Source organism: Coenobita brevimanus, chromosome 37 (assembly GCF_032717465.1).
Source record: "Coenobita brevimanus isolate Jiangsu-jjx chromosome 37, ASM3271746v2, whole genome shotgun sequence".
In the NCBI taxonomy this organism is placed as follows: Eukaryota; Metazoa; Arthropoda; class Malacostraca; order Decapoda; family Coenobitidae; genus Coenobita; species Coenobita brevimanus.
Window position 1 is genome coordinate 9,457,177 of NC_136990.1, and position 60,948 is coordinate 9,518,124.

Sequence of the window (60,948 nt, forward strand, 5' to 3'; positions counted from 1 at the left end):
AAAAATATATGAAGAGGGAACTGTTACAGTTGAATTACATAAGGACTCGGAAAAATTGACATTGAGAAGGGCGTGCGTCAGGGAGATACAATTTCACCAGAATTATTTACAATATGCCTAGAAAGTTTTTTCAGAAAGCTAGACTGGGAAAACTGAAATACCAGCGAGGCGGGGTGAGCCCGACACCACCACCCCAGGAGGAGAGAGTGAGGGGGTGACACCCACCCCACAAGATGACGGAGGGGCTGATTTACCTGGGCCAATGTCCAGGCAACAACGGCGCATCTCCCTCGCGACCCGGCGCCCCTCTTCCGCGCAGCCAGACCACCCAGCAGTGTACAGAAAAGTACACTACTCTCCAGCAGAGGGAATGCTCGCCATAATCGGGGTGGGACTTGCAGTGGCAAGCTCCCAAGCACACCCTTGGATGCCGAGTCCTCTGGATCAGCTCCAGATTTGACTGAGGACTCAGGAGGAGCCTCTGGGGTTGCTATTCCCCTGCCGAGACTGAAGGAGGGCACGCTCCGTCAGAGCTGTGGTGAAAGCTGAGAGAGTACATCCGACCTCTTCCTCCTGACGTTACAGGCACAAGACCTTCCCACACAGAAGGAGGGCACGCTCCATCGGAGCTGTGGCATAAGCCACGAGAGTTTGTCCAACCTTGTCCTCCTGACATCCCTGGGACAGGTAACTCCGACCCGACGACAGGAGGGCACGTTCCGTCGGAGCTGTGGTGAAAGCCGAGAGAGAGTACGTCTGACCTCTTCCTCCCGACGTCTCAAGGGCAGGAGGCCCTAGCCCTACTACAGGAGTGCCCCCACACACCTGATCCATGTAGGAGCACAGGCAGTGCCAGACGGGGCTGCCTGACGACAGGAGTCACCTCTGCCTCAACCCATCGCCTTGGAGTTAGAGTGAGGTGCCACTTTTTGCAGCTCTCCCCTTGGAAGGCTGGAGTCTCTCCCTCCTGCAGGCTCCCCATCTGAGTCCAGACCAGACAAGGCATCCCCAAGGCCCAGGATGCAGTCCCTCCAGCCCGGGCCACCCCTGGTGCTGACGGGCTCTGCCAGGACCAGAGACTGCAGCCCTACCCTGTCGGCCTCTCCCTGCAGCAGAGGCTGCAGCCCCCAGAGCCAGCAGGCCTCCCCAGGTGCTCACCGTGGCTGAAGGGCCTCCCCCAACGTGTGACCACAGTTCTTCCCTGACGGCCGCCCCGGACCGGGGTGCAGGCCACCCCACCCCAGCAGCACCCTCCTCCTGGTCGAACCTTGGCCTGGGCCTCCACTGGGCCCTCCCTTGGACTCCAAAGATGACCAAGGGCCAATGGCGTATATCCCGACTCCTGGCCTTCTTCGGTCCCAGTCCCGAGAGCCCTGCCTCCTGCAGGGCTGACGCAGCGAGAGAGCCGCCCCAGATGCCACCCCATTCCTCCCGAACTAGTGGCAACTCCCCAGGCCCCACAGTCTTGCACAGCTCCCCGGACAGCCTGCCTCCCATGCCTGGCCGCCACCTGGAGCTCCCCGCATCGGTCCTCTTCCCCAAGGGCCGTGGTCCCCTCCACTCTGTCAGATCCGTGAGTAACAGGTCTCGTGATCGTATACTTCCCCAGTGTTGTGAGACCCCCCCCCCCTTCAGTGAACTACCAGTGAACAGTTCTCCTGTGTTCCTACCCCCTGTCCCCGTACGTGGCACACACTTCCCCCCCCACTCATAGTGTTTCCCCCCCCCCTTGCCGATGAATCAAGCCCCTGTGAATCACGTGCCGAGTGTATAACCCCAGCCCTGGGTTGAGACCCCCCCCCTCGGATAGTGACAGTCAAGTCCGTGTCACTCACGTAACACAGCAATATCTCAGTGTATCTCAGTGCTATATCCTCCCCCCCTCTCCTCCCTGCTCCCGGCCCGGCCCCACAGAGAGAAACCCTCCCTATCCTCATTAAGCCCCTCTCCCCCCCCTACTTCTCCCAGTGTGACCTACGGTATATTCTCGGCCTGTTTGACGCGTTCACAGAGGCTAAGTTAGCTAGGGACTCCCGTACATGTCACGCAGAGATGATGTATCAGCTAGGACCCATCTATGTCACGTGAACACCTAGGCTTAAGACCTGTCCCTGTGGTTATACTGGGTTGTGTTGTCTCCAGATCTGTCTGTGTTGATGTACTAGCTATATTGGTGAAATATTGCCAGTGATACTGTGAGGAAATAACCCAGATGTGAGACAAAGATGCTGAACTAGGTGGACAGTGATTGAGATCAACATCAGTGTAAGGCATTTTGTAATTTCAATTCTGGTCATAGAAAGTTGTGTGTGTAATTGTTCTCTATTAATATACTAGTGTAACTGTTTACTCGTGGTGTTTGTATTTCCCTTCCTTGTTAGTGCTGACCTGGTCAGGAATTAAGGACCCAAAGTTACACCGTGACTGGACCCGAGAAGTCGGGACACAGAACACGCTGCATAACAAAAACAAAGGAGTGAACATAGATGGAGAAAAGCTAAACCATTTAAGATTTGCAGATGACATAGTCCTAACCTCAGAAACAGCAGAGACACTGCAAGAAATGATAAATGACCTGAACAGAGAAAGTCTCAAGGTAGGGCTAAAGTTGAACCGGAATAAAACTAATGATTAATCCACAAACACCAAAGAGCATCATCAGAATAAGCGAAGAAATTCTTGAAGAAGTCGAGGAGTACAATTAACTGGGGCAAATACTAAAACTAACGAAAGGTCATGATAGCGAAATAAAGAGACGCATTACAGTTGGATGCACAGCTTTCAGTAAACATAGAGACATTGCGAAAAGTAGCTTGCCAGCTTGAATGAAACGAAAAGTATATAGCGAATGTATAATTCCAGCTCTGACGTATGGCTGTATGACCTGGAAACTGACAAAATCGTTGGATAATATATTAATCCGTTCTCTGAGAGCAATGGAAAAGTCATTGTTGGGAGTATCTTTAAGGGACAGGAAAAGATGAACTTGGGTGAGAGAGCAGACTAAAGTCATAGTTATCACAGAAGTTATAAATGAACAGAAATGGAGGTGGGCAGGACATGTAGCAAGAATAAGGGATAACCAATGGAGTAAGAGGCTGACTAACTGGACACCAAGAAACTTTCAGAGTAGCAGCAAAAGGCCAGACAGGAGGTGGAGAGATGAGTTAGAGAAATAGGCAGGGAAAACATGGCAAAGATTGACTCAGTCAAGGAATTCGTGGAGAAGGTTGGGGGAGGCCTTTGTTCAGCAGTGGACCTGTAATGACTGCTGATAGATATATATATATATATATATATATATATATATATATATATATATATATATATATATATATTCTCTCTCTGTATGTGTGTGTGTGTGTGTGTGTGTGTGTGTGTGTGTTCTTACCTAAATGTAAGGACACACACACACACACACACACGCGCGCACACACACGCGCGCACGCACACGCGCGCACGCACACGCACACGCACACGCACACACACACACACACACACACACACAGAATTTATATATATATATATATATATATATATATATATATATGAAGTACCCGATCGGCAGGGTGAGCCCGACACCACCACCCCAGCAGAAGAGTGCTGGGGGGTGACACCCACCCCATGAGGAGATGACAGAGAGGCTGTTTTCTCCGACAAGCCATCCAGGCAGGAACGGCATATCTCTCCCGTGACCCCACACTCTTCCCCGTAGCCAGACCACCGGGCAGTGTGCAGTGAAAGTACACTGCACTTCAGCAGAGGAAAGACTCACCAGAATCGGGGTAGGACTTGCAGAAGCAAGGTCCCAAGCAAGCCCTCGGATGCCATATCCACCGGATCAGCCTCCATAAAAGGAGAGGAATCAGGAGGAGCCTCGAGACTTGCTACACCCCAGGGGAGCAGTGGCACAGTAGTGCCCACTGGGTCTACTGTGGGTGGAGTGACCACCTGTTCTCCATCCTCTGCCACCCACCTTCGGGAGCTGGCACGTCGGCACGTCCTACGGATGACCTTCTCCAGTACTCCCCAGGAGGGAGGTGGGCCCAGGGGTAGACTCCACCAGAGATACCACTCAGGACAGGCCACCGGCCATCCCCCAAGGCTGCCCCAACCCTGATGGACGGAGGACAGACTCCACCGGAGCTGCGGCTTTGTCCAGGAGTGCCCACTGGGCCTCCCCCTCCTGACTTCCCCGGGACAGGCGCCCCAGTCCCGACGGTGGAAGGGCAGACTCCACTGGAGCTGTGGCTGTTGCCAGGAATGCCCACCGGAACTCTTCTTCCCGCTGTCACCAGGTTCTGCGGCACCTGGATGAGTCCCCTCAGACCCCTCCTCCGCCCCTGTCCCACGTAAGAGCTCAGGCAGTGCCCAACGGGGCTGCCTGGCCGAAGGAGTGTCCTTCGGGCCTCCCGCTCATGCCCCGGACCTGAGTTTCAGCAGGGTTTGTCAGGCCCGCCAAGCTGGGGAGCAGGCCTCTGACCGCTTCCCCTCTGTGAGTCCTGGAGCTCCTACCGAGGGTAGTGCCTTTTGCTCAGCCCATCCCTCCTGTAGCAGAGTGAGGTGCCCCTCTCCCCGCCTCTCTCTCCGAGAGGGTGGGATCTGCTCCCCCGCAGGTACCCCGCCAGAGACCAGCCTGGGCGAGACATCCCCAAGGCTAGGTGTCCTCTTGCTGCAGCCCCTTCTTCCCCGCCCCAAGGCGCTGTCAGACTTCACTGGAGTGAGGGGCCGCAGTCCACCCCTGATGGCTCCTCCTGCAGGTGAGGTTGCAGCCCCTGGAGTCAGTGGACCACCACCAACGCCTGCAGCAGCCGCCAGACCTCCCCCGGTGCAGACAGCCACGGTCCTCTCCTTATGGCTGCCCCTGCTGGACAAGACCATGGCCCAGCTAGGGCGCCGCCCTCTCCGCACCCAACCCTCGGCCTGGGCCTCACCAGGTCCACCCCCAGGACCCCAACCATGACTAAGGGCCCACGCCTCCTGGCCCTATTCAGCCCCAGTCCAGAGAGCCCTGCATCGCCCAGGGCATCCAAAGAATGAGGGCCACCCACCACGCCACCCGCCAACTCCTACGGGACTCGTGGCAACCCCACAGGTGACCTACTCCTGGACTACACTCCAGACGGCCCGCCCCTGATGCCTGGACGTCACCTGCGGTTCCCAGCATAAGGGCCTCCTGCCTCCCGTGACCTGAGCCCCCCCTCTCCGCCTGCCCCGTGAATAAAAGACTCTGAGGTTGTTTCTCCCCTAGTGCCCGTAAACCCCTACCCCAGTGCACCAGACCACCCCCCATTTCCCCAGTGCTCCCAGTGTCCCCTCCCCCGTGTTACCTTCCCCGTGTGGAACAGTGAACTCCCCACAGAGAAACTCATGCGCAGGATGTGACACCAGGCCACAGGTTGCCCCCAAGTGTGACTATCCTCCCCAGTGTTATACCCAACAGACAGCACCAATGTCACGTCCCCCCCTCCCCCTCCCCCCCAGACCTGTCCATGTCGAGTTAAATCGAAGGTGGGACATTAGGTATACACCCCGTAATCAGCCCCGTAAGGAAGTCTGTGTCACCATAGCATTCTCTCCCCTCCCCCAGCTCCTGTCACGCGAATAGATCGTAAGTGGTATATTCTCCTGTCCTATGTCACGCGAGTATATATATAAGGACCTGAGTATATACTGCCGTCTATGTCAAGCGTTTGGGTATACTGAGATACACGTGACTATTTGCCATATACCTGGGACAAGGCACATCTGGTGTATTGTGTGGACCATACGTATATCGCTGTGTGGGAATTGCTCCATGTAAGGAAAGGTAGATTACTGTGCATTGGTCAAACTCGTCGAACTAGGTGGAAATATTTATTGTAAAAGCCAGCCTTCTGAGATTGTCTTGTTATTTTATGCCACATAGTTTGATCACGGATTGTGTGTGTAGTTGTCTGTTGTTAATATATAAGTGTGCCTCTGACCAGTCGTGTTTGGACTTTCCTTCTTTGCCTGTGGCTGACCTGGTCGAGAACAAAGAACCCAAGGTTGCACCGTACCTGAGCTCGAGAAGTCGGGACTCAGAATACGCTGCATAACAACATATAAACATATATATATATATATTGTATAGGCTATATACTGTATCTATACCTATATCTATCTACCTGTATCTGTCTATCTATATCTATCTATCTGTGTTGCTGTGTGTGTGTGTGTGTGTGTGTGTGTGTGTGTGTGTGTGTGTGTGTGTGTGTGTGTGTGTGTGTAAGATTTGCTTTTATTTCATTTATTATTATACCATGGACAGGCTATACACCACTTCACGAAGCCAGCTACGCAGGGCAAGTAGAAACTGTAAAGCTATTGATGGAGGCTGGGGCAGATATTGAAAATTCTGCTGTGGATGGTGGATGGCGACCGCTACACAGGGCAGCGTTGTGGGGATGGCCAGATGTCATCCATGTACTACTGGATGCAGGAGCTGATATAGAGGCAGAGACAACAGCAGGTAAGCAGTCAGCATCAAAAGTCCCGTTGCTTCTCCTCTCTTTTTTTCCATGGTCTTTGAAAGTTTGTGTGGTGAATCAGCAGCAGCCGACACTGATGACACTGATCTGTGCCCAGTAAAATAATCAGTGCAATTTGCTGTGGATTCAACTTACTGATTCTTAAAGCCCGTGGGGAGAAAAACAGGAAAGATAAGAGAACTCTTGATGTCAGCTCTACCTCACCAGGATGTATGAGGGACTGTTAAATTGCAGGTTCTTGTTGAAGATAAGCTTGTAATAGAAAACAAATAAATATGTGAATATAATAAAGGAAAAGCTTGTGTTTCACGGTATTTATTTTATCTGCTAGTTTGACTTTCCCAACAACGCCCTAAAGATGTGGCAGAATGAGTCCCTTATATCCATGGAATGGTGTTATCCTTCACTGTCTCCTAATTCTTATACACAGGATATCGACCCATTCACTGTGCAGCGATGAGAGGCCACGTGAATGCGTTAGAGGCGCTGGTTGAACGGGGCTGCCAGACTTACGCCAAGGACAGACATGGATCTAGTGCATTGCATTACGCAGTGGGGGGAGGACAACTCAAGACGGCTCAGTGGCTTGTGGTGAGGGGTTGCCTTCCACATGATGCACGCAATGGCGAGAACAGGACGTCAGAGGAACTTGCCCATCTCTATGGGTACCATAATGTGGCATGGTGGCTCCATAAGCTCAATGTGAATGCTTTGCCCCCCAAGCATGAGCACATGGTAAGATAAAGATCTGATTAGCGAAATGCTGAGGCCTTAGTTGCTTGATATCGGCAGTTAGTCTTGTGTATAATGTGGCTGTGTTGATAGTGTTAACCCCTTCACACTAATTGTTAACCCCTTCACACTAAGGATGGTATACGAATGTTCTGAGCAAGAAAGGTCAGTGTGCCAAGGATGGTATGTATATGATTTGGATAACTGTGGCTGTGTTTGACTGCTTCTGCATTCAAGCCAGCCTGGTATCCCAAGCTTCAACAGTCCACCTAGCATTAAAAACATGTTTCTCTTACTGCCCGACCCCACGAACTTCTATTCTGAACTCTAAATAGCACCGTTGTGAGTTGGACGAGGACAAAATACATGTAACCCAGAAGTTTGCTGATGTAATCAATGAATTTCTATCACTTTTTATTTTATTTTATTATTATTATTATTATTATTATTATTATTATTATTATTAGCATGTGAGGTGATGTGTGGGATGAAGAGAAGACGAAAGGGGATGCAGGGAACAGCATGGTGGACTGAAGAGATAAGAGAGGCTGTGGCACAAAAGGAGAAAGCATATAGTGAGTGAATGAGAAACAGGGGCGTCGAAGAAGTTGAGAGACGGAAGAGAGAGTTATATGTGGAGAGGAAGAGAGAGGTGAAAGACTAGTAAGAGAAAGTAAGAAGAGAGTGGATGAGGAATTTGGAAGGAATTTATGTGTAAAGTGGAGGGACTGTAAGAAAATGTTCTGGAAAGAGGTAAAGAGAGTTAGACAGGGTGGCAATGAAGCTAGTCAGGGAGTGAAAGATAAAAACGGTAGATTACTAATGGAGAAGGGAGAAAAAGTGAGCAGATGGAGAGAATACTTTAATGAATTGTTGAACATAGAGAATGAAAGTAATGCAAGTATAAGTGGCTGGGGAATGGCTGGGAGAGGGAGGGATGTGAAAAGAGAGGAATAAATCAGTAGGATAGAAGTTGTGGAAGCAATGAAGAAAGTTAAAATGAGAAAGCCCCAGGAGTTGATGGAGTGTGTGGTGAAATGGTGAAGCATGGGGAAGAGATGGTAGTAGAATGGATGCGGAAGATGTGCAGATTGGCCTGGGAGGAAGGTAGAGTCCCGGAGGATTGGAAGTCAGGTATAATTATTCCCATGCACAAAAGAAAAGGGGAAAAAGAAGTGTGTGGTAATCATAGGGGCATCTTCTTAGTGTAATAGGAAAAGTATATGGTAGGATACTTAATGACAGAGTTAGGGAAATAACAGAGGAATTAGTTGGAGAAGGACAGGGAGGATTTAGGAAGGGACGAGGTTGTGTAGATCAGATATTCATGCTTGGATCTTTAGTGGAAAAGTTTCTAGAGAAGGGAAAGAAGTTGTATGCAGCCTTCATGGGTCTGAAGAAGGCATATGACAGGGTGGATAGACAAGGATTGTGGAAAGTATTAAGAATATAATTATGGAGTTGATGGGAAGTTGTTGAAGGCCGTGAAGAGTATGTATGATGGTGCTAAGGCTGCTGTGCGTGTGAATAGTGACCTGAGTGAATTTTTCTATTTGAAGGTTGGATTGAAACAAGGATGTGTCATGTCTCCATGGTTGTTCAGTCTGTCCATGGATGGGGTTATAAAAGAGATACAAGGTAGGGCAGTGGATGTTGGAGCGGACCTAGTGAGAGAGGGCAGTGTTTTGGATAACTCCCTGTGCTGTTGTGTGCAGATGATACTGTGTTGTTGAGTGAAGACGAAGGGGAGCTGCAACGCATGGTGGGTGAGTTTGGGAGAGTGTGTAAGAAACGGAATCTAAAGGTGAATGTAGGGAAGAGTAAAGTTATTGTCTTCGAGAGATGTGAAGTCAGTGAATGTACAGTGAGATTGGATGGGGAGGAAATGGAGAATGTGAGTGCGTTTAAGTACTTGGGTAGTGTGATGAGTAAGGATGGAAGTTTGGAGGGTGAAGTGCTTGAAAGGGTGCAGCAGGGAAGAAAGGTTGCTGGTTCCTTGAAAGCAGTGATAAGAAACAGGGAAGTGAGCATGGAAGTGAAAAAGCTACTACATGACAGTATTGTGATACCAACCCTAACATATGGAAGTGAAGCTTGGACGTTGTTGGAGGGACAGAAGTCAAGAGTGAGAGCAGTGGAAATGAGTTATTTAAGAGGAGCCTGTGGAGTCACATGGAGAGACAGGCTGACGAATGAGAAGTGGAGGAGTGTTGTGGTGTGGATGTGGATGTGATAGGAAGCGTTGGGAGAAACACATTGAGGTGGTTTGGCCATGTGGAGAGGATGGAGAGTGAGAGACTGACGAGGAGAGTGTATGTGAGTGAGGCGGAGGGGGGGAGAGGAAGTGGGAGGCCATAGATGCGATGGAGGGATGGAATGGAGAGGTATATGAGAGAGGGGGGTGTCAGCTGGGAACAGGGCAGTGAAATGTCGTGGGACAGAGTGACATGGAGGCCATTTGTTTGTGGCCACCCCTTACGGGATTAAGGCGTCTGGCAATAGACAGATAGATAGAGCATTGTTATTATATTATTATTATTATTATTATTATTATTATTATTATTATTATTATTTGCTTCTGGGAGGTAAACTCAGTAAGACGTGGGGCGAGGTTGTGTGTGCTGTCATTGAATCTGGAGGTAGCCTGTTACTTGAGAGCTGGCACAGTATACAAGGTGGAGGAATGCTACGGAAAATCTTCTAACAAAATTTTTAAAAAGTGTAAAACCAAAAGCGATGATGATGATGATGATGATGACAGGAATTCAATAAAATGTTTGCTTCTTGTCATGTCTTTTCAGAGAGAGATGTTAATAGCAATACTCACATTAACAGGGCAGAGTCCTGGAGGAATATGAACGAATAGGAGATATCTCAGTGAGGTGGGCGCAGGACGGGGAATATAACCTAATATCTGACCAACTGCCTTTTCGTCCTTGGAGGATTCACTACCAGGACTCACGGGGCTGGACACCATTGCACCACGCGGCCTTCAACAACAAGGTCAGTAACTAAATGTCATTGGTTATACAGGGTGACTGAAGCTGGTTGGCCACATTTCAAGGTGTTCCCCCAAATTTGTAAAATTGTTTTGAAAGATTAAATAGCAACATGCAGAGCAACTTCTTTAATTTTGAATATATCCTGGTGTTACGTCAGTAGGATTAGGTTAGTGTTTTATATCTGGAGATGTGAGGAATATTCAGTGAATCAGTGACAGTAGTCAAACAGTGAGAGTAATCAGTGAAGGATGGAGTAGTCAAACTGAGTCAGTAAGCAGGGTCGTAATTTCTGGGGGGCTAGAGGGGCTATAGTCCCTCCAATATTTTCTGTATATTAATTAGTCAAAACTTGAGCCAAGATTGAAGGCTTATGAGGCTGACCTTGAAAAAAAAAAAAAAAAAAAAAAAAGAAAAGCCTTGAGTAGTTTTGTTGAAAATTCAAACAAATCTACGTGTGTTTGGTCGAATATTTCTAAATTTGATCCAAACTAAATCGTAATAGTACTTAGATATTGATTATTTTATGATTTCCAAAATATAAAGGCAGGCCTGTATATTTCAACCTGAATCCTACCGCAGGCGTGAAATAACAATCGTGGTAAAGGTGCAGCATAGTGCAATAAAAATGTAAAATGACCAAATTATTAAAGTAAGTCACAATTTGAGTTGAAAGTTCAGACTTGCAGAAAGTGAAGCCTTTTATTTAAACACCCATATCCATCATTAAACATACGTGCCTCATTAAACATCAGATTTTAGGTAGAATCATCTTTAAAATATCGGATAGTCTGCAAAATGAAGCGTTTCTGTTTAAAGTTTGTATCACGGAGTTACATACATTTGGGCCAGCCTCCCAAAAACTTCTATTGAAACTTACGGGCCTGGTAAGTGAGAGTTAGTCAGCTAGTGAATGAGTAGTAGTGAGTGAAGGACACAGGTAATGTCGAAAAGTCAAAGTCAGTGTTTTGCAACTGTGTTTCAGCTGTACTTGGAAGGAATAAAACCCAGAAATGTTCAGCTGCCTTTGATTAGCTGTCTGGCCTGTCTGTGTGCTGTTCTTGATGTATTAGTGGAAACCCTGTGGCTGTAACAGTTGGCGTCAGGGGTGGAGAGATGTTTTGACGAGAAATGGAGATGTATGGACAGGTTGACGAAACAGCAGGCGTATTTCTGGCAGATATATTGGCAGTGTTAATGGATATGCAAGAAGAATGAAAGAACTATCACGAAGAATAAAAGAAAACTATACTTGCAGTGTTGAGAGATCATGTAGAACAAGAGAAGTATTGGGAAGCAAAGCATGAAGAACAAAAGAAATATTATGAAGAAGAAAAGAAATTATATGAACTAAAGAAATATTGTGAAGAACAAAATTAATATCATAAGGCAGAAAAAAACATTATGAAGAACAAAAAATATATACTAGTAGTGTCTAGAGCAAAGCAAGATGAACCAAAGAAATCAAGAAAATGAAAATGAAGCGCAAGCACCCACCACATGCCTCAAGACTAGAGGAGCATCAGGATGGGACCAGGAAAGTTAAGCGTCAACTAGAGGTGGTATACTGTACAGCAAGGTAGAGAGAATAACCGACCAGGTACGAGAAGTGAGGGAAGAGGTTTCCTGCATGGTGGAGAACAGAGTGAGAAGTGAGGTCAGAGTCTTTGAACAATGTTTGGATGAGGATCAGCATTCAGTACACCCCTTAGGTGCCAGTGACAGGTGCCCAGAGGGGGATGGTGAGATTGAGGGATTAGCGTACCCAATGGTTGTTGACACAGGATCTGAGAGGCAGCTGGAAGTGGTGAGTCATGGGCAGCATCTAGAGACCTCACAGTGGCTGTGGGGAGTTAAAGGGCACTGGGGTTTGGGGAACAGGTTCGTGTCGGGATGCAGCAAGGAGGTAAGGAAGAGACCCTGGCCATGTGTAGTGCCGACACCGGGGACTCCTGCATCATGGGTTTGGACTGTCTGGTGTCCCACTGCTGTCCGCATGGCTTTCATTCAGTGCTCATGCAGCTAGACGGAAGGATTTTCCTTTGAGAGTCGTGGAGCCTGGAGGAATACGTGTGACGAGCAGACAGACTACATTCATCCACCCCTGAGTTGAGATGCTGCTGCCCTGAAAGATCTACGACACGCTGCATACTACCCTGGGATTTGTGGAGCACATGAGCCATGGCATGATAGACGGGGGAGTTATGGTGGGCAGGACCTTAGTTGACCCTATGGCTGAAAATGTACCCGTTGTCGTAGCCAACTTTTCACTCCGTCCTAAGAATATACATCATGGCACAGCTGTAGGGCTGTGCCAAGAAGTCAGTCAGGAGTCAATGAACAGTTTATGCAAGAGGGGTATGCTTGAGCTCCAGGAGGAACTATCTGACACCAGTGGGATCTTTTTGCCAGGGGTGCCCAGTTGCACAGGCTCTTGGCGAGAACTGATGTATTTTCCACACGAAACGAACCTGGAAAGTGCACTTGGAGTGGAGGTGAGGACCCATTGGACACCGGGGCTGAAAGGAGTGCCTACGAGGAGGATGGAGTTGACAGCACTGGCAATCCAGGTCTTCACACCGTGGGACTTAGACAGGAGAGGTAACGACAACGATTCATTATTTTGGAAACTTATGCATACATGCATGGTTATAGGCAGGATTAGGTGGCTGTGTTTTGGACGACACAGTTTTGAAGGAGGGGCAGTGCTTTTCTGGTAGGATAAGGTTAGTGTTTTATATTTGGAGGTATGACGAACATTCCAGAAATTAAGTGTTGTGCCTTAGAATGAGGCCAATGTTTACATCTGGAGATGTGAGGAACATTCTGGAGATTCTGGCAGGTCTGTTTTATTCTCTCTCTATCATACCCTAGGAATTGGTTCTTGTCATTGTTGTTGCTGTGTATTGTTAATTTAAGTGCAATATTGCATCTGAAAATGCGAGTTCTCTACTAGACCATTTTGGGCTGCTCTAGTAGGGGAAGCCGGGGGGGGGGGGTTATATTACAAAACCCACCTTCCTTGGAGTCAGGTACCCAAGAGTGACAAAGTGAGTTGTGTGTGTGGGAGTTCAGTTTTTTTTCGCCACTGAACAGGATTAGTGAGTCAAACAGTGAGAGTAATCAGTGAAGGACAGAGTAGTCAGACGAGAGTCAGTAAGTGAGAGTTAGTCAGGTAATGAATAAGTATTAATGAGTGAAGGTAAGAGTTGTGGTGGGAGAGAAAAGTCAGTATTTTAGAACTGTACCTCAGCTGTGCTTAGAAGGAATAAAACCCAGAAGTGTTCAACTGCTTTTGATTTGGCGTGTCTACATTTTGTTCTCGATGTGTCAGTGAACCCTTAAAGTTATGTGGTTTGAACATTCCAGGAAGTGTATAATTTTAATGCTTGTGGAGGATGGAATAATTACTACTTAATAGTTGATACTTGTGGTGCAGTGCATGCAGTGTATGGCCCAACTGACATAATATACCATACATATTATTTAATGAATAAAATGACAAATTAAAGATTGCTAACAACTACTCATAATCGGGCAGACTTCATTTAGCAGTTAGTATTGCACAGGTGATCCATTCATAGAACAAATGCCATTGGCAACACAAATGTGTGGCATATATAGCATTGCTTAGCACACTGTGACCCATGTACCATACATACAATGCTTCCATCTAGTTCAAGTTATTTTCTTTCAGCCCTACTGGTCTGTCTTTCTTTTGTCTTCATTTTACAGTTAGTGCCAAGTTTTCCTTGCCCTGGCACTTATATCAGCGTGATCTCTCTCTCTCTCTCTCTCTCTCTCTCTCTCTCTCTCTCTCTCTCTCTCTCTCTCTCTCTCTCTCTCTCTCTCTCGATCAATAGACTATAGTAATGAAGGCTAACCTACCTTTGCATCCATTATTCATTTCCCAGTAAACTGTTATGACTGCTGTTTCGAATCCCTCCACAACCCGTCTCATGGAGAGCTTCAATATTCATATAAGTTTTGAGATCATGGGAGGTGTAAGGACTTGCTTAGAATATTAGATAACGATGTCAGGGTTACATATTAGAAGAAGCACATTCCAGTGATTCCTCTACCAGTCATTTTAAATTTTCTAATAATGCTCCTTCTGTGTTTTTGTTGAAAATTATTTTTATACACTATAGGAGGGCCAGATCAAATTTTCCACGTGTTTGTATTTCCAGACAGTAAAACCTGAGATTCTGTCCGAGATTCTTTGGACTGCCCCATCAGCGTTATGTTCCTTCCTCTGTCATGGCGACGCACTGAATTTGCTGATGTCAGAGTTAACTGTTGTGTTAGTAACCAAATACTTTTTTTGACGGCATATACTTTAACTGGGAAAGAATTTTTCCCTGATAATTGACAAAGTTTAAGTAATATCTTTACATTCCTACATCTGGTGATATTGTAACCATGGAATTATAAGTATCTTAAACGATACACTTAAGTGTACCTTACTCGAGGACACCTTTCCCCAGTAAGTGTTAATTACATTGGTCTAGCACACATCCTCACAGGTGACATTATGAAGCAGGATCATTTCTCCTTTTACCTTGTTTTATCCTTTATTTCAGAACCAGTGTTGTCTGTCAGTATGATTCATTTTATTCCAGAATCCTACTGCAGGTTACGGAAACTAGGGTCCGTATCTCGCTAGTTAAGGAAGCTCCCTAACACCTCTTCCTTAGCGATTTTATTTTATATATGACTGGTTAATATCTTTCTGCATGTCATTTATACAAAGCAAAGCAGGATTAGAAGAATTTACACAACAGTGGAGAGGACACTAAGATGTAATAAGCAAAGTAAATCACTAAGGAAAAGGTGTTAGGGATATTCCCAAGGGGGGAGGGGATTTTCAAGTGCGTCTTCCTTACTATTTATTTTTGCATATGGCACATTAATATACCCATTCATGTTGTTTATACAAACTTCTTACACATGCAAGAGAATAGTGAGAATAAACGTGCAAAATAAATCGCTAAGGAGAAGATAATAGGAAGACTTTAAAGGCAAGGAAATGTGTAGAAATATTTCATATCTTTAGCCCTTCCTTGAGAATGAACTTCCTTGAGAATTAATGACTTCCTTGAGAATTATTATAAACTTCCTTGAGAACTATTATTAGCTCCCTTAAGTATAATAAGAAATGGGGAAGTGAGCATGGAAGTAAAAAAAAGTCTCTGCATGATAGTATTGTGATACCAACTCTAACGTATGGAAGTGAAACTTGGACCTTGTTAGAAGGACACAAGTCAGGAGTGAGAACAGTGAAAATGAGTTATTTGAGAGGAGACCGTGGAGTTACATGGAACGACAGACTGACTCATGAAGAAGTGAAGGAGTGTTGTGGTGGGGATGTGGATAGAAAGCGTTAGGAGAAATACATTGAGGTGATTTGGCCATGTGGTGAGGATGGAGAGCGAGAGACTAACGAGGACAGTGTACTGTACGTGAGCGAGGTGGAGGGGGGAGAGGGAGGGGAGGGCCAAGGATGAGGTGGTGGGATGGAATGGAGAAGTATATGAGAGAGGGGTGTGTGAGTTGGGGGTAGGGCAGTGAAATGGGTGATTTTATTTTTATTTTTTTTTTTTATGTGTCTGACTCTGGGCATAGGCTTCACAGCCTGCTTTCAAGGCCCAGTAGTCCTCCTACGTTCCGTACACCTCCACATGTCACCACTTCGGCGCTAACACCCACCGTCCATATTGAATACAACATACAGGACTGTTGTATTGGTATTAGGGGGGGTATTTTTACGACATGTCGGGGGGTCATCTGGTAGATCACTAAAGTCTGATTTTATGAAATTCAAATCCTTAAACTGCTCCCTGCCTCAGCGGGATTTGAACCTGGGTCCGTCAGGACTGCAGGCCAACTCTCTCCCGATTGAGCCACCGCCTCCCCCTGCCACCGCCTCCCCCATGGAGGTGAACTGTTTGTGGTCAACCCTTATGGGACTGAGGCGTCTGGCAATAGATAGGTAGACTGAAGAAGAATATAATTACCTTCCTTGAGAATTATGAACTTCGACTGGACACTAATAGAAAACTAATGTTAAGTTTGTTATGGAGTCTGGGTCCGGCTTTGTAGTGACCATTATAAGGATCATCAGAGGAGAATTTCTGAACGCCACTGATACTCATGCTAAAGACCGCATTCTCTCGGCCTCAGCACACTTTGTAGAGCCTCTTCCCTAACGATTTATGTGGTGTATTAAACCTGATGATTCGCATATATGTTCTTTGTTTTTGTACTTTGTAAGTTGTATTCTCATCGCTTAAGGAAGTTCCCTAATTCCTCTTCTTTAGCAATTTACTTTTAGATATAAACAGTTCATATAATTATGGACGTTAATTATAAAGGGTATGGTGATATCAGAATGATTTGAATAGCATTGATAAGGATAGCAAGTGTAATAAGGAAAATAAATTGATTAGGAAAATGTGTTACGGAGCTTCCTTTACCGACGAGAATACACGCCCTGGTCTGTCTTATAATATGTACGTTATACTAATGCAAGTGACCCTACAGGAAGCCAGCATTAAGGCGTTAATAACCCTGGGTGCCCTGCCACTGTCCTTCAGCAACAAGCAGGAGACGCCGGCTGACTTGGCCCGATCCAGAGGCCACACTGACCTGGCACAGCTCCTTACCGTCACACCTGCACACCTGGTTAGAGAGAGAGAGAGAGAGAGAGAGATTCATGGTTGATATGGTGAAAAAAAATTTGATTGGCCACCTAATGTGGCGATAATGTAATCGCCTGTGTGTGTGTGCATGTGTGTTTTATGCAAGGAAAGGGAACCAAAGGCCAGAAGCCTGCAAATTGTTCCCTCCAAGAAAAAACAAAAACAAGATAACAGACAGCCAAATTCAAGATCCGTTCATTTCAGGATGCCTGGACACACTGCGCTTTAAAGACTGGAGATCATCAATCAATCAATCAATCAATCATTTCCTGTGGCACCCTCGGGGATGCATAGGGCCTCGATGAACTCACACCACCACATCCTATCTTGTGCTAACTCCTCAAGATCTCCCCAACACTCATCTCCAGCTTCCCGTCTCATTGTCCTCACCCACGTCTCTTTTGGCCTTCCTCTACCTCTCCTACCAAGTGCCACCCACCCTGGTGTACCTCGTACTATTCCCTGTCTCCTATACACATGTCCTAGCCACTTCCATCGTGAGAATCTAACATATTCATCGATCGGCTGCACTCCCGTTATTTCTCTAATTCTACTATTTGGTATCCTTTCCCACCACTTAACTCCTAATATTCTTCTAAGTGCTTTATTTTCAAACACCATGAATTTATTTTCCATAGTCACTGTGCTGTACCAAGACTCGTGTCCATAAATTAAGATACTCCTAACCATTACCTTATAAAGTTTGATTTTTGTATGCACAGAAAAATTGTTATTATTCCAGATATTTTTAAGCATTCCCATTGCCTGATTAGCCTTCTTTAACCTTTCCTCGAATTCAAAGTTCAAAGAACCATCCTTGGCTAAATAAGTACCTAAATATTTAAACCTATCAACTTGCTTTACAACCATACCTCCAATTACACATTCCTGCGCATTTTCCATATTCATATTGATTATTTCAGTTTTTCCACAATTAATAACCAAACCCACCTTGCGACCTTCACTCACCAAACAGTCCAACACTCTCTGCATCTCTTCTGGCCCATCACAAATCAAAACTATATCATCTGCATAATCTAAATCCAAAAGTTTCCTGTTCTCTCCCCAAAGTATACCTGCACCGGTTTCTGTTCCAACGCGTTTCATAATGTAATCAATGACCAATATAAACAGTAAAGGCGATAGAACACCACCTTGAATTACTCCGGACTTGACTTCAAACGAATCACTCAGACAACCATCAACCATCATAGGCAATAGAAAATACAGATAGAGGGAGACAGTTCCTGAGTCGGCCTGTTGCTTACATGAAGGACTGGGAGTAACGGTAAACTCTTGCATTAGTGAGTTGGACAAAAAAGGGATGAGAATTTGTTAACAGACGGGTGCTACGTGCCTGCTGTAGTGGTGGAGGGATGCAAGCAGCCAGGTCAGAGGAGTAGTGACCATTAAAGTAGCGATAGAAAAGAGATAAAGATGCAACAGTGCGGCGAAGAGACAGAGCTTGAAGGGAGCCAGTAAGAGGAGGAGAGTTAATGAGACAAAAAGCCTTTGACTCCACCCTACCGAGAAGTGCTGTTTGCAGGGAGCCTCCTAACACATCAGAGTTGTACTCTACACAAGGGCGAATAAAACCCCTGTATAAAGTCAACAACTGTGCATGGGTAAAGAAGGTATGGAGTCGGCTTCGAACACTTAGTCTTTTGGATGCAGATTTCACTAGAGAGGTAATATGTTCTTTCCAAGATAAATCCCGAGAGAATGAAACACCAAGTTTGTTTAAAGATGATGCAGGATTGAGCTGGATAGTGTTAAAATTTAATGGTTACTCCTGTGGAAGATCGTCTTGCTGATAGACATAAGAACTGAGTTTTTGAAGCATTAAAAACAACAGGAATATCTTTACCCAAATTAGAGATATGAGCCAAGTGAGACATTAGGTGTGCCATAGCCTCATCCCTTGTTTGTTGAAGCAGTTACTGAGATGGACGCTGCGGAAAGCGAATGGAAAGGTGAAGTGTGGAGTCATCAATGTATGGGTGGATAGGGTTAGATGTACAACCTAGGTCATTGATGAATAAAAGGAAGAGAGTTGGTGATAGGATAGAGCCCTGAGGAACACCACTACTGATAGCTCTAGAAGAAGAACAGTGGCCATCTACAACAGTGGGTTACTGAAATATCTCAAAATAAAGTGTGCAGATTGTATCCAAACTTTGTGATCAGTATGCTGAGGTATGTGGCTTAAACTTTTGAGATTAAAAGGCGACGGTGCGATGATATGCCTCCAATTACCAGGGGAGCTTGCAACAAAAATGATAGTGTGATATTTAACTTAGTAGGAATAAACTTCATTAGGACTGTCACCTAATATGACTTCACATTTTTTGATCACCCGCCTAGCAAGGGAGTACAGTAATTGCCTGCATCTGTGAGTGTGTGTTAGTGTGCGTGCATATGTGCTTCTGTTTTCTGTCTGTTGCCAAAGTATCTCAAAATCAGGTGGACAAATTGTATACAAACTTTGTGGGCAGCATCCCCGGATATGTGGCTTGAACTTATTAGATATTGGCCAAGTTGCTATTGGTTTGTTTCCGATTGCCAGAGGACCTTAGTCAGAACACATTTTTGTCCATATCTCAGCCACGGATTGAGATATTGACGTGAACATTTTTGGCAAGCGGTATGCATTCATGGGCGAATGCTTTGGCTGTCTTTGTTGGTATAATCCTTTGTGATATACTGTACATTAATACTTTTCATATACCCATTCTCTCTCTGCTTTTACCAGGTTAACACTAGTTTACGCATCCAGTTCACAGTTAAAAGAACCCGATGGCATCTTCCTTCTCTTTTCTACTTTGATGGCTCTGTCGCTATTTCTTCTACTGATAAAGCAGATCTCTTCACTCAGACTTTCTCCTCCAGTTCCACCTTAGATGATTCCAGTGCTGTTCCTCCATCACTTCCCCCCTCAGACTTCCTTATGGCTGACATGAAAATTTCTTCAGCTGATGTATTTTCTGCCATCACTGGCCTCAGTACTAAAATGCATATGGGCCTGATGGAGTCCCTCCTGTTGTCCTCAAGAACTGTGCTTCTGTGCTTACACCCTGCTTAGGTAAACTCTATTGTCTTTGTCTATCAACTTGTACCTTTCCTTCTTGCTGGAAGTTTGCTCTCATTCAGCCAGTCTCAAAGAAGGGTGACCATTCCCAACCCTCTAACTATCGTCATATTGCTTTAACATCATGTGTCTACAAAGTTTTCGAGTCTATTCTTAACAGAAAAATTTGAAAGCATCTTTTCTATCATAACCTTCTTTCTGATCGTCAGTATGGGTTCAGTCAGGGACGCTCCACTGGCGATCTTCTCGCCTACTTTTCAGACTCCTGGTCACCCTCCTTTCGGGACTTTGGCGAAAGTTTTGCCATTGCACTTGACATCTCAAAGGCTTTCGATCGAGTATGGCATAAATCTTTAATTTCCAAACTGCCATCTTAAGGTTTCTATCCTTCTATCTGTGCCTTCATCTATAGCTTCCTTTCTGCTCGTTCTATAGCCGCTGTTGTAGACGGCCATCGTTCTTCTGCTAGATCTATAAACAGTGGTGTTCCTCAGGGCTCTGTCCTATCACCAACTCTCTTTCTTTTATTCATCGATGACCTTCTAAGCTGTACATCTAACCCTATCCACTCATGCACTGATGATTTCACCCTTCACCTCTCCATTCAGTTCTCGCAACGTCCATCTCAGCAGTTACTTCAACAAACAAGGGATGAGGCTATGGCACACCTAATGTCTGACTTGGCTTGTATCTCTGACTGGGGTAAAAATAATATGGTTGTTTTTAATGCATCAAAGAATCAGTTCTTACACCTTTCAACTCGACAAAATCTTCCACAGGAGTACCCACTAATGTTAAATAATATCCAGCTCAATCCTGCATCATCCTTGAACATGCTTGGGGTTTCATTCACTCGGGATTTATCTTGGAAAGATCATATTACATCCCTTGTAAAATCTGCTTCCAAGAGATTAGGCGTGCTAAGCTGACTCCGTACCTTCTTTACCCCTGCACAGTTATTGATTCTACAGTATACACGGGTTTTGTTCGCCCCTGTGTAGAGTACAACTCTTATATGTGGGGAGGCTCCCCACATACAGGTCTTCTCAATAGGGTGGAGTCAAAGGCTTTTCGTCTCATTAACTCTCCTCCCCTTACTGGCTTCCATCAAGCTCTGTCTCTTTGCTGCACTGTTGCATCTTTATGTCTTTTCTGTCTCTGCATCAATGGTCACTGCTCCTCTAAACTGTCTGTTTGCATCCCTCCACCTCTTATGACGAGCACGTAGCACCTGTTTAGCAACAAACTCTCATCCCTTTGCTGTCCAATCCTCTAATGCAAGAGTTAACCGTTACTCCCCGTCCTTCATTTATGCAACAGGTCAACTCTGGAACTGTCTCCCTCTTTGTGTATTTCCTGCTAGCTATGATCTCCAGACTTTCAAACGCAGTGTGTCCAGGCATCTTGAATTGAACGGATCTTGAATTTGGCTCTCTTTTGTATTGTGTTTATTTTTCTTGGAAGGAACAGTCTGCAGGCTCCTGGCCTTCGGTTCCTTCCTCCTTACATAAATGAAAAAGACAGTCAGAATGCCGGGTAAATCGGTTCTCCTTGTTTTTTCTGCTAACCTGGCAGTAAAATTAGGGAGTTGGATATAAATCCTTTCAGGCACGGACTTGAATCGAGTCTTTAAATACCATCCTGTACAGCGCATCATTATGCACATCATGTCAAACACAGGAGGACACAAGTTTCCCGCCGATGTGTGTCATATTCTGGTATTATTTTTTACCTGATTCGTGTCATGGTGCGCTTTAAAGGTTGTTAAACAATCTACCGACTCAAACCACCTGTGCCCGAGAGGGTAAATTTGACTGGACCTGAATGTATATTTGAGCATTCCTTTACTTCAGGCATAAGTCTAAGCCTCCCTTTTGTCATCAGGCTTAAGTGAAAGATACCATTTTTGAGTCATATGTGTAAACCTTCCATTTCTCTTACAACCAGACGAAGCACATCATTAACAACCTCAAGCACTCATCTGCCTGTGGACCAGACAACATAAGCAACATTCACCTTAAACACCTTGGACCACAAGGCATACAAGCACTTACCGACATATCAAACTACAGCTACTCACACAACATAATCCCCAACATCTGGAAGCATGGCATTATCATCAACATCCCTAAACCCAACAAGGAGCTCTTATTACCCTCCTCACACCGCCCCATCACACTCCTCTGCACCCCCTCCAAAGTCACTGAACGACTGGTACTACAACTAGTCACACCTCACATTCGCCTAGCCCAGTCACAACATGGCTTTAGGCCACTACACTCCACAAACACCCTTCTTACAGACCTTACACAGAGAGTTTTTGATGGCATGAATTCAGCTAGGCCACCACACAGAACACTCCTAATCACACTAGACATTAGCAAAGCCTGCCACAACCTCACAAACAAAATACTCAACACAAACATGCACAATAACACAAAAAGATGGCTGGCAAACTACTTAGCAGGCAGATGTGCACATGTAACATTTGCCGCTCAGTCTTCTAACATCAGAAACTTCACAAACTGCGTCGCCCAAGGATCTGTTTTGTCCCCTACACTCTTTAACCTATACATGCACGACATACCCACACCCCACACACCACAGATACACATAGCTTCCTATGCAGGTGATATAACACTTACATGTACACACCAAAACGCAAACACAGCTGCACACATCATTCAACCTTACCTCAACACACTACACGAATGGTTCACCACAAACAGGCTCAAAATAGCCCCAGCCAAATCTACAGTGACCCTTCTCACAAACTGGACAGCAGAACACAGTCACATCCCACACCTCACCATAAACAACACTCCCCTACCACACACACACACACTCACACAAAATCCTTGGTGTAACATATAATACATCAATGTCAATTAAACAACACATCACAAACATTAAAAATAAAATAACACCAAGACTCAATGCTTTGAGGTCACTTGCCCATACAACATTTGGACACAACAAAGAAACCACCACCACAGTATACGAACAATACATACGTTCAGTGATGAATTATGCAAGTCCTGCCTGGGCTTCTAACCTCACCAAAACACACTACAACATTCTACAGACCATACAGAACAAAGCCCCCAAAATAATCACAGGCTGTACGGCTACTACACCCACAGACCACCTACATCAAGAGACCAAAGTCCTCAAAGTCAAGGATCACCTAGACATGAGAGGCACCCAGTTTCTTGCTGCAGCCTCCACAAACCCACAACATCCACTATATTACATGGCAGCACATCCACCCACACCAAGGAACATCAAAACAACACCCAGCACACGATATCATACACAAATACTGTCATCTCTCCCCTCTCGCCCACCTCAGACCAGCTTCCAGAAGCATATCCACACTCAGATCACTCGCCGCTCCATTCAGTCACTTAAAGACAACACACAGCTGCATGCACGGCCTCCTGACATCCACCCTTCTGAATCCTATCTCCCTCGTGAGGACAGGGTCCACCTGGACAGGCTGAGATGTGTGCACCATCCAGCCCTCTTAAGCTATCAAAAGAGGCTGGATGACTCCGTCGCAAATGCCTGTCCAGGATGCAACACAGCACCCCATGCTATTAAGTACGTTATGGAAGACTGCATTACACACCATCACCTACACCAACAACACAACATACACTCCTTGAGAGCTCTGTGGGAAAGCCCGGTCTCGGCCATGGCCTTCCTAAGGGACTCGGGGCTGTTCGGCCAGACTGCATAGGGAACAACTACTACTACTACTACCTTCCCTTTCTCTAGGCATAATATTCATCCTCTTCCTCCCGTCAGACCTTGAGTGAGAGAGTGGAGCTCTTCGAACAACTCCTGAATACCATCAGCCTTGCCGAGAATCAGGTATCGCCTTAATTTTGTTCCCTTGATCATAGGTCGTTTATCAGGGTGTTTTTTTGTTATTTTATTTTCACTCATGCAGGTTCCAGACACTGCCAACCCAATCTGAGTACTTGTTAAGTTGGAGAGATATGATCAGACATAATTACCTCTTGTATTAATTCAGTAACATGTAGAACTGTTTATTGTAAAAAATTTTAAAAATCCATAATGACTATTTTCCCCATTAGACTGAAGACAACATCAGTGATGAAAAGGAAAAGAGTCTTCGCTTAAGGTGTGTACAAAAGATGAGCGAACTGGTGATGAAGGGCGCACCTCTAGAACCCATAGGGGGACACAACATATACCCACTCCACCTGGCCATCAGCAGCAACCGCAATCACCTTCTGCCGCTGTTGCTGTGCGCTGGGGCGCCTCTCACCAGCACAGCAGATGGCCTCAGTGTCCTGCAGCAGGCGTGGCTCTCCCAAGATGTCACTACCAATGTTGGGGTCGTCATTACCAGGGTGAGTTTACCTTTAACACCTTTGTTATTGTTCTTACCAAATATCCAGCTTCAGTGTCTGGCAGCAGGTGTGGCTCCCAGAGATATCGTTACCAGTGCTAGGGTTATAAATACCAGATTGCACTGAGTTTTTAAAGATCTTTCTATCTATCTATCTATATACCTAGGCTGCTTCCCCCAAGGAAAGGGAGGTAGCCGAGACAGGACGACTCACTCTCCATTTACTCATCCATTCAAACACATTCATTCGCATCTTAGCCCCAAAGGGGAGAACGGACAGATCCTCACCGCATCACACCGCACAAGGGTCAACTGCGCAATGCAAGCAGTGACATCCACAGCAGGGCCCGACAGCAGAACTGGTTTACCCCTGCCACATCATAACAGACCCATCCCCTGACCCGCACCTGACCTGACTAGCTGATCAGACCAAATGCGGAAGAATATCCCCTCAGGGCTGCGTCATCACTTATTCATTCACAATTTCTCTCCATTTATTTCTGTCACGCACAGCCACTCTTCCTTGCTCAACAGACATCCCTCTCGCATCCAGCGCTCTCTTCACACTGTCCATCCATCCTATTCGTGGTCTTCCTCTCAGTCTTACACCTCTCACATCAGATCTAGTTATCTTTTTCACCAATCGCTCATTATCCATTCTCTCCATATGCCCAAACCATTGCAACACCCTCTGCTCAACTCTACCAGCCATCTCTCGAACAACTCCAGTTCTCCTTCGCGCTTCATCATTTCGCACTCGATCCATACGCGTCACTCCACACATACTCCTCAGACATCTCATCTCCATTACATTCAAACTTTTCCTCTCTGCTACACCCATATTCCATGTTTCAGCCCCATATAATGCAGTCGGTACCGCAACACCCTCATACAGCCTTCTCTTTACATCCATTCTAATTGAACGACATCTAAACACTTTTTTCATTCCTCCCAGCACCTTTCCTACTTCATTAATTCTAAACTTCACTTCTGCATCTATTCTTCCATCCACAGCAACATGTGACCCTAGATATTTAAAACAATCTACCTCCTCAAGCAACTCACCATTCAAAACTATATTCATCCCCCTACCATCTATCAACCTCGTACACTTCATCACTTTACTCTTATTCTCATTTACTTTCAATTTCCTCCTTTCACACACCCTTCCAAACTCCTCTACCAACTGTCTCAATTTCTCCTCTGAATCAGTCACCAATGCAGTATCATCTGCAAACAGCAGTTGCTTCAGATTCCACTCTCCTCCATCAACATTAAAGATCTTAAGCTGACTTAAAACTGCATTTTCTGCTGGTAATCAGAACCAGCAATCTCAGTTGATTTCAGTGTTTATATGCTATGCACATTCTCCAATCTCCAATACATTAAAAGGAAAACTGTTATACCCACAGTAGGCTTATGTTTATAATTATGTAAGCAGTAACTCGGTTATAACTACTTATCACTGTATGAACTGAAACTAGAAAGTCTTCAGAATCCATATGCCAAAGCCAATACATTTTATAATTGCTGCAGTAAGTCCTCTCTCCTACCTGACAAATACATTTACAATCTCACGTTGTCAGTTAAAGCAACAGTCTTAGCCTGTCCTAGGACATAAATTCCGAAAGTGCATATCTCCTGCATTCTGATCTGATTCCACCACTATATTTAATTAACTCTTCCCTAACCCACCGTCCACCTACCCACCAAATTTCATTGAAATCCAAGAACAACTTTTTGAGATACAGTATGTACACAATCTGCCTAATCTTCCGTTATATCACAGTACTTAGAAGCACATACAAAGTGTGTGTGTGTGTGTGTGTGTGTGTGTGTGTGTGTGTGTGTGTGTGTGTGTGTGTGTGTGTGTGTGTGTGTGTGTGTGTGTGTGTGTGTGTGTGTGTGTGTGTGTGTGCTCTAAGTTTCCTACTACAGTTATTAAAATTTGATAGTGTATCCTTGTTTCGATTTGTGCACCCTCCTTTGACTGTAACGATCTGTGAAGCTGCATTCAAACACGCTAAGTATTATATTCCCGTAGCTTGGCAAACGTAGCTTTACATATCTTAATGTAACCTATGGTCAGAGAAATCTAGTATTCTCTCACGTACTTCACGAGTCTGGTGTTTATGCAAGTTGTCTTAGATTGTATTTTGAAGGCTTCAGGTACGGGCTCATATGCCATCAGAGAAACATCGTTCACCACTTCATGTTCGGTACATCAAACAGACTGAGAAACATAATCCTTGTGAGCCTTACACTTTTGACAACACTGCAGTACGTAGTGGCACATAATCATATGCTATGCGTCCATTTCGTGGGTGATTTCTCGCGTGTTTAGGGGGCCGCTTAGTCAGTGATATCAATGTTTACCCTGCATCATGTATTCATTTCCTACTCCCACTGCCACACCCACGCCCGTACTAGCAGACTGAGCCGTTCCCACAGCACATAAGATACCAAAAGATGAGTCTCTGTACAGGTGTAGAACATCATTTACGAGCCATCCTGTAGATCAATTCAGTACGCTTTAAGTGAAGCCAACGGCTTTCTCAGATGTCTGAAAATATCTAGTGACATTCGAGTAATGGCCTCACCAGTAAACGCAACTTGATTTGGGGCCTTTCATGGCTGTGTGAGAACCATAAATATGTAGCAGACTGGGATAGATTTAGGAATTATCTACCTGATAATATTTCATGGCAGACTTTCTTCTCCACTGACATCAAATCTACCCAGCCCCACATTAATGACAATACAAGTTGATATGGAATTGTTGATACCCAGTTAACAACTTACTAAAGGATCGGACTCCCCAGCTGGTTCGGCTGCTGTTTTGACAGAGCAATAACACAAAAGCCTTTAGTATTGTAACTCATATTTAAAAAAAGAAATCAAATCTTTCAGTCACTTTATAATTGCTAGAAAGCATGCAGAAGCAGTAATAAATCTCGCCAAATCAAACGTTCTTCACAATTAAATAATCCTAATGACAATATTCTGGTTAGCTCTGTTCTTTCAATTGTAACTTTGACAAGTCATCATCCATTCCCCACTAGAATCATCAGAAGGAAATACTGTAAATGACCATCGTGGAAAAGCCAACAATCTTACCAGTTCGTTCTGCCAGAAATTCTACCGTTCCTGTACTACAACTTGATTTTCCCAAAACTGTTCCACATGTATACAGACTAAATACGTAAAAAATGTGTTACACAATTTACCAACCAACAAAACTCTAGGTCCAGATGGTATTCCTCCAATAGTTTTGAAATACTTTTCTCCAGAACATGCTCCTGTTCTAGCTGAATTATTCAGACTATGCATGCGTATTTTTTCGTTCCTTAAATCATGGAGAGAAGCCAACATCCACTCAGTTAAACAGAAAGGAAGTTTGTATGATCCCTCTGATTACAAGTCCACAGCCATCACATATTTTCTTGGTAAAGTATTTTAGATTGTAATTAATAAGCACATTGTTAAACATTTTGAATCCAACAACTTATTAAGCGACAGACGGTGTGCTTTTAAACACAAAAGATTCACTCTTGATATATACACAGTCTCATTATTCATACAATCCATCAGTCAAATGACGAACATGGCGAAATCCATGCAGTAGCCCTTGATATTTCTAAAGCTTTTGACAGTATGGCACCGTTCCCTGTTATCCAGACTCCCTTGCTGCGGCCTGTTATCTATTGCCCCACAAATCTGCTCATATCTCAACAACAGAAAGATAAGAATAAAGGTAGATGATGTATATTCCAATGATGAAGCCTTTATGATCGATATGAACGAACTTAATTAATGTCGGTGAGCCGTAAGTATCATTCTTGGCTCCAACCCTGTTCCTCATTCATGTTAATAATCTCTTGTCTATCACCCATAACCCCATTCACTCATATACAGTTAACTCAACGTGTCAGTCCCTTCACGCTTAAACATCGATCCACAAAGTTTGATATCTTTAATGGCGGTTCTCCTTGCTGCCCGATCTCTGGCAGCTTCCCTGTCCAGTCCCTTATCACTGAAATCACACCCCAGAAGACCTGGGACGAGATTATTGAGTGTGACCTCAGGGATAAGGGACTGAATAGGGAAGCTGCCAGAGACCAAGCAGCGTGAAGAATGCCATTAGGTGACCAAGGCCGACGCATGCAATCATACTGGAGCCTGAAAAACGAAATAAAACTAAACGAACTCCCAACTCAGCACAGCTGCCTCCATAAATCGACTTGTTTGAGATCACTGAATAGCGACAAAATAGCATTGTTTCTCTTAATACTGCGAAATACAAATATGTCCAGTTTACTAATAGACAGATATTGCCCGATTCCTGTACAGTATTATCTCCAGTGTAACCGATCTTCCTATCTCTGAAAGAACTGAAGTTCTCAGATTTCCGCTTAACAGTACCCTCGGTTGGATCTCTCACGTTAGATCATTTTATTTTTTTTTTATGCGAGGAAGGAACCAAAGGCCATGAGCCCGCAGTAACAGTTCCCTCCAAGAGAAAAACAAAATACAATAGAGAGCCAAATTCAAGATCCGATCATTTTGAGATGCCTGGACACACTACGTTTGAAAGACTGGAGATCATAGGCAGCAGGAAATACAGACAGAGGGAGACAGTTCCAGAGCTGACCTATTGCATAAATGAAAGACTGGGAGTAACGGTTAACTCTTGCATTAGAGAGTTGGACAGAAAAGGGATGAGAGTTTGCTGCCAGACGGGTGCTACGCGCCCGTCGTAGAGGTGTAGGAATGCAAGCAGACAGTTCAGAGGAGCAGTGACCATTAAAGTAGCGATAGAAAAGAGATAAAGATGCAACAGTGCGGCGAAGAGACAGAGGTTGAAGGGAGTCAGTAAGAGGAGGAGAGTTAATGAGACGAAAAAGCCTTTGACTCCACCCTATTGAGAAGAGCTGTATGTGGGGGAGCCTCCCCACACATGAGAGTTGTACTCCACACAGGGGCGGATAAAACCCCTGTATAGAGTCAACAATTGTGCAGGGGGTAAAGAAAGAGCGGAGTCGGCTTAGCACACCCAATCTCTTGGAAGCAGATTTTACAAGAGATGTAATATGATCTTTCCAAGATAAGTCCCGAGTAAATGAAACCCCAAGCATGTTCAAGGATGATGCAGGATTAAGTTGAATATTATTAAACATTAGTGGGTATACCTGTGGAAGATTTTGTCGGGTTGATAGGTGTAAGAACTGAGTCTTAGATGCATTAAAGACAACCATATTATTTTTACCCCAGTCAGAGATATGAGCCAAGTCAGACATTAGGTGTGCCATAGCCTCATCCCTTGTTTCTTGAAGTAACTGTTGAGATGGGAGTTGCGGGAACCGAATGGAAAGGTGAAGGGTGGAGTCATCAGCGTATGAGTGGATAGGGTTAGATGTACAGCTTAGAAGATCATTGATGAATAAAAGGAAGAGAGTTGGTGATAGGACAGAGCCCTGAGGAACACCACTGTTGATAGATCTAGGAGAAGTACGATGGCCGTCTACAACAGCGGCTATAGAACGACCAGAAAGGAAGCTATAGATGAAGGCACAGATAGAAGGATAGAAACCGTAGGAGGGCAGTTTGGAAATTAAAGATTTATGCCAGACTCGATCGAAAGCCTTTGAGATGTCAAGTGCAATGGCAAAGCTTTCGCCAAAGTCCCGAAAGGAGGATGACCAGGAGTCTGAAAGATAGGTGAGAAGATCGCCAGTTGAGCGTCCCTGACGGAACCCATACTGACGATCGGAAAGAAGGTTGTGATAGGAAAGATGCCTTAAAATTTTTCTATTAAGAATTGACTCAAAAACTTTTGAAATACAGGACGTTAAAGCAATTGGACGATAGTTGGAGGGTTGGGAGTGGTCACCCTTCTTTGGGACTGGCTGAATGAGAGCAAACTTCCAGCAAGAAGGAAAGGTACAAGTTGACAGACAAAGGCGAAATAGTTTCCCTAGGCAGGGTGTAAGCACAGAAGCACAGTTCTTGAGAGCAACAGGAGGGACCCCATCAGGCCCATATGCCTTGTTAGTACTGAGGCCAGTGATGGCAGAAAATACATCAACTGAAGAAATTTTAATGTCAGCCATGAGGAAGTCAGAGGGGGGAAGTGATGGAGGAACAGCACCGGAATCGTCTAAGGTGGAATTGGAGGAGAAAGTCTGTGCGAAGAGATCTGCTTTATCAGTAGAAGAAATAGCTACAGAACCATCAGAGTAGAAAAGAGGAGGGAAGGATGATGAGGTAAAGTTGTTAGAAAGATTTTTGGCAAGGTGCCAGAAGGAGCGGGAAGAATTCGAGTTGGAGAGATGAGAGCATTTAGTATGGATGAAATTATTTTTAGTAGAGCGAAGAACAGACTTAGCACGATTCCGGGCAGAAACATAAAGATGATGTGGTTCAGGGGTGGGTTGGCTCCGGTACCTTTTGTAGGCCTTCTTGTTGCGGACAGCATTAGAACAAGCGTGATTAAACCAAGGCTTTCTTGCGTTAGTCAAAGGATATGAGAAAGGAATTATGCTTCTATGCCCGAGAGAATAACCTCCGTAATGCGCAAGGCACACTCAGATGGCTCACGGCCATGGAAGCAATAATCATTCCAGGGAAAATCAAAGAAGTACTGCCTGAGGGCCTCCCAGTCCGCAGCTCCAAAATGCCACAGACGACGTTTCCCTGGAGGGTCCACAGGCCGTACCGGAGTGATAGGACTTGTTAAAACCGCCTAAAAAAAAAAAAATTGCATTATTATTCAGAAACAAGAACATCTTCACTAACGAACAGTCTGCTACAATTTTCAACAGTATTTCTTAAAGTGTGGTCCGCGGTCCCCTAGGGGTCCGTGGAACGTTCCAAGGGGTCCGCAGGATAATTTGAGTATAAGATAAAACATGTAATAAATTGTAAAATGAATAATGTTATGACAGTTATGTGAAGTAAAATTTGAACAGTTATGTTCAAGTTAAGCCATTAATAAATAATTCAGTAACAATTTTAGTATATTGTAGCCTGCAAACACCTTTAAACTCAAGAGGTATGGTAGGAGGGAAATCTACTCATAATTAAGGGTCCGCCACATGATTAGTTTTAATAGAAAGGGTCCGCCGCACGAGAAAGTTTAAGAACCACTGATTTACAAGAATCATGTGCGCTTTCAGCTCGACTATTACCCACCCTTGTGGGGTGGATGTGGAGAGGTTGCACTAGAACAGCAGGACAAACTTCAGAACAAGGCTACACGAATAATTAGTAACCCTGGAATTACAAATGAACTATCTCCCCTACTAGTAAGACGGAATGCTGCCTCCCTTGCATTATTTTGCAGATAATTATATGGTAAATGCTCAGATGAAGTTCCATCCATTGTGCAACCTCTCTACGCCTTTCCCCATGCTCGGGCATCTGGTAGCCCCCATGATTTTGACTGTCACATATCGCAGAAATTCTGCCTATCAGAATTCATTTATTCCCCGAAATGCTTCCTTCTGGAACCTGCTTCCTCATATTAGTTTCTCCCAGAGCTTCAACTTATATCAGTTTAAGTCCAATTGTTACATTTTTATTTATTTATTATTATTATTATTATTATTATTATTATTATTATTTTTATTATTATTTAGGGACCAAAGGACACCTGTAGTCTGTTGTATGAAATTTATTATATTAATTTGTGTTCTTTTCTCTGTTCATCTTTAAAAAAAAAAAAAAAAAAAAATGTACGAACATATAGCCTACCAAATGAAAGAATGTTATTTTTTGAAAAGAAAACATAGGACGCATATTAACGAGGCAAAAACCATCCCATCATCAGTTCACGGTATTTCATGAAATCAGTTCCATTTCTTTTCATATGAATTTTCTTTCTGTCCGATTCCAGTTCACCTCTAATTCGCTCATATTTCCATTAAAATCCAATTCAATTCATAACTGACACCATGTCTGCCTACACTACACTCAAACTTTCCCACACAGTACACTTTCACCTTCCTTTATTCTTCTCCACAAAACACTGTCTCATATACCTTCATTCTCTCCCACAAACAGGCAGTGATGCACAGACTGAAATTCGAGAGGGATCAGATATTGCTGGAGAAGCCAGGAGACAAGACCTACCATCGTTTGCTGGACGGGATCTCTCACTTGATAAGGTCTTTGGAAGGAAATCAACCGTGGCAAGCATCATGGCCGAGCTTCAAGGAAGAGAATCTAGGTTTAATATATCTAAAAAATTGTTCTGCTGAATTTGTGTATATGATTTCTTATTTATAATTCTCTATTCACTCAAAATATACAATAACTAAACAAGAGTTTTATTAAAGCTAAAATACAAGCCATGCAGATTCATTATAGTGATTAACTGCTGTACAGACTTGCTTACCATAAATCTTGGTTTAGATCTTTTTATATTATTTCCCCAGGTGAGACAACCAGATTTAGGCACACGAATCCTGATGCTGGAGCCTTTCAGTCAAGTGTTCATTCAGAAAAGAAAGATAGCCATGGAAGATGCAAAAACAGTGGCACAGACGAGGCTTTTAAAATCTCCTATAAATCAGACAGTAAAGAAGAAAGTATTTCCAAAGAGGCGGTTAGTGATGATGGCTGCTGGAAAGACCTGACAGACCTGTTGGATCAAGCATGTGAACTTGGTGCCACTCTCACAGCTTCTTTCCTCCAGGTATGTAGTTCCCACATACTGTCATGCATATAGGTTCAAATTCCCATTAGCTTTGTGCATAAACAACGATTACAATACTCAGACATTCGTGGGCAGCTGTGCATAAAAACTATCACCAACTTCAGAATTTCAGTGCACGATTTGAAGCAGGCGGCGTCGCCTGGTACTACACATCCGTTTTCTACAGAGACATCCTCTTTCCTTCATTCTTTCCTTGTCCTTCTGCCTACGGGTGACTTTACACTCCCTCGTCTGTCTTTCTCTCCTTCATTCTTTCCTCTTCCTTCTGCCTGTGGGTGACTCTACACTGAGTGACAAGATAAATGGTTCCTGTACACCAGGGAACCATTTCCTATGCTGGGTGGTAACCATATAACCAAATTTTGGCGCCTGGTGGTTTAGTGAGTGATTGCGGCGCTGCAATCGGATTGAGCCAGTAAAGGTTTATATCCAAGGAATGGTTGGGGTTTATTGCCCACGCAATACCACTCAGGGATGAATGAGGCTGGTCACTCTCATCTTAAATGTAAGGACCAACTTGCCTAGCCCCGGGCTCCTACACTCCTCATGGGGCAATGTAAGATTGGATGATGAATGAATGAATCAACATTCTTTTTCCCATGTTCATAACTTCTAGTGATGGGCAATACCAGTGATTACATTTTGATAGCCACTAATTACTTTACTGGCCAGTATCATTGACATCGATTACCAATACTGATGCTTCGACACTTTCGTAATTATAACCTCGGTTCAGTGATCCTTCCAAAAGTATTGCTAAGAAACGGGCTTTGCTAGTTACGTATAGTGTTGGAGAATTCCGAATATTATTCGTAGTTCCACTACGCGTAAGAGTTCCCAGTTAGCCTGCTATTTGTGAATGCAGGTATTTTGTAAGATATACATTAATTTTTGTGCTCTTTTTCCCTATAATGTTTTATTTATGTGATTGTTAAATTATGTAATATTATCTTAGTTTGTATGCTAAATAATTATAATTAGAGTGTTATGCAGTGTAAGAAAACTCTGGCATGTTTGGAGGTCCCTGCGTTGGTAACGGTTGTAACCATTGCTTCCTCGGGAACGTGTAAGAACTTTGTAGTAATAGATCACGCTAGAATATAGGAAGCTTATATAAGGATAGGGAAGAGACTAGAGCAGTTTCATTCAGTTTTCAATCCAGTTTGAGTGTAGTTAAGTGTCGGTGCAGTTAGTGAAGTTTATGTATCATCAGTACTTGTGAAAATAGTGAAGTGTTGTTGGCAAGCATTAACCCCCTCCGGCACCGCAAGTTTTCTGTAAATGTGCGTGACATGATCAGAGAAAATGCAACAAGAGCAGGCTGGACTCGCACACAAAGGAAAACATTCCCATGTATTTTATTTCCCCCAGAAATTGGCCATAATTATATAAATTGTATACTAACATCTTCCCTGATGTTCATACTATATGATAAGCTAATAAGAACATACAAAATTGATGAGTAAAAGTACTGTGAAAGTACCGAAATGAGGTGAGAATAATGTTGCTCAACAGTGAAAATAACTACACTGTAACACAAAATTTTGCCTATGTGATGCAAGAGCTAAGCATATGTCTAGATGCAGAATTTCAAGAGCTTTCACGTGGGTTTGTCGGGATTCTGATACAGCCAATAGTTTTCAAGTAAATCAGAAATCGCACATGCCCCCCCATCCCCCCTGAACTAACTAGAAATTGGGAGAATCCCAACTGTTTGAGAGTGTTGGCCTGGAAATAGACACCCTCCCCTATGACACACCAAATATTGATGCACTTTATGCAAAAACATAATTTTTGGTGAATATTTTTTATCCAGAATTGCCTAATCGGCATTTCTTCAGACCGCCACTGCAAATGCTTCATAGTGTGTGTCATTGGTTCCTCTTCAGACACATGTTTTGACTCGTTTTGAGTCATGGTGCACAAAGGGGTTAAGGGTCAGTGCAGTTGGTGAAGTTTATGCATCTTCAGTGCTTGTGAAAATAGTGAAGTGAAGTTGGCAAGCATTAAGTGTAATTTTCTGGCGGGGGACACAATGGAATGGCAAGGGACAGGGCAACATGGAGGCGATTTGTTTGTGGCCACCCCTTATGGGATTAAGGCATCTGGCAATAGATAGATAGATAGACAGATAGAACTTAAGAAGCCCATGTTTATTTACAATGCCTGAGCTGATCTTGTGTTCTGTACACTGAAAGACTGACCACAGGAAGAACAACTCACTAGGCAACGCCCTTCCTATACTGTATTACTGTTGTTGGAGGCTGTAGCAGTGTGGGACAGGGATGCAACAGTGGTGTCAGGGGTGTGGATCATAAAAAGCTGCAGTGAGTCTAACCTTCGACATGGAGGCAGAAGGTGTACGGACATGAGGCCAAGCAAGGCAAGAGGAGGCATCACTGGCTGAAGTTATGAAGCTCTTGCAGGCACAAAGTGTACACTACATGCACAATATGAAGGTCAGAAAGAACTCAAAGAACACTTGCTGGCATAGAAAGAAGAACAAAAAGAAAGATATGAACATCTTCAAGAGGCATTACAGGAGCAACAAAGGCAATTACAACTGAGGATGCAAGGACAGCTAGATGTTTTCAAGGGTGAAATGAAGGAAGAACAGCAACAGTTGAAAAGAAAAGTATATGCTGAGCTACAGTAGCAAAAGTGTGAGGTAAGCAATAATGTGACGGAGTGCAGACAGCACACAGACGACCAGTTAAAGTATGTAGATAATCAGTTGAACCATGTAGATGGCCATTTGAAGATAGGCTACTGTAAATAGTGACAGAATTGAGGCTGTAGAGAAATATGGCACTGCTGAGCCTCAGGTTAATGTACAGGGAGCATATTAAAGAAAAAAAAATGGTGTATGGTGGATATTAACGAATCCCAGGCATCTAAAGGTAGCATTACAGGGCTGAATAATAAGAATGCAAAACTTTTAAGTCCTGGCCTTAATTATGATGCCCCTATTTTTAGGCCTAAAACCAGTGAAGTGCATGGCTATAATGGAGGTCCAATTAACCCGCCCCATCCCGACCACTTTTCCACCACTGACTCCCCCCAGTCCTGACCATTTTTGGATTTTTTTTTTTTTTTTTGGCTCAAACCTCCGCTTTTGGTGAGAAACATCGAAAATTCATAGAGAAATCACTCACCTGAGGTTTAAAATACTCGATCCAGGTAGGAGTACCTCCTTACCTTAAAGGGTTTTCTATCAGGCTGGCTGCAAAGAAAACAAGTTCTATGGGAGGATAACTATTCCACACCACTCATAAACGGTATTTATTTATTTATTTGGTACGAATTTATATGTAGTATGAGAGTATATTGGTTTTCAAACGGTAATATAGGCATTATAAGCATTGTTTCACTCACTAACTCATCACCATTCCTGACCTTTTTTTGCCACATTACCTGATCATCATTTCTGACTGTTTCTTCCTCTAATGTTTGTCCTCCACATTGTCATCGATTGGGGAATCACTCTGGCCCTGAATTTCGTACTGTGGCATGACATGGCTTTACTGGCCAGGTCACTGATAACAGGTGAATTGCTGAGAAAAGGGCATGCGGGGGGGAGGAGGTCATGCTGGGTAAGGCATTGTCCCTGCCTGGCATCTTGTAGAGGAAGGTGTCCCGTGTATACGTGCCAAAAATCACTCGTGAAAATTGAAAATTGTGCAAATTAGGGACCTTGCAATTGATTCGCGTTTATGTACATCGACGGGATTGGCAGTGACAAAACGTGTGGACGTTAATTCACGTCGACGGGACGCCGCGGGTTAAAAAGAAACCTCAGAACTTTGTTAGCAAAGTATCTTGGGAAGCTTATTGTGTGCAGTTTGAGTTGATTGCAGATCAGAATGGTTGGAATGATAGGCAGAAAGCAATGCAGCTTGCTAAAAGCCTCAAGGGTGCTGCAGTGGAGATTCTTGATCATATGTCAGTGGAGGATAGAAACAGTTATCAGTCCCTAGCAGAAGTGCTGGAGGCAGATATGAGACCATGTTCCGGACAGGTTTACAGAGCAAGATTCTGGTACCGTGTACAGGTTCGAGGCGAATCCCTACAGCAGCTTGCTCATGACCTGGAAAGTATGGCATACAAGGAGCAGAACCTAACCTATTGGCTATTCTTCTGACGGACCAGTTCATCAATGCTCTTGATAGTGCAGAGTTGAAAGAGCAAGTGAAGCAGGCACAACCCAGAAGCATGCAATAAGCACTAGTCAGGGCTCCAGAATTTGAGTCCTACGTCAGGCCCAGTACATCCACTTTTCAGGCTGGTAATAGTGCAGGATTCAAGGCAAGAATGGGGCAGGTACATGAAGTGGAAAAATATGAAGGAAGTTACTGGTACTGTGAAAAGTCAGGACATAGAAAAGAGGACTGGTGCAAGTGGAAGAGGGAACAGGAGAAGCCTGGAGGAGGTTGCTGGTTCTGTAGGAAGCCGGGACACAAGATAGAGGATTGTTACAAATGGAAAAGGGAGCAAGAACAGCATTCCAAGGAAATCTACAAGTGTAACAAAGGCATGTTGGATATGTAGTGAGGTGGGACACTTCAGTTCTGAGATTACTTAAAAGAAAAAGGAGGATAAGAAGTCTGCAGAAGACCAGAAAGAAGCAGAAAACTAGTGGAGGCTGGTGTTAAGGGGCAACCACCAGCCAGCTTTTGCCAAGTAGCCCCAACAGCAAGAAAATGCAAGAGAACTGCAATCGACTGTGTGCAAGTAGACGGAAGAATAGACGGAAAGAAGTGTTCCCTGGTGATGGATTCAGCCTCAGAGCAGACTTTTATGAGGCTTGATGTGTTACATCACTGGTATCTGCTTGAGTCTTCAAAAAAATTGTGTGGCATAACTGGGCACCATGCAGAGCTGAGGGGACCCCTGGATGTTCGGACTGAAGTGGCATGGCAAGAGGCTACTCTTGCAGTCTATGTAGTTGAGATGGAGGATCCTTGTCTTCTTGGTCTGGACTATCTGATGTCCATGGGATGTGAGCTGGACTTCTGCTCCATGAAGCTGAAGGACCAAGGAAAGTCAGCTCCTGTCACGGCAATGAGATATACCAGTTCTGGTGGTGAGGTGAGGGCGCTCTGCACTACAGTGATACCCCAAAGATCAGAACTATTGCTCCAGTGCAAGATGAGTGGCTCTTTTAACAGCTGTATAGGGGAAGTGGAGCCTGATGTACGGTGCAAGACGAAGGCTGGAGTGATGGTGGGGAGAACTTTGATGGAAACAGGTGCACACAAAGTGCCGGTTGTGGTGGCCAATTTCTTCCATGAGCAGCAGAAGATCAACGAGGGAGAAATTGTGGAACTGTGCCAGGTGGTGGACCCTGAGTGGCATCAGAGGAAGGCCTGTAAAAGGAACATAGTCAAAGAAGATGGGTATCTGCCAGACCACTTACAAAACCTATTTCCAAGGATTTACCAATCCCTGGATGACTCACAAGTGCTGAATTTGAGGCAACTGCTGACGGAATTTGCTGATGTCTTTTCCACGGGAGACCTGGACATTGGGTGCACTGATCTGGTGGAGCATAGTATAGACACCAGGGATCACCGCCCAATTAAACAGCCAGCATGGAGGATAGCGCCAGCCCAAGGGCAAGAAATGGAGAAGGTGATGGAGAATCTCTGAAGTCAAGGAGTGATAGAAAAGTCCAGCAGTCCTTGGCCATAGCAGTGCTTCTGGTAAGGAAAAGGATGACTCACTAAGATGTTTTGTAGATTACCAAGCCCTGAATGAAGTGACAGTGAAGGATGCATACCCCTTGCCAAGGACTGATGACATGCTGGATGCTCTGTCAGGTGCCAAGTGGTTTTCCACCGTAGGTATGAAGGCAGGATATCATCAGGTCAAGGTTGCCGAGGACAAGGAGAAAACAGCCTTTTCGTACAGGTGGGGTTAATGGCAGTTTAAAGTGATGCCATTTGGCCTATGCCATGCCCCAGCTACTTTTAAGCATCTCATGGATTGCGTACCGGAAGGCCTGCACTGGCAGACAGCTTTCATCTATCTGGACGATGTAATAGTGTTTGGACGGACTTTTGACCAGGAATGTGAGAGGCTGTCGGAGGTCTTGAACAGGATTCAAGCAGCACAGCTCAAGCTGAACCCCAAGAAGTGCTACTTGTTTCAGAAGGAGGTGAAGTACCTGAGACACATTGTAGGCAAGGGCAGCGTCCATATTGATCCAGAAAAGGTGGCAGTTCTGGAAAACTGGCCAGTTCCAATTATGTGAAAGAGCTACGGACTTTCCTGGGTTGTGCACTTATTACCGGCGTTTTGTCAAGGACTTTGTAATGATTGCTACACCTCTGAACAAAGTCTTGAGAATGAGGCAGAAGTTTGCATGGACAGCAGTGACTCAGAAAGCCTTTGATGAATTCAAGCATGCGTTTGCAAGTTCTCTAATATTGCAGTACCTGATCAAAGTCAACCATTCATTCTGCACTGTGATGCTTGTGACCGTGGTATTGATGGAGTCTTGCCACAGAAGAAGGACGAAAAAGAAGACATGGTGCTGTATTACAGCAAGCTTAGCCCACCAGATTGGAACTACTGTGTGACCCATAAGGAGCTCTTGGCAGTGCTGAAGAGCCTAGATTTCTTCCATCCCTACTTGTATGTGTCCTACTTCATCATCAGGACACACCATGCAGCACTCAAGTGGCTGAAGACGTTAAAGAATCCGGAAGGACAACGGACACGCTGGCTCGGGAAGCTAGACCAGCACAATTATGAGGTGCAGCACCGTCCTGGGGGGGTACATGGCAATGTTGACTGCCTGAGTCATCGGCCCTGTGACCCAGAGTGCCGGCAGTGTAGTAAAAAAAAGATCATAGTAAGAAATGCAGCCATACTGCGGTAACAGGACCAGTGTCAGACGAAGGAAACCTGAAGAGAATGCAGATGGAGGACGCAGATTTACAACCAGTGCTAGACTGGCTGCAGCAGAGTACAGTGTGACCATCTTGGGAAGAGGTTTCCAGGTTCAGCCCTGTGACCAAGTGCTACTGGAGTCAGTGGTACCTTCTTCGTTTGAACGATGGACTACTGGAGCGTCAGTGGGAGACTCCTGATGGCCTCAGCAAGTACTGGCAACTGGTGGTTCCGGAGAAAATGAGGTCTGGGATCTTGGATAAGTCTCATAACCAGATCACTAGTGGGCACGTGTGAGTGAAGAAAGCTCAAAGTCGGCTGTGACAGAGGTTCTACTGGACTGGCATGCGATAGATGTTGAAGAGTGGTGTCGGGCCTGTGATGTATGCTGTGCCAAGGAGGGACCCAAAAAATGTGGTTGTTCCCCTCTTCTGCTGTACCAAGTGGGTGCACCGATGGAAAGAGTCGCGATGGACATTGTTGGACCTCTGCCACTCACTGAAAGAGGATACTGATATATATGTGTCGTCATGGATTGCTTCACAAAGTGGCCAGAAGCCTATGCCATCCCTGATCAAGAGGCTGCGACTGTTGCTCAGGTGTTGGTTGACCAGTTTTTCCTGTTGTTTTGGGATGCCACAAAAACCACATTCAGACCAAGGTAGAAACTTCTAGTCTGCTGTGTTCTGTGAGTGCTGCAAGTTACTGGGGATCAAGAAGACCAGGACGACCCCAGTGAGGCCACAGTCAGATGGGATGATGGAGAAATTCAACTGGATCCTGGGACAAGAACTGGCCAAGTGCAGCGTAGAGGGACAAATGGAATGGGGCCAGAAATTATCTGCATTGCTGATGGCATATCGGTCTGCATCCCATGAGTCTACCGGCTAAACCCCTGCAAAACTGATGTTGGGCCATGAGTTACACTTACCCATTGACTTGTTAATGGGAAGACCACCTGGTGAAAAGCTACCTACAGACACCTCCAGCTATGCAAAGCATCTTCAGGAAAGGCTGACTGAGGTATATCATCAAGTGCGAGGAGCCGTTAAGTTTTCAGGAGAGGTGATGAAGTGGAAGTATGATGCCAAGGCAAGTGAGGTGAGTTTCAAGGATGGTGACCAAGTTTGGGTATACAGTCCTCAGCGAAAGAAGGGACAGTCTCCGAAGCTGCAGGGCTCATGGAATGGGCCTTACACTGTGTTGGACCTCCTATCAGATGTACCAGATTCGGGGAGGCAGGAAATCTTGCCCAAAGGTGGTACATGTGAATTGTCTGTGGCAGTACCATTTGCCAGTATAGTACAGCTGGAACGTCTCCGAGGAATTTTGCTCTCCTGCAGCCGAGGATGTTGAGGAGGATGAACGAGCTGAAGTACAAGAGGATAGTGACAATTTCCCCTGGGAAGAATTGCATTAGGAAGAGGACCAAGACATTCCAGAAGGTGTGGACTGTGAGGAGAAGCAGGGACGTCACTGGAAGCGGCATGGGAGAAGACCTGATAAGTTGAAGGATTTTTTTGTGTATAATTAAATGCTTAGTTTGGATTAGGGATTATGTTTGTATACATTGGGTAGTTTTGTTGGGATGACAAAGGACTAGTTAGGGGGTAGTGCTAAGAAGTGAGATTTGTGAGTTGGGTAGTGCTGGAGAAATCCCAATACTCCCGTTACATGTCAGATTGCCAGTTAGCCTGCTATTTGTGAGTGGAGGTATTTTGTAAGTTGTACATTAATTTTTGTGCTTTTTTTGTCTGTAATGTGTTATTTGTGATTGTTAAATTATGTATGTAATGCTAGGTGTTTTTGGGTCGGCTTCCCGTCCCTCTAACGCCTAGTGTGTAGCTGGATTCCCTTTCTAGACCGGAGCTTAGACAAATAAGAGAGAGGCAGGACACAAAAACTCGAGGCAACAACCTTACGTGTGTATTGCTAAATTCTACGGTGGAACGGGCAGATGTCACAAATACAGTTATGCTGAACAATTATAATTCTAAGGCTTAGATATCGGGTGTTAGTATCGCACAGGATGCTGTTTAGGACACGATCGGGTAAGGTGAATAGCACTTAGGGCCGTGAAGCTAAACACTATGATTTTGGAAAAGTCTAGGTTCTGAATACTGGTGGAGTTTGTGGCACTATTATCACTGCTGGCAGGCTAACTGGTTTGTCTGTCGTGTCGTTAATTATTATTCTTACACTGGGGATTCTGTATGATCTTGATGTGAGGCAGAGTCGCTATGTATGATAGCATGTTCACTGGAGACAGACCCTTATTTCACTGCCTTGCCATGTTCACTGTTTCACTGTTATCTTACTTATTCCACCTCTCTTTTATATTATTACTGATACTTTTCTCACTGATTTTCCATATTCTGATAACTAACTGTTCTGCCCATTGTTTCACTATCTCACGAACACTGTGCTTTCACTTTCACTCACTTTCGGGACTGGGCGTACTGGCAGTCAGGTACAAGGGCGGTGGGAATGGCTCGGCCTCACTGCTGATGGGTCTGAGCTCCGCCAGGGGCCTCCGTATTCAGGGGCCACGGGATCATGCGCAGGGGCATCCTCTCTCGTCTGGGGTTGCTGGTGGGGAAGGGTCCCTTGTTTTCAGGGCTTGGGGCAGGAGTCTGGCCCTCAGGGCTGGGGCCGAACAGCTGCCTGAACTTCTTGCTCAGGTGCCTGACGGAGGACGAAGATCTCTGGCGTTGGGGTGAAGGGATGTCCCACCCGGGGGTCCTGGGGACAGTCCGGAGGTCCCGGGGGCTGCAGTCTCCGGCGGTTGGGGACGCCGTCAGGAGTGGGCTGCGGTGTCGGCCTCCGTCGGGGTCCATCAGGTGGGTCCTCTCAGGAACCGGCTGTAGTGAGAAGAGCCCAGTGGTAGTTATGGGGCCTCTCCAATACTCCTCCGGGCTGGGGTCTCCTTCTGGGTCATAGGTTGGTGGTCAGGAGTCAGCACCTGACAGAGGAGCGGCTACCAGCCATCTCCTGCCATAGGGCCCGGCTACTGGCTGTGGCCTTCTAGGGGCACGTCTACCAGCCGTCGTTAAGGCCCGGCTACTGGCCGTGGCCTGGGGGAGGGAGTGGCTACAGGCCGACTCAAGGGCACCTTTGCAGCAGCTACTGGCCGTCTCCTGACTAAGGCGGGAGTGGCTACCGGCTGTCTCCTGACGAAGGCGGGAGTGGCTACCGGCCATCTCCTTATTACCTCCGGAGTGGCTGCAGGCCATTGAGGAAGCCATGAGGCGAAACGTCAATACACACTAAGTCCCACATCGGTGTTTCTTTCTCCAATTTGTCAACAAAAAGTGAATCAAGGGCAGAGATGAGTGGTAGGATCAGCCGAGATGGTGATGGGTGGTGAGGCATGACGGGTGTTGAAATTCAGGAAAGTGAAAATTTAAAGCTTTCTCCTGGAAGTTCAAGTGGAGAACAGAAAATGCATGGGGTATTTAGGAAAATGTGCAGGACAGACTGAGATGATGGTGGGGCAGAGTGAGGGGTGTTTTGCCTGGTGAAGATGACTAATGTGATTTGGGTGGTAAAATCCACTATAGTGCCACAGGGGACGACCCAACACCCCCAGAAGGAGCCCACAGAGGAGTACCGACAGCGCGCCGGGACTCAGGGCGACAACGACATAAGTCAGCCCGGGCCGCGCGCCCCTATGACCCGGAGCTCACCTGCCACCACCATAGCAGGAATACTAGCCTACCTTCCGGGTGAGCTGTCCCCAACCAACATCGGGGTGGAGCTGTTACTCCAGCTTCAGTCAGCACCCCTGAGACGGCCTGTAGCAGCTCAACCCTCCTGAAGGAGATGGCCTGCAACCACTCTGAGGGAAAACAGAAGACAGCCTGTAGCCGCTCCCGCTTTCGTCAGGAGATGGCCTGTAGCCGCTCTGAAGGTGCCCTTCTCGAGATGGCCTGTAGCCGCTCTGAGGGAAAACAGGAGATGTCCTGTAGCCACTCCCACCTTCGTCAGGAGACGGCCTGTAGCCGCTCAACCCTCCTGAAGGAGATGGCCCGTAGCAGCTCTGAGGGAAAACAGGAGACAGCTTGTAGACGCTCCTGCCTTTGTCAGGAGATGGCCTGTAGCTGCTCTGAAGGAGCCCTTCCTGAGACAGCCTGTAGCCGCTCTGAGGGAAATCAGGAGACGGTCTGTAGCTGCTCCCACCTTCGTCAGGAGATGGCCTGTAGCCACTCCAAAGGTGCCCCCGAGTCGGCTTATAGCCGCTCCCTCCCACAGGCCACGGCCAGTAGCCAGGCCCTACAGCAGGAGACGGCCTGTAGCTGCTCCTCCGTCAGGTGCTGACTCCTGTTCACTGACCTACGACTCAGAGGGAGTCCCCAGCCTGGAGGAGTACTGGAGAGGCCCCATGACTTCCACTTGCCTCTTCTCCCTGTAACCGGATCCGGAGAGGACTCACCTGACAGACCCAAAGATAGGCCAGCACCGCAGCTCCTTCCTGATGGCGCCACCGAACACCAGGGACCACAGCCCTCGGGACCTCCAGGCCACCCCCAGGACCTCCGGGTGGGACCTCCCTACACCCCGATGCCGGAGATCTTTGTCTTTCGTCAGGTGCCTGAGCAAGAAGTTCAGGCAGTTATTCGGCCCCAGCTCTGAGGCCGTACTCTCACCCCAAAGCCCCGAGAGAGCGGGGACTTTCACCACCCGCAGCCCCGGACGAGAGAGCGGGGCCTTTCACCACCCGCAGCCCCGGACGAGAGAGCGGGGCCTTTCACCACCCGCAGCCCCGGACGAGAGAGCGGGGCCTTTCACCACCCGCAGCCCCGGACGAGAGAGGACGCCCCTAGGCATGATCCTGTGGTCCCTGAACACAGAGGCCCCCGGCAGAACCCAGCCCCATCAGTAAGGGGACTGGGCCACATCCGCTGCCCTTGTACCCGACCGCCACGACGTCCAGACCCGAAAAGAGTGACAGTGAATGCACAGTGTCCATGACTTAGTGACATAAAGGCAGAACAGTGAATTAACCACATGAAGGAGGTCAGTGTAAGAAACAGCAGTGACGATATGAAAGTGGTGGAGTAAATAGAATTAACTAGTGAAACAGTGAACACAGCCTAGCAGTGAAATACGTGTCTATTACAGTGAATACGCTACCATCTAACAACTCTGCATCATACTAAAATCATACACAGACCCCAGTGTTAAAGTAATAACTACCAGCAGTGTAATAGTGCCACCCGCTCCATCCATATATATGTGTTGTGGACTTCCTGCAATAATACTGTATAAACTTCTGCCCTAAGTGCTATTCACCTTACCCAACCTTGATTTGAATAGTATCCTGTGTGATAAGCCTACTCATAACCCATATCTAAGCCAAGAATTATAACTGTCCATTTTTTCTGTATTCCTGACATCTACCCGTTCCACTGTCGAATTTAGTAATACATATGTAAGGTGTTGCCTTGAGTTTTTGTGTCCTGCCTCTCTCCTATTTGTCTAAGCTCCGGCCTAGAAAGGGAACCCAGCTACACAGAGATGAGAGACGGGAAGCTGACCTTAAAACACCTAGCATTACAGATGGTGTGGGTGTGGTGAAGGGTAAATCAAGGTTTTCTCTAAAGACAAGGTACTAATTACTATCATTAGTTTTTTTACCCCCCTGGCGAGGAAGTGGAAGCCAGGGTTGGTGTAACGGCAGGCTAGTGGATAATGACGGTTCAGTAGTGTGTCTGTATGTGTCTGATGAGATGACAAATGCTGCTCTCCTGACCCCTCTCCAACCTTGTCCTTCACTTCCCTCTCGCCAGGGGGTCAAAGAAACTAGTGATCGTGATCGTACATGCTGGTCTCATGAACTGTACATGTCATCCTATTTTCAGTTAGAAGAATCATTGAATATCATTGATGATTTGGGGATTATCAAATTTATACTGTGTAACCAGGTTAGACACAGAAGCTACTCTCAAGGGAAAAAATGAAAGTTTATTATGAGTTATGCTTGTGATGTCTCCTCTGATGGCATACCCACAAATGACCCTCAGATACCACCATTCAACTTGTACCAACGTGAGGTGGATGGCAGGGCCCTGTATTCCCACAGAGTAAGGAAGCTCCGTAACACCTTTTCCAAAGTGATTAATTTTGCTCGTTACTCTTTCCCAATATTTTCTTTGTCATTAAAATTCTGAGAATTTCACCATACGCAGCAAGAATTACTTACAAATAGATATTAAGTAACCGTATCCATAAATAGATGGCTTAGGAAGAGGTACCAAGGAGCTTCCATAACTGACAAGAATACGATCCAGGGAATGGTACATGTCCGTAAGTCTACAAATTTGCATTATCTGGACTCTTGTGGCATCGCATCACCTGGGCAATTTCACTGGGCACGGGACAATAGATTTTACTTCTGGTTCAGCTCTCCTACTGCTAATATCTTGTTAGTGTAGTATTTTAACCATTTGTGAGCAGCACCTTCACATTTTTTTTAAAGAAAAGTTGGCTGGCTTTATTCTTACTTCATTATTTGTATTATTATTATTATTATTATTATTATTATTATTATTATGCTAGGTGTTTAGGGGTCGGCTTCCCGTCCCTCTGACGCCTGGTGTGCAGCTGGGTTCCCTTTCTAGACCGGAGCTTACACAGATAAGAGAGACACAGGACACAAAAATTCAAGGCAACAACCTTACACGTATATTGACAAATTCTATATGTGGAATAGGTAGATGTCACAGCATCAGGAATCTGGACCATTATAAGACATATGCAGAGATCATGGGCAGTAGTATCACGCAGGATACGTTTGGACAATAATTCAGGGCAATAGGTGGATAGCACAATGAGCAGTATTTCTAGTTTTTTTTGGACAGAGGAATAGGTCACGGTCACTTCGAGGGAAATTTACACAGTATTCAGGATGGGCAGCTTGTCCATAGGTATTATAATACAGAGGAATTGCACTGTTAGGGCCGAAAGTAATGTTCACTGAATTCACTGCACTCTTGTTGGGTCTTCCTTATTTCCTCACTATTTCATTATCTGCCAAATCGAGACTATCACAACATTAATATATCTTGGACTTAGGTTCCCTCAGATAATGTAGCACACTGTACAATATATAGGTCACTATTACACTGTCATTGCACTTTCACTGTCACTCACTGTCGGTGGGGTGGCGGCGTGATTGGGGGGCAGCGGGAGAGCTCACAGCCTGTCTCCTCATGGGGCTGGGTCCCGCCTGTGGCTTCTGTATCTAGTGGCCGTGGAATCACTTGTAGGGGCGTCCTCTCTCGTCCGGGGCTGTGGGCAGCGAAGGGCCCTGTGCTGTCGGGGCTGGGAACTGGAATGTAGCCCTCAGGGCTGGGGCCAAAGAGCCTCCTGAAGCTCTCACTCAGGTGCCTGACAGAGGACGAGGGTCGTCTGCGTCAGGGTAGGGAGAGGCCTCGCCTGGAGGTCCTGGGGGTGGCCTCGGGAGCCCGGCAGCTGTGGTCTCCTGCCACCGGAGATGCCATCAGGGGGGAGCTGCGGCGTCGGCCTTCGTCGGAGTCCATCAGGAAGGGTTCCTCTGGGGCTGGCTGGGCGGAGAACAACCCTGGGGATAAAACAAGACCTCTCCACAGGTTCTTGGGGCTGGGGTGATCCTCCTGTGAGTTGCCTCTCTGGTGGTGGACAATAGGGTTGTCTGCGCCCCCACCTGTTGGCAGGTCTGATGGCAGAGGACCTTCTCCTGGTGGAGTCACAGGGGGCAAGGGGCTTTGGTGCTCCTCCCCTGCACAACTACCTGCCGTCGCTGGGTTCCCGTGGGTAACAAAACAAGGGCTGCTACCAGCTGTCCCTTTGTTGTAGGCGCAGCTACCAGCTGTCGCCTGGGCCCGACTCCCTGATGGGAGGGCAGGCAAAGTACGGCTACCAGACGTCACTTGCCCATCGGTGTGGCTACCGGCCGTCGCTTCATCTCCGTATCGAGAACGACGTGCCGACGAGGAGCGGCTACAGGGCATCTCCTGCCAATGGGCATGATTATCGGCTGTCACCTGTGTCTTGTTCTCAGAGGGAACTACAGGAGGAGAGGGGATGTACCCTTCTATCCGCAGTGCGGCTACTGGCCGTCACTGGTTCCTGTAGGGGATTAGAGCACCACCTGATGGAGAAGTGGCTACCGGCCGTCTCCTGCCATGTGGCCTGGCTACAGGCAGTGGCCTTTTAAGGGCGCAACTACCAGCCGTCACCTGAGCCCAGCTACAGGCCATGGCCTTTTCAGGGTGCAGCTACCAGCCGTCGCCTGAGCCCAGCTACAGGCCGTGGCTCTAAAGGGGGAGCAGCTACCAGCCATCTCCTGAAGGGTAGAGTGGCCTCTTGAAAGCCTTCTGAGCGGCTACCGGCTGTCTCTTGAAGGTCTGAGCGGCTACAGACCATCTCAAAAAGGGCACGGCTACAGGCCGTCGCAGGGGTGCTGCTTGGAGCTATAGAACTAGCTCCACCCTGATCCTGCCAAGGGTCAGCTCGCCCAAAAGGTAGTCGTCGTTTCCTGCTATGGTGGTGGCAGGCGAGTTCTGGGTCATAGAGGCACACGGCTGGGTGGACTTATATCCCTGTCGCCCGGGGTCGGGTCACGCTCTATCCACCTGTCCGTAGGCTCCTCCTGGGGATGTTGAGATGCTCTTGGCAATGATACCCAGCATTTTACGTCACGTCCCTGTGACTGGAGGTGGTAAACTTTGGTGTTGTTGGTGTGGTACACTTGTTGCAGGTGTTGGAGGAGGGCGTTCCATGCTGTAGTGGCCGAGTTTTCATTCAACTGGGTGTTGCAGGTGACGAAGAATGTGGATGGGTCGGTGGAGGTGCTGAGGAGTTGTAGGAGGTGGAGGGGTCCACAGACTCAGTATCAGTGTCTGAAGAGCGACGCCCATATGGCTCGGCGGACTCTCATGGTGGTAGGTGTTGTCTCCTGTAGAGGGCTGTGCTGAATGCTGGAGATGGCTGGGGAGCATGGGGTTTTAAGACGGGGTAATGCGGCATGACGTCCCTGGGGAGTATAGGTGGCTGGGATTTGTGCTTGATGTAGCATGAGTGTGATGGTGCTTAGGTCAGGGGAAGGAGTGTGGTTTTGCGGTGAGGTGGGTGGTGTGGGGATGGGGGCGTATTGTGTGGGTGGGTGTGGGAGGCGGCCAGAGCATGTGATGGTGGTTTTTAGTGTTGGTGTGGATGGTGACATGGGCGTGTGGTGTCGGCGTGTTTGGGTTGTGTGTGGTGGGGAGGTTGATGGGATGTATGGGGGTGGAGGTGTGGTGCTGGGGTTGGGGGTGGAGATGAGCATTGGCGGGGTGCAGATCGGGTGGGTGGAGGAGAAGCGGGCGTGTGGACAAGGCATGTGGTGCCGGGTGTGGGGGATGGAGCGGGCGGCGGTGAGGGGATGGGGGAAAGGTCCAGATTTGGTGGATTGGGGGTGGTGGTGGGCGTTGGGTGAGGTGAGAGTTGGGCAGTTGGAGGAGATGCAGGTGCATGGGCGGGATACGTGGTGTCGGGCATGGGGGATGGGGCGGGCAGTGACGAGGGGGTGGGGGAGAGGTCTGGGCTTGGTGGTGTGGGTGAACCTTCAGGTGAGGTGTGATGCAGCATGATGGGGGGTGGGGTGGAGGCAGAGGGGGAGGGAAAGGTGGAGAGAAAAGGTGAGGGAGAGATGTAGCAGTCGTAGGAGGTAGAAGGAAGCGGGGTGGGGGCGGCGGGTGGTGTGGGGCACGGGGTGGGGGCGGGGGAGCGGTGGCATGGAATGGGCGTACATGGTGATTTCTGAGAGTGTGAGGTGTGCTGTGATATTCAACCATCACCTGGTAGGGGTTAGGGACGTGGGTGATGATGTAGGGTCCCATGAAACGAGGCGCAAGCTTGTGGGGTGCAGGGAACTGCGCTATCATGACGGTGTCAACCGGCTTTTACGGGTTAGTGGCAGTGTCGAGGCGAAGGTCCAGGTTATTTTGGAGGTGGGATAGTTGTCGTTTGAGGTGGTGAATGGGGTCAGAGGTGAAGGAGGTGGAGGGGGGCTGTAGGTCTTGCTGCAGAGGTAGGAGAGATGCTTCCCCAAACATTCGTTCATGAGGAGAGATGCCGTCTTCTCATGGGCAGGTGTTTATACCCCATTGCACGATTTTGACGTGTACGGGCCAATTGTTGTCTTTCGTTTCTTCTATCCGGGTGTGGAGTTGGTTCATCAAAGTACAATGGCTTAGTTCGCAGATGGCATTTCCTTGTGGCCAGTAAGGGGACGAGTGCGAAATGTGATAACCAAAAATTTGGGCTAACTCCTTCCAGACTTTGCTGGTAAATTCCGGGGCATTGTCAGAGTGGATGGTTTGTGGGATGCCAAAGTATGGAAAAACGTGATGAACCAAGGCACCGGCGACTGCAACAGCATGGTGTTCTTTTGCTGGGCAGGCGATGATAAATTTTGAGTACATATCAACAAAAGTGATGACGTACCAATAGCCTGATTTTGGGGGTAGGGGCCCCACTATGTCGATCAACAATAACTACCAGGGTTTGTGGGCAGTAATGTGTCCCAATGGGCCAGCAGTGCGAGTGATGTCTTTCCCCAAGGCGCATGCCCAACAGGATTGATAAAATCCTTCTCTAGGGTGGATGGGTTGGGCGTCCAATAAATATCATTGAAAATTTGTAGGAGTTTCTTTGTGCCCAGGTGGATTCTGTTGTGGGTGTGTAGGTGTCAAAGGGTGTCGAGGGCGGTGTCGGGGACGAGGATGATATGCCCTGATGGAGTGAACAGGTGGTCACCCTGGCGATAAGGTTTTTTGAAGAGATGTTGGGGAATCCAGGGATGTCGTTCCTTACAATGCCACTGTTGGAGTAGGTCTGGTTCGGGCTGTGCGGCATTGACGGGGAGCCATGAGAGAGCATCCGCATTCATGTGAAGTTTGCCGGGGCGGTAGGAGATCTCGTAGTTGAACTCCTCTAGGGTTTTGTGCCATCTGATGAGCTGGGCATTGTCAGTTTCGGGGACGAGGATGATATGCCCTGATGGAGTGAACAGGTGGTCGCCCTGGCAATACAGTTTTTTGAAGAGATGTTGGGGAATCCAGGGGTGTCGTTCCTTATGATGCCACTGTTGGAGGAGGTCTGGTTTGGGCTGTGCGGCGTTGACGGGGAGCCATGAGAGAGCATCCGCATGCATGTGAAGTTTGCCAGGGTGGTAGGAGATCTCGTAGTTGAACTCCTCTAGGGTTTCGCACCATCTGATGAGCTGGGCATTGTGGGTGTCAGGCTGCCTCAGCCATTGAAGGGACTGGTAGTCGGTAATGATGGTGACTTGGGTCCGTGATAGGTACGCCCGGAAGTGTTCTAGTGCCCAGACGATGCCGAGGAATTCCCTCTTCGTAGCAGCATAGTTCTTTTCTGCCTGATTGAGGGTGCAGCTGGTGCAGGCGATGATGTGCTCGTGGCCTTCTTGGACTTGGGCCAGTACAGTGCCTATTTGCAATTAAGGAGATGTCAGTGTAGACGTGGAATGGGAGGGAGTAGTCGGGGAAGGCCACAACTGGGGCAGATCAAGTTTGTCCTTGAGTTGCTGGAGGGCAGCTTGTCTTTCGTCTGTCCAAATAAAGGGTTCTCCCTTTCGGGTCATGTCGTGGAGTGGCTTAGGAATGTGAGTGAACCCCTTCATGAAGCACCGATAATAGGACATAAGGCCAAGGAAGGCCCAAATCCCGTGGACATCTTGTGGCAGGGGTCCACGATAGTGTGGGGCTTGTCTGGGTGGGGGAATGTCCACGATAGCATGGGGCTTGTCTGGGTTGGGGGATATGCCATCCTGGGAGATGACGTGCCCCAGGAAAGAGACGGCTCTGGTGGCCAGGACCCTCTTGGAGGGCCGGAGTTTGAGGCCCACTTGCTGTATGCGTGTAAAGATCTTGCGGAGGCGCTGAAGATCTTGTGGCCCAGGTCTTTGCTGAATACAGTGACGTTGTCTAGGTAGGCTAGACAGATCTCCCATGTGAGGCCGCTGATACAGACTCCATTAGTCATGAGAAGGTGGCCAGGGTGTTGCAGAGGCCGAAGGGCAAGACATAAATTCATAATGCTTCCCGTTGCTGGTGGAGAGAGCAGTTTTGCCTCTGTCTTCTGGTCGCACTGGTACCTGCCAGTACCCTGACTGGAGGTCGAGGGTGGAGAACCACGAGGTGCCATAAAGGGAATCGAGGGAGTAGTCTATCCTGAGGTGTGGAGTAGCGTCCCTGATGGTTATGTCATTGAATCAGCGGTAATCCATGCAGAACCTCATGGTGCCATCCTTCTTCTTCACGAGAACGACAGGGGAGGACTAGGGGCTGGTGGAAGGGAAAACAACTCCGGCCTCGATCATTCCTGGACCTGGTGGTCTTCCTCCTCTCATTGCTTGGGATTTTTCTGCCGGGATGGCTGTTGGATCGGCTGACCTGTCGAGTGGATCTCGTGAGCCAGGTAGGTGGTATGTCCAATGTCGGCAGGCCCCGCCGTGAAAAGGTCCTGGAAATCCAGGAGGAGGTGGCGGAGGGTGTCTGATTGGTGAGGGGAGAGATGGTCAGTGATGGGGGGCAGGGGGGCAGGGGAACTAGAGGGAGAGGGGGCGCGAGGCTCAGCTTCTTCCATCTCTCCTATGATGAGTCCTTTAGGTAGTGTGAGGGGGGGATGGAGTGAGGTTGGCAATTCGGACAGCTGTGATGTGAGGGGGGAGGGAGGTCATGGGTAGGAGGCAAGCCAAAAGGGTTCCAGTGGCAGATGTGGGGAGAACAGGACAAACGTACCCGTGGGCCTGTTCAGGGTCAACCAAGCTTTGTGGTGGGGGGGAATCATCACTGCTGAGAAGATGGTCGTGGGGAACATGGGGGGGGAGGGAAAGAGGGGGGGGCCAGGAATGATGGGGGGTGGGGTGTTTTTTTTTTTTTGGTTGGGCCGGGGTGTGCAAGTGCACACTGCTGGGGAGGGAGGGGGGATGTCGGGGGACTTCTGGAACTGGAGCTGTCGGTTTTGGCAATCAATGGTGGCTCCTAGTTTTTGTGGCAGGTCCAGTCCCAGATATCCATCGTAGTTGCGGCAGGTGGAGTCAAATATAATAAATTTGTGCTGTGTCGATGCCGGTTGGTGGGTGTCGACACATAGGGCCCGAGTTTCCCTATGGATAGGCAGGGGGCCATTCTCTGCATCCACAAGTTGAGTTGATGCCGGGAATTGCGGGCCAAAGGCGACTTGTGACAGTAGCAGTGACTGTACAGGCAAGATCTGGCCGTTCCCGTGTCGACCAGATGTCTGGCTTTTACCCCGTTCAGCTTCATCTTGTTGTAGACTGGGGGGTGATATTTGGGAGAATTGGCCCCCGCCACTGTGGGGAGGTGCGGGGATGGTCCTAAAAATCCAACTGTCGGGGACTGCCTTCTTCTTCTTTGTTCTGCTCCGTGTCCCCAGATTCCGCTTCCTATATGGATGCAGGTTCATCTTCCGGCTCCTCGTTTTCCAAGAAGGAGACATTACATCGGCTTGGGGTGGTTGGCTTGCGCCTGGCAGCTTTTAATTGGTCCCTGATGTCGTGCAGTGGGCATCTGGAGCAACAAGCAGAGAACTCCCAGGTATTTACCAGGATGAGGTTGGGGTTCTCCTTGTGGCTGGGGCGTCAGTGGGTAGGGTGCGCCCTGGGCAACCTGGATGTCGGGGTGGGGCTGGTGTGGGGCATAGGCAGATGTGGCTTGACTGGTGGTGCCGGTTTGTTCGTGAGGAACTTTTTCGCCACGTTGATTTGCTGAGGGGTGGGGCGGGAGGTCAGGAGGTGGCGTATGAGTTGGATGTCTCTACCCATGTCTCCCGTCAGGTCGTGGATTGTGAAGTGTTCCTTGACCATACTGGGGAGAACTCTGAGGAGGGTATTGAAGGTGTGTTGTTCCCAGGTTTCGTCATCTGCCTCCGGGTAGGCAGCAGTGACCAGGCACTGTCATCCAAGTTGCCATCGAAAGTTAAACTATCCAACTGGGACAGTGCCACCACTTTGCCTAGTGATGGGGTGATTGCTTGGATCACGAGCTTCGTAAAATTCTGCCAGGTAAACCCTGGAATGATTTTTGGTGTGATATTAGCTCCTGCTTTACCCAGCAGTGGAAGTGTAACTGCTATTTTTTGCTTGTCGTCCTCAAACCCAATATCTAGCAATGGCTTAATAATTGACAGATATGTATGAACATCGTACTGTTCAGAGTCGAATTTAGGCAATTGCAAGTAAGATTTGGTTGCCATTTTGCTGGTATTTCCTGAATGCCTCTCTCTTATGCCCGGGTCAAGAACCACAGCTGTCCACCAGTGTTATGCTAGGTGTTTAGGGGTCGGCTTCCCGTCCCTCTATCGCCTAGTGTGCAGCTGGGTTCCCTTTTTAGACCGGAGCTTAGACAAATAAGAGAGAGGAAGGACAAAAATTCAAGGCAACAACCTTACACGTGTATTGACAATTTCTATATGTAGAATAGGTAGATGTCACAAGAACAGGAATCTGGACAATTATAAGACATATGCAGAGATCATGGGCAGTAGTATCACGCAGGATACATTTGGACAATAATTCAGAGCAATAGGTGGATAGTGCAATGAGCAGTATTTCTGGGTCTTTTGGGCAGTGGAATAGGTCACGGTCACTTCGAGCGAAATTTACACTGTGTTTAGGACGGGCAGCTTGTCCACAGGTCTTATAGTACAGAGGAATTACACTACTAGGGCCGAGACTAATGTTCACTGAATTCACTGCACTCTTGTTGGGTCTTCCTTATTTCCTCACTATTTCATTATCTGCCGAATCGAAACTATCATGACATTAATATATCTTGGACCTAGGTTCCCTCAGATAATATAGTGCACTACCCAATATATAGGTCACTATTACACTGTCACCGAACTTTCACTGTCATTCACTGTCGGTGGGGTGGCGGCATGGTTGGGGAGCGGAGGGAGAGCTCACAACCCGTCTCCTGATGAGGTTGGGTCCCGCCTGTGGCCTCTGTATCTAGCAGCCTCGGAATCACTCGTAGGGGCGTCCTGTCTCGTCCGGGGCTGTGGGCAGCGAAGGGCCCTGTGCTGTCGGAGCTGGGAACTGGAGTGTGGAGGGCTGGGGCCGAAGAGCCTCCTGAAGCACTCACTCAGGCGCCTGATGGAGGACGAGGGTCATCTGCGTTGGGGTAGGGAGAGGCCTCGCCCGGGGGTCCTGGGGGCCGTCTTGGGAGCCCAGCGGCTGCGGTCTCCTGCCATCGGAGATGCCATCAGGGGAGAGCTGCGGTGTTGGCCTTCATCGAAGTCCATCAGGTAGGGTTCCTCTGGGGCTGCCTGGGCAGAGACCAAACCTGGGGATAACACACGGCCTACCCACAGGTCCTCAGGGCTGGGGCAATCCTCTTCCTGTGGGTTGCCTGTCTGTTGGTGGACAATAAGGTTGTCTGCACCCCCGCCTGTCGGCAGGTCTGATGGCAGAAGACCTTCTCCTGGTGGAGTCACAGGGGGCGAGGGGCTTTGGTGCTCCTTCCCTGTGCAGCTACCGGCCGTCACTGGGTTCTCGTAGGCAACGAAATGAGGGTGGCTACCGGCCATCACCTGGGCCCGACTCCCTGACAGGGAAGCAGGTGAAGTGCGGCTACCGGCCGTCACTTGCCTGTCGGCATGGCTACCGGCCGACTCCTCATCCCCGTATCAAGAACGACGTGCTGATGAGGAGCGGCTACAGGCTGTCTCCTGCCAACAGGTGCAGCTACTGGCCATCGCCTGCATCTTGTTCTCGGAGGCAACTACAGGAGGAGAGGAGACATACCCTTCTCTCCGCAGCATGGTTACCGGCCATCACTGGTTCCTGCAGGGGGTTAGAGCAGCATCTGATGGAGGAGCGGCTACCAGCCGTCTCCTGCCATGGGGCCCAGCTACAGGCCGTGGCCTTTTAAGGGCGTGGCTACCGGCCGTCGCCTGAGCCTGGCTACAGGCCATGGTTCTTAAGGGGGAGCGGCTACCGGCCATCTCTTGAAAGCCTTCCGAGCGGCTACTGGCCGTCTCTGGTCCGAGTGGCTACAGGCCGTCTCAAAAAGGGCATGGCTACAGGCCGTCGCAGGGGTGCTGCTTGGAGCTATAGGAGTAGCTCCACCTCCATCCTGTCGAGGGTCAGCTCGCCTGAAAAGTAGTCTCTGTTTCCTGCTATGGTGGCAGCGGGCAAGTTCCGGGTTATAGGAGTGTGCGGTCTGGGGAGACTTATGTCCCTGTTGCCCGGGGTCGGGTCTTGCTCTATCCACCCCTCCATAGGCTCCTTCTGGGGGTGTTGAGATGCCCTTGGCAACGATACCCAGCATTTTAATTATTATTATTATTATTATTATTATTATATTAATTATTGTCATTGTCCGCCAACGAAGTTGTAGGATGGTATGTATTCATCCGTGTCTTTGTACAAAATATCACAAAAACTTGTTACAGGGCTTTCAGTGACATATAGTGGTTAGGTGAACAGTGGGTCGAGGAATTGTTGCTTAGATTTTGAGATGGATCCAGATCCGGATGCAGGAAATGATAAATTTTACTGGCATTACCTGAGATGTAACAGGGCAGACTAAGATAGTAGAATTATTTGATTATGAACGACTGTAAAAGTACAGTATTTGGTAGGATAGGAATTAGAGCAGTAAATCATAAATTTAATTGGTGTAGGCAGAGGTAGGCACTACCAGTGCATTCTAGTATTGTTGTTGTTGTTGTTATTGTTGAATTGTTTGACTTTGTGACCGTAAAAGTATTCATCTGGTAGGAAAGTTGAATTACAGCAGTAATCATATATTTTATTACCGGTGGTGGAGTATGCGTACTTTGAGTGCTTTCTAATTATTGTTGCTGTTGCGTCAACTTAGTGTTTAATGTTTGTTAGACGCTCATACCTTAACGGGGTGATATGGAGCCTGCTGTGGTGCCCCTGCTAATTGGATGAAGAAACGCAGATGTGGGATCTTTCCAGGAACCAAACCTCCACACTTTTCCCCGTGCCTCGCCCTTGCTGGACACTGTCAGCCACGAGGGAACATAGGTTCTCTGCAAAGGATGACCTTGCAGGGGCATTTGCTTCCTTGCCATTGATGGATCTACTGGGCCAGACAGACTTGGGTTGATCGACAGTAACAAGAAGCTCATATCTGGTGTGCTTCTTAGAGGTTTGTAAGAAATATTGAACAATGTTTTGTGCTCAGAGGAGTGGAGCGTGTGTGAGTTGGTGTGGAGCCAGTGGTCGTATGGCACTCCATGCTGCCCTGGACGCCAAACACTGGGACACAGCGGTTGCTCTTGTGCGGGACATGGGGGCCAACATATTCCTGCAAGATTATCACGGAAGATTTCCCCTCACCTTGTGTCCACCAGACCTCAGGACTCGCCTGCTGCAAGTGAGATTCGTGCATAAATAATTAAAGTATCTTGTTAATTACTGTTCTGTATAACTTTTGCAGATACTAAAGTCAGTTAACTGTGTATTGACTACTTTTATATTGGTATGTTACTTTTTTTTATGTTATGGTAAGGTCGGTACACTTTCATTAAACATTCATGATAAAATTCTTTTCAAGCAGAAGCAACATAATGCAGCCTTATTTCATATTTAATGATTATTTGTTATTTTGTCTTACTACCATAGTGCTCAAACTTACTTCCAGAGAGATCATGAGTGGTTCATACATTATTATTATTTTTCCAAGTTTCATTTGTAGACAACATTAATATTACTTTGTTACTTTGCAGGACGTTCTGAGCCGCGACTACCGTTCTTTAGACCACCTGGTGAGTAAGGCGCACGACAGTAGTGAGAAGGAGAGCACCATCCATGTGATGTTGCTTCTAGCTACCCTTTATACCAACTGTAAAGAGGGAACCAACAGCACTGTGGGAAGCGGTAGTAAAGAGGGAACCAACGGCACTGAAGAAAGCAATAGTAAAGAGGGAACCAACAGTGTTGTGGGATGCACAACGGTATCAACAAACAATGGTACTGGCAGAGATCAAGGCATGGGAGAAGCAGCACCTCAGTCAACCACAGACTACATGGAGACCAATGACAACAACTGGAAAACATTGTTTGTGTATTTGGTCTCAGTCTTAAGGGAAGGGAAAGAAGACAGCTTCACTTCCAGTGCCTGGCTGGAAAACTTACTGGCAAGTTTGTCTGATCCCACAAGTAAGGACGAGGAACAAGTGGCAATGGGAGGTAAAGGTGTGACAAGTGAGGGTGAACTTTTAAGTTACACAAAGACTGCAAGAAATGAGAAAACGACCAGGACAGAAGAATATATGTTTTTCCAGCTGGTGGAAAAGCTGTCTCAGGTGATGCCGCAAGTAAAGGGCTGCACTGTACAACTACAACAGCTAATCGACACCACTTTAATCAAGGCACTTCTCATATCCTCCAAAAATGGACTAACCACTCTGCTCCACTTGTTATTAACTGTAGGTGGAGCAGGAATTGACGTGGTTGTGGACGAGGTCAGTGGATCTACCGCCCTGCATATGGCAGCAGCTCAAGGCCGCCTAGGGTTATGTGACTTCCTTCTGAGTCGCCAGGCCTCAACTACAACGTTGGATCGCGCTGGTCGCACCCCAGCTCATCTCGCTTACATGTTTGGTCACAACACCACCGGAGATCGGCTGGTTGTTAGGGTTGAGCATTTTACAGATAAAGCTAACAACTCACCCAGAAAACTGCTTGAGGGTTTTATGAAATACACAGAAACCTACATGCTCAGTAAAAACCTTAGCGTACAATCTCATGAACAAAATGACGAGACTTCGTTGATCCGAGCCCACCTATGCCAATTCCAACGAAGATGGCGAGGCAGTATCGAAAAAGCGGTAAGAAAACTGCATGTGGATTTTACCAGAGGCGAAGCTCGAGAGGTGAAGGAAGTACTTACTAGAGAGCTGTCGAGAATTTTAGAAAAGCTGGAAAAAGTTAACCCATTGTTTGCTAGCAGTCTGCAGGTACTTGGTAGCTCCGTAGATAACCTCAGGCTGTATGCACCAGATGAGTTTGACTGCAATGTGGTTCTCAAGAATATTAGTGGCTTCCATGACGGTGGATTGAGTGTAAACCTTGAGAAGCTGTCCCACGAAGAAGCTAGTGAAAAGTTCTACAACTTTTCCCTCAGAGTAACAGCAACGAAAGATGAGCTGAAAACTTTAGTCAGTGGCAGTAATTTTGTAAACATGTTCTTTGAAGCTCTGTCATGTTGTCTCACATCCTTTGAACCATCTGACCCTCGTCTGGGCTTCGTTCTTCCTGGAGTGCGGAAAACACAAGTTGGAGCCAATGTGTCTTTTGCTTGGGAAGGGTTGGAGTTCCCCTTGCTGCTGATTGACGTGGATTTAGTTCCCGTAGTGGAGGTGCCGTGGCCTCAGCAGCTGGACAGACCACCACTGACCCCATCCACGATAAATTCAATTCACATCTCAAGTACTGGAGACGATAACTGGAGGTGTTCCTTTGCACTTGTAGAGAACCAGATCTTCAGAGAGCTTTCACCGGAGCGTAGGTTGGTGCTGCTGGCGTGTAAGTTACTGGTCGTCACACTGAAGGTAGAGAGCTGGGCACCAAAGGACATTAAGGAACAGCATACCTATTGGATTGGCCACAGATTTAAGATCCCAGCACCTGCAGGATTTATCTTAAAGAGTTCCTTCTTAAGAGAGATGGAGGAAGTGAAAGATAATTCTCTCTGGGAACCTCCACGTCTGATGGAAAGAATAAAGTCGGTATTCCAAAGGATGTGTAAGTCTAAAGACTATAGCAGCAACTCAGACAATAATCAGATGTACTATCTCAGCCAAGTCAAGGCATACTTTGGAGGTGAATGTGAGAAGCCAACTGTTGGCTACTCAGCTCCTGAAATTCTGCGCGTCCTTGAGTCTTGGTGAAATGAATATCACTAACATCTTGCATACGGTTATCACAAGTGCATTGTTTAATCAGCTAAATAACGTTACCATAGTTAATCTCGTCTGTAAGACTGCGCCTTGTAGTTTACTCTTGCTTAGTAGATGATTTTACTTAGTGAAGAAGTCAAGAAAAGATTAGTGAAGGCCATAAATAACCCCACTAGTTCGTCTGTCTTGATCTGACAAAATCGTCCAGAAACAGTAAGAAAAGAATAAAAATTAAGTCATCATGGAGAAAGGTAAACTATAATACGCATTCTTATATACCTTATTATATTGTAATACAGACAACCTCTGATCGCCAAGCATATACAACTGCTGTCATGTACTTTATTGCAGTATACTGTAATACATATTGCAAGACTCAGTTATTTTGTAATATAAGTGGGGGCACCCATCATCCACTCAGCCGATGTAGTGCTGCATTTAAATGACTCCACACTGAGTAGCAAGTCAAATGGTCCATTGTAAGGCGGCAAAACCTTTTATCACGCTGGGTAGTAATCATATAACCAAATGACGTCTGCTGACGTGAGCTGAGCTGCTCCAATCGGGTGGAGCTTGTAAGGGTTTCTATCTGAAGGATGGTTGGGGTTTATTACTCACATATTGCCAGTCAGAGGCGGGTGAGGGTGGCGACGTTTGCAGGACTGACCTGCCTTGCCTTGGGCCATACGATGCTGATGAGGCAAAGAGGACTGGATGACAAATAAATATAGACAGCCATTGTTAACATTTTGCTACTGTTGTTTTGTACCAGATAACATTTTCACTGACATGATGTCTTTGTCTTTATTTTCTTCCCTCCACCGAACAGTTTTATGCTATTTGGAAGGAGGCGTGTGGTAGTGAAAGGGTTAACAGTTATTTACCTCTTCACAACATGAGGGGTCTCTTAAGCTGAATAAGAGCGTGGCGGTAGTTAGGTAAGTCTGAAAGCAATAACAAAACACAAAAGACATAATCCAA

The 60,948-nt window shown here is 46.8% G+C and overlaps 1 protein-coding gene across 1 annotated transcript; it reads left to right on the forward strand.

Moving 5' to 3' along the window:
* The first annotated feature begins 5,036 nt into the window (after window positions 1–5,036).
* Window positions 5,037–59,958, forward strand: LOC145396351 (uncharacterized). Its single transcript, XM_080269743.1, has 14 exons — window positions 5,037–5,095; window positions 5,302–5,411; window positions 6,293–6,493; window positions 6,943–7,247; window positions 10,080–10,247; window positions 11,937–12,124; window positions 12,656–12,844; window positions 14,866–14,893; window positions 16,787–16,927; window positions 24,136–24,414; window positions 32,475–32,640; window positions 32,849–33,108; window positions 57,249–57,440; window positions 57,793–59,958. The coding sequence occupies exons 1-14, from the start codon at window positions 5,037–5,039 to the stop codon at window positions 59,956–59,958; spliced, it is 4,452 nt and encodes a 1,483-aa protein (XP_080125869.1).
* The last annotated feature ends 990 nt before the right edge of the window (window positions 59,959–60,948 follow it).

What these genes read in the sequence shown, in the direction of transcription:
- LOC145396351 (XM_080269743.1), top strand. Translation starts at nt 5,037, where the DNA reads ATGAGGGCCACCCACCACGCCACCCGCCAACTCCTACGGGACTCGTGG. An exon ending in TGCAGGTTACGGAAACTAGG is followed by an intron (nt 14,894 to 16,786) that starts GTCCGTATCTCG and finishes GTGACCCTACAG; the next exon opens with GAAGCCAGCATTAAGGCGTT. An exon ending in TCAGGACTCGCCTGCTGCAA is followed by an intron (nt 57,441 to 57,792) that starts GTGAGATTCGTG and finishes GTTACTTTGCAG; the next exon opens with GACGTTCTGAGCCGCGACTA.